This window comes from Ruditapes philippinarum, unplaced genomic scaffold (genome assembly GCF_026571515.1).
Source record: "Ruditapes philippinarum isolate M1 unplaced genomic scaffold, ASM2657151v2 ctg233_1_1_1_1, whole genome shotgun sequence".
Lineage (NCBI taxonomy): Eukaryota > Metazoa > Mollusca > Bivalvia > Venerida > Veneridae > Ruditapes > Ruditapes philippinarum.
The window spans coordinates 168280-240368 of record NW_026865271.1 but is presented as its reverse complement, the minus strand read 5'-3'; the positions used below and the strand labels follow the sequence as shown (position 1 = coordinate 240368).

The following is a 72089-nucleotide window of genomic DNA, read 5'->3' as shown; positions in this document are numbered from 1 at the left end:
TTGAAAGGGTATCTTGTAATAGATTATTTTAAACTTGTTGCCGGAAGTTCAGTATCGGTAACGATTTTGTTTACAAACTGTCAAAATTCTGACTTAGTCTTTTTGGGCACATATTTCGGTATTTCGCATATTTGACGGCACTTTTAGTAACAGATAATCGATCTGACCTCGAGCTATTATAGTTTTTCACATTTATGCCATTTATTTATGCTGAAATCGTTACAGTATTTATTGATTCATGCATTTGGTCTGAATCCCAGCAGTGTTATTTGTTAAGGCCCATACAAAAATAAATCATAATTTAAACCGAAAGGAATGGCTTTGTCCTGAATTTAGTTAGTTATCCATGTGTAATGTTTAATTTGGCCGCTACCAGGCTTGTTGTTTACGCTACCAGTAAACTGTTTAATTACTTATTTTACGTTAATTACTGATTAACTTTAGCAATTTACTTGAATAATTGCTGATGGTAGTACCCTTGCACATTGAAGTAAAAAGTACCCATTAAAACAACCTGACTATAAAATCTGAGAAAACTTGGTTAAGAGAGTAAAACAGGTGATAGTCGAGAGAAAAGTCATACACACGATACAGGGGCGCTACAATATATATTTAACCTGTCAACGTGATTAACAAAGAATATAGTAAATAATATAAAAAGTGTTTGTAGTCAAGTAAAGTGAAATATTGATTAGTTCTTGTTTATCTTAAGTTGTTAAAAATTACAAATATTTATAAACTGATGGTTTAACATAGTATTTCTTATCAACGTATTGTTTTCTAATATTTGAATAACAAGGACATATACAAATAAAATGGTATTCGTCTTCAATGTCATATGAATTACAAACAAGGCAATATCGTTCATTTCTATGTCTATGATCATTAGTATATCTACCGGTCTGTATCCTCAAAGGATGTGCAGACTTACGTAGCCGAGATAAATATATTCTTAACGACTTTGGCAAGACATCAAGATACGTTTCATAACAAAAGTCTGGTTTAAAAAAACTTATTCAAATCCATTACAGTACTCTTGTAAACAGTGTCATACCACTCACGTTTATACGTTTCAATAACTTTCGTTTTTAAAACTAAGGGAAAAGACTTTGTGTTAAACACATGAACATTATCAAAAATGTCGACGAAGTCGTATTCAGCTAACAATTTCTTTACATTATATACCCAGTTATTACAACAATTGTTACAATCTATAACAGCTTGGTCATATACACGTTTTAATAAAATATTTTTCACTTGATTGCACTTTCAACCAATATTTTATAATCCGCACATATCTATTTATATACAAAGGATAACATACACAAAAGCATTAACTCATGACGTTTGATTAACATTTAATAATCGTTTCAAAATTTTAAATGTAATCTCTCTATTTCTTTAGACTTCGTATACCCCCATACTTCAGCCCCATAGGTAATTATGGCGCCAACAAATGAGTCAAATAACTGACAAAATATATGTGGTTTTAAGTCGAAATGATTAAGTATAAAACTAACTACCTGTATAATTAAACACCACACCTAACTTAAGTTTCCTCTTAAGGATTTGTTAAAACCGTTCATTTGTTTGCTCTTAGAAAAGTAAAAAAAGTCGATTGTTTTCCCGCCCGGCGGTGGCTCTTGTTCATAGACCGATGTCTTTGATATTTAGTAGGGAGGCACTTTCAGTTGTTCTCTAACTTTGGATGGAGTTAGGGATCACGTACGTTAAGATCACTGGAGCTAAGAAAAGATGTTTATGGTTTTGTACTTACAGCCTTTATTGCAAAATGTGCATTGACTACATTGACAAATATACAGGTCCTGGTATTTAAGAGATATTATTGGCTTATATAAGTATATACGTTGCATTAAAGCAATATTTCTGCATGTATTATTACTTAACTAAGGTGTTGTACCGAGATAGGTACATAGTTTCTCGTTTTATTGTTTAAATAACATTTCTGCAACATTAAAATGTTGGCCGCCAGCCGCTGGCCCCTGACTTCACAAAAAATGATAAAATAAAAAAAATATCAAAGTGATTTTTTTCTTTTTATATATCCTTTAAATGATTAAGAAATGTCTTTAGAACTTCATTTAATGCCGTTTTATTGTTTAAATAACATTTCTGCAACATTAAAATTTATAGCCGCCAGCCGCTGGGCCGCCCGGCCGCCAACTTTATGCCGTCAGCCGCTGGGTCGCCCAGCCGCCTACTGCATGCCGCCAGCCGCCATCTTTACGCCACCAGACCACAGGGCCGCCAACTTCACACATCTTCAGAGAATGAAGAAAAAGCAGCACGCCTCCAGATTCATGCTAATTTTCATGAAAATTTTGAAAATGTATTTGAATGTATAATATTGTGAAATAACCAAATGGAATCCATTAACACATTATCAATGGCACTTACAACTCACGTAAATTACCAAAAAGTGGTCAAAATATGCATAAATAGCCCTTCTTGCGTTAGTCACAGAGTAGAAATATATAAAATCAGTCATTAATAAATAACCGCACATAACATGTAAAATATTACTTGAATCTTGAATCATTTTACTTTTCCTAAAATCGTAGTACATATTCACAAGTTTGATTTTATTGAAATATTTTGACTCATCTGGAGGCATGCAGCTTTAACACACGATTTAACATCACTATACATATCTCTAACAATTCGTAATAGTTTACACTGGATTCCAGATTTAAACATTTTTAACCAGTGGCCATTACGATATATTGAGTCAAAACATTTCATCATGTTAACAAAATAAGATAAAGGCGTTTATTTTCAAACAAATATTTCTGAACTTAAGACTGCAAAATAAATAAAGCATCATTAGTGGAACGTCCTTTTTGTAAACAAAAAAACAAACAAACAATATCCCTGTAGCTCCGCCTCCAAGGTACACATGCGGAATAGCGTCGGTTAATCATTTCATTCGATAAAGCTGATTTACTAAAATAAATTCTTTAAAAAAATTCTGCCATCTCATTGGACAAAAAAAAATTTCAAACACTACCGTTTTAGGAAAACTATAGAAAGAAACTGCGCTTGAGTAATTCTTTATATAATGAACTGATTTACGTTAGTGTTCTCCATTATTGCTTTTCAGTTGTTTTCATCGTCTTCATCGTCTTCTTGATTTAATTCAAGTAACATTGTTGAACAAAGTAAACACTTTATGATGAACTTTGAAAATATGTTGTTTTATCTTTTGATTTTATTGACTGTGACTACATCTAAAAGTGAAGTGGTGGATTTTTCTAGATGTGAATCTTTCTTTTACAAAAATTCACCACCGTCAGGATTTTATGGAAGCGGATTGTCTTCTATATGTCAAAAATACATGACTTATGACTATCACTTTGCTACTTTATACAGCACTATTCACAGAATACCTGTATATTCTGCCTACACACTCGACACATTCTATTGCCAAAATCGTCAACCATCAAGAAGGAGTAAATGGTTTATTGAACGGCAGGTAAATATTTGTTATTTTACTCTGATTTAGAAAAGAAAACATTCATGACATAACACCGTCATGGTGATTTCCGACAGTCGCGTATCGTCTTAGCACGATAAACAAAACTTTCGTCAGTTCTAAAAAATACAAGCACAGCCCATTAAAAGAATAACCCCGGTAAACATAGGTATACTCTTAGTGACATCACCAAATAATTCGTTAAAATTTATACAAATTATATTTTATGAGATATTATCTTTGTTTTACTCTATAGCACAGTAAGTAAGACAGCGTATTAATCTGAAAGTGAATTCATCTAGTGGGTTCGAAACCTGGTGGAAACTGTATCATTTTTAATTAAAGTTTTAGTTCTTTTTTTTAACTACTAGTACTCACTTATGAACTTAAGGATACTGTATTTTTGTTTCTCTTAAAATTGGATCAAATATTCATACATTTCTAATAAGAAATGAAAAATAGGAAAGAAAAAAAGATTGATTATATCTGTCATATGTTGCAGTTTGGATCAGAATATCCGTCCCGAATGGACCCGCCCATTGGGAATCCCGAAGGACGGATATTCCGATCCGAACCGCAAACATATGTCAGATGTTTTTTCTTACATATTTTACCATATTCTATTATATTTTAAACTCTTACGTTAATAACACAATTTTTCATTATAATTTATGTCATTTTACCTGTAACTATTTCATTACAACAGCGTATGAAATTGCAACTTCATATATAACAGTAAATTACGTCATCCAACACGTGTCATTGTACAGCACGCGACTCATCTGGCACCCCCGATACCAGATGAAATTTCCGGCACGGAAAAGCCAGTCTGATATGCGTGGAATAAGTGGAATAAATGAGATGAAGATACTTCGATTAAAAGTAACAATAAATAAATAAATCAAATCAAAAACGAATTATTATTATGTAGTTTCGTACATAAAGGAGGGAAATAAAGAAAAAAAAAAGAAAAAAAAAGAGAAATACAAATGTTTACTTTATATTCTATTACATCTATTACTTACTAAAAATCAATACGACGTGCAACATTTATTTTACCTATATGGTATTAAGATGGACTGTTCCGTACTATAAATAAATTTGAACCGTGCTCGGATTATACCTAGCCAGCCCGCATAGCTCAATCGGTTAGAGCGCGAGACTTGTAATCTCGACATTGTGGGTTCGATTCCCGGGCTGACCAACTTAAATTACTAATCAGTCTTTCGGAAGAGACTTTAAATCGAGGTCCCGTGTATGAGTGCTTTAACACTTGGCACGTTAAAGAACCAGGAGAAGCTTCTGGAATTGGGGATTCTTTCTGTATCTGTATCTTTTACTATCCTCCAAAATATAAAATGACTAATACTCTAATTGGGGAATCGCCCAGGCGAGTATAAATAAACTCAACATCGGATTATACCTGCCCATATGTGCGTATAAATTGAACAGATTGTCGAAAAAGTTAAATTAAGAAAATATATAGATCTACAGTTGCGTACCTGTTAATTCATTTCATAGGTACCTATTTCGAATACTGTATTCCAAGAAAAGATTTCGCGCATTTTAAGTTAGCGGTTTTCGCGGTAGGCATGATTCCGCGAATCTTTATAGCCGCGAATATGTCACTTATAACAAATCCGCGAACATTTCTAGCTTCAGCCAAATATAACATAAAAAGTGCAGAATATTTATTATAATCTACTTACACAAAAAACATATAAACACAGGTGCTATAGAAATGTGTAAAGAATAATTTATGTATGTTATTGATACTAGTTTGCACGCTGAAAAAGAAAATATCAATTATTAGTAATTATCATGCTTATTGACGTTATTTGCTAGTCACAGCGTTGACAAACGCATTTACAGTTTGCGAACATTGAATGACTTGGATTTTATTTGCTTGGAGTAGGTGTAATCCTTTGTTAAAAGTACAAAAGCGATAAAGTGCTACATTGATAAACAGTTGTTATGTTGTTATTATATAATGAAAGCGATGTACAGTCCGATAATGTGTAAAAAAATACGTATCGACATTTTGAAGATAAAGTCAGTTAGGATTCAAATTAGAATAAAAGCTAACGAGTCTGACTAAATCTTACTTAATAACATAATGAAAAAAGGTAAGGAAATATGAAAGTGTTCACGGAACAACCGTCCTTGTTCAACTAGTCAATAGATGAAAATGTATCGAGTAACGTTGCGCTTAAGGTGCGAATTGTCAAAAAAATAAAATAATTAAAAGCACCCAACAGGCAAAGTCATGCATCAAAAACGTAGCCTCCAAAAGCTGTAATTTAGGCCGTAGCGACTTAACATTCGCGGAATTCGCGGTTACTACATATCCGCGAAAGTTTGTCTCCGCGAAAATGCCGACGTTGTGAAAAACGCGAAATATTGTATCCGCGAACATTTCTAGGAATACAGTATGAGCATGCGCATACCTATTTTGATTTGATTATGTCAAAGTTATGAAAGAAGGGATACTCCATTGGAGGACTTACTGGGGTATATCAACGAGTCATGGAATGAAATCCATGCAAATAATGATAAGGAAACGTCCAATCCATTACAATAATAATATCTGTCATATGTTGCGGTTCAGATCGGAATATCCGTCCCGAGGGGACCCCGCCCACTGGGCGGTTACGAGGCTTGTCTGAACCTATCAGTCAGAATTCAGCAGCAAACCATTGCCAACATCGTAACTTTTTATTATAACCAGCATTTATTTTATTTATCTAAATGCAGTAAAAAATATATCACTATGTAGGATGGTAAGAAAATTAATTGAAACATTTCTTTTAACAATGACACGTCATGTCAAAATTCTATTATTTTCATCGCTGTTTGATAACCATGGTTGGCGAACCTTTTCATTACAACATGCGTTTATGAATAACGAAACAACTTTAATACATAGGATTCAATTGAAAGAGTATTAACATTCGGAAAAAAACTTTTAAGCGTTATTATTCCCTAAGTGACCTAAATAATTGCGCGGTGTGGATACTGTATTTTATTGTTATACTAAAACATCTAAGCTATTGCATTTGTTTTTCTCATCATAACGATCCATTTTAAATCTATATTTTCCTTGATTCTATCTTGTCGTTTAGCTATGGTAAAAAAAAACGAAAAACCAAGAAAAAAAACAACAAACAAACAAAAACCGACAACTTGTTAAAGAAGGAAATAAATACCATCTTGAATGCAAAGAGACTTCTTTACAACAGTTAATAAATTCTGACCTTTCGCTCGTTACACTGCATGCACTTTTGTTTGCACGTAAACAAAAAATCATTTAAGACATTTAATCGCTTATATCCCCCCATAAACAAGAGGGCCATGATGGCCCTGAAGTCGCTCACCTGTACATAGGCCCCCGGAGCAAGGCCAGTTTAAAGCCCGGGGCTTTTATTTGAACAAACTTTGTAGACAACCATTAGAAGATGTTTCATGCTAAACATCTAAGGTCTAGCTCATTGGGATTTTTAAAAGAAGATTTTTTAAAGTTTTTTCTTTACACATATAGTTAAAAACAATGACACACCTGGGGCAGGGCCAGTTTTGACCCCAGGGCTTTTATTTGAACAATCTTTGTAGACACTTACTAGAAAATGTTTCATTCTTAATATCTAAACTCTAGCTATTCGGGTTTTTTAAAAGAAGATTTTTAAGTTTTTGCTATACTTGTATAAGGAAAATCAATGTCCTCCGGGGCGGGGCCAATTTTGACTCCAGGGCTTCTATTTGAACAAACTTTGAAGACACTCACTAGAAGATGCTTCGTGATTAATATCTAAAATCTTGCTATTTGAGTTTTTTCAAAGAAGTTTTTTCAATTTTTGCTATAGTTTTAAACATATAGGGAAAATGAATGACCCCCGGGGCAGGGCCAATTTTGACCCCAGGGCTTTTATTTGAACACACTTGGTACACATCCATTAGAAGATGTTTCATGCTAAATATCTTAGCTCTAGCTCTTTTAGTTCTTTAAAAGAAGATTTTTTAAGTTTTTACTATATGCATATAGGGAAAATCAATGACCCCCTGGGGCGGGGCCAATTTTGACCCCAGGGCTTTTATTTGAACAAACTTGGTAGACATCCATTAGAAAATGTTTCATGCTAAATATCTTAGCTCTAGCTCTTTTAGTTCTTTAAAAGAAGATTTTTTAAGTTTTTACTATATGCATATAGGGAAAATCAATGACCCCCTGGGGCGGGGCCAATTTTGACCCCAGGGCTTTTATTTGAACAAACTTGGTAGACACCCATTAGAAGATGTTTCATGCTAAATATCTTAGCTCTAGCTCTTTGGGTTCTTTAAAAGAAGATTTTTTAAGTTTTTACTATATGTATATAGGGAAAATCAATGACCCCCTGGGGCGGGGCCAATTTTAACCCCAGGGCTTTTATTGGAACAAACTTGGTAGACATCCATTAGAAGATGTTTCATGCTAAATATCTTAGCTCTAGCTCTTTTGGTTCTTTAAAAGAAGATTTTTTAAGTTTTTAGTATATGCATATAGGGAAAATCAATGACCCCCTGGGGCAGGGCCAATTTTGACCCTAGGGCTTTTATTTGAACAAACTTGCTAGACACCCATTAGAAGATGTTTCATGCTAAATATCTAAGCTCTAGCTTTTTTGGTTCTTTAAAAGAAGATTTTTTAAGTTTTTACTATATGCATATAGGGAAAATCAATGACCCCCTGGGGCGGGGCCAATTTTGACCCAAGGGCTTTTTGAACAAACTTTGTAGACACTCACCAGAAGATGTTTCATGCCAAAAATCTAAGCTCTAGCTCTTTGGGTTTTTTTTAGCAGAAGATATTTTAAGTTTTTTCTTTTGGTTGCCATGGCAACCAGAGTTCTGCATGGAATTAAATTCTTTGAACAATTTTTAAAGGTGACCACCAAAGGAACATTCCTGTGAAGTTTGGATGAAATTGGCTTAGTGGTTTATGAGGAGATGTCATTTAAAGTAAAAGTTTACGAACGACGGACGACGGGCGGACGCCGGACGAAAAGCGATCACAAAAGCTCACCCTGTCACTTTGTGACAGGTGAGCTAAAAAAGCCTGGTATGGCCCAAGGCCTACACTTGACGTATACTCAAACTAAGCCGAGTTATTAGGTCATGTCCGAGACTTTGTGGTACGCAAAATATAATAGAAATTGTGCTTATACGTATTCATTCATTTTATGTGTTAGATCAGCGTCAGAAACAATGTAAAATGTATCATTCTGGTGTGTGGCGTATCAGCCACATATAAATTTTGTCCCTAAATTATTAAAAAATTAAAATTAAAAAACATGAAGCTTATTATGAAATAATGTCACGTATTAGACAGGAAACGTCATAAGATGGTAACATAAAGAAATTAAAGTAAATTTATGGAACGCCATAGCTGCCTCGTGTTATTACATTTCTTTTATCTTGCCTAGAAACCGTGTTATTATGTCAAGTATTAGTGTTGTGTTGCCATAGTATTTTGTTGACTTGTCTAAATATTGCCTTCTTATGCGTAACAGAAGTCTAATGTCTTCAAAATGTGATGTTCACTTGTCTTAACATTGTTTTATTATTTCAAACAATAGTGTTATCATGTCAAAATGTCGTTTTGGCTTGTCTGAAATGTGTCATATTATGTCAACTAGTCGCGCTATTTTGGTCAAATTTGTTGGAGCGTGTTTTGTTCAAAAGACTTGTCTTATTATTTGAAACGGTTAGTGGTTCTCTAGGTTCGAACTTTTGGTGTTGACTTGTCAAAGCACAGGCTTTATTTATCAAGATCTGCCTATGTTAATTTTTGTTCAAAATACGGTTGTTTAAATGCATTAACATTGTCTTATTGTGTCAAACAGAAAGTGTTTTTCTTTGCCCAACGCTTACACTAAATAATTGTCTTATTATTATCAAATATTCGCATTATCTTGACGAATATGGGGCGGTTGAACTGGGCTAAATCGTGCCTTATTTATTGATAAACTGTTTACTATTTTGTTCAAGATGACGTTTGACTGGTTAAAAACTCAATTTTATAAAGTTCAAAAAATGCGGTATCTTGTTCAAAATGTCGGTATGACTTTGTCAAATGCTTTCTTTATAACGTAAAACAGAAGTGCTATATTGTCCAAATTTTATGTTTTCTTTGTAAAAAAAAACCAAAACAGTCTTATTTATTGTCTAAATAATTAGTTGTTATTTTTGTTACAAATTTAGTTCTGTCTGAGGAAAGCGCTGTCTGATTGTTGTTAAACTATCCCAGTATATCTTATTTGTCTATCTTTTCACGCTCTGCGCGTGCTCTGTCACGTGATTATAACTTGGACAAGATCGCATTCTGGACCAGGACAACACGATTATCTGACATTAATAAGACGCGTATTTAGACAAAGTTAACGTTATGAATTTGGCAAGTCAACGCACTGTGTTACATTAATGATAGCTGTGGTTTTTAAACAAGTAAACGCCACATTTGAAAAGGAAAAAATGATTCTTCGCCATTAAAAAGGTCGATGCTTAGTTCTAACTTAACACGAAACCTTGACAAAATAAAATGTCTTTTTTGACAAAAAGAATAAGTAAATTTATAACAAGTCATCATCCAAGTTTCGACAAGATGATATGTTTATTTGACATAATAGGACGAATCTGGACAAGTAAATTCTATCATTATTGGACATGACAGTGTGGACATTTGACAACTTAAAATTAGCGATTTAACAGTTCATAACCAAATTGTGGTAAAGATACCACCATTATTTCACAATAATTAAGTCGGTGTTTTAGCAGTTAACAGTAAATTTGCGGATAAAATAGCATGGCGATATGAGGAAAATTTAAGGCAGGCTTTTGAATTGTCAAATTTACATGATAAAACAGTTTTGACAGAAGGTGATGTTTTGGCAATAAGAATAAAATACCACCTTTTTACAAAGCAACATAGCGATTTGACAAAACAGCTACAATACTCAGAGCAAAAGTTTTCAATATAATAACCGTTGAACAAGATATCACTACTAGCCGACACGGAAAAGACATGAGCTTGACAAGTTTGACAACCAAGTTCTGACAGGATAACACTACTGATTTACATCAACTAAGACAATTTCTAGACCAATTTACCACCACAGTAGACAAGACAGCAATACTATTTGGCATAAAAGAATTTCTTTTATGGCAGATAACACGAATTTGAACCACAGATGAGACATGGCAATCCTGACAAAATGCTGACAGTGTTTAGACAAGTCAATACCACATTTGGACAACGACAAAACCATAAGTATACATTAATACAAACAGTGTTCATAACAAAACAGATCACATTTTGGACAAGATGACCAAAGTTTCCGACAAAGATTAACACTACTGTTTCCACATAATAAGGACAAATTCAGAAAATTCAACACCACATTTAAACAAGACTGTTTAGACATGTTTGAAATCTTAATTCGGAAAAGATGGCGTGCATGATTAGACAATATTGAGACTTTTCATTAGCATGTTTACACCGGATTTGGACATCGATAACATGACGTTTTGAAATAAGACAAGTCAGGCACTTTGTTTTTGACAAGGCTAACATGAAAATTTCACCTAATTTAAACTTTCGCTAAGACATATTTCCCATAAACGTTGGCAAAGCCACCACTACTTATTTATTACATAATAAAGACGCTTTTAGGGAAAATAAAACGAAATGTAATAACATGAGGCAGCTATGGCGTTCCATATAAATTGATCTAAGGAAAGCTATTTTGTTTAAACATCTAAAATGCTATATGTTATTGAATATTATTTCAAGAAACATGTTTTATTTGTTATATTATACTGAATCTATATTCATTCATCCCGTTTGTTGCTGATCTGCTTTCAAATAATTATATTATTTGATCAGTGTGTGAAATATCTCAAACTCTAGTCGGATTTGTTTATATTATTTTCAAGCGATGCAGCAAAGAAGCATGCTCTTCTTTTAACATTTCATTTTTGTAAATCACATTTTGACAGTTTGATAATACCGCCTGTTTGTGTTGTTGTTAAATTCGCACGTCATGAAAGTCGCGTTTAAACAGTCTGTACTAGCCATACTGGCCATAGCTTTCACAGAAGCGGTGGGTCCATCGCAGCGGCTGTGGAGTATTCGTCGCAGAAGCGGTGGATATATAATGGCCGTTTAATGTTGTCGGTAAGCTTTTGATAGAATTTTACTTTATGTTTTAAATTTTAATGTTTTACTAGAAACACCTAGTGAGACTGGAGCCCACATATGTACTATTCCAACTTATTACACGCACACTATGTAATTCATTGCCATTTATGCAAACACTTCTGTACAGTTTGACGCGGGGACGCCACTTTTGCCTAAGTTTGGTTGAAACACGTACAAATGTGTGCAAAACAGCCCCTTAATACACCGACATCACATCGTATGAATGAAACTTGCAAAAAAAAAACAACCATATTTTGGAAATTGTTTTTGCCTGTTTATAAAATAAGTGACAAAAAATGATTACAACGCAGGCGGCGGTGGATTCAATTATCACGCATTGCGAAGGGCCCAATACCATTAATGTTTATTTTGAGGGTTTAACTTATAACGCACTTTTCAATCGAGTAAAACCTTTTTATTTCTTTGACACCAGAGAAACGTGTTAATTTGGTGTTTAAAACAAAATAATTATATATACAAATAGATGTCCGAGTTGAGCTTCTATTTTTTTTGCATTGAAAATTCCTTTAGGTATTATCATAGAATAGTCCACGTTCAACCTTGGACTGAAACAGACCGAAAGTTCCAGGTTCAAGCGAACATATAAAAAGAGAAACTCGTAAAAATTAACAGAACATGCTTCTTCAATATGAAGAACAATCCCAGTTTTGAATGTCACTATTATTATACTGAGACAACAATTTCTATAAATTCTATCGTTACAGCGGAAGTGTTATTTGAGGAAAAGTATAGTGGCTGATTTGTGCCATTCGTGTTTTCGCCCCGCGACCCCGCCAAGCGAAAAGTCGAAAATTACCAAGTTAAAATGGCGGGGGCGCGCAGCGAAAACACGCTAATTAGCGAGGGCGCGGGGCGAAGTTTAATAAATAAAACTTCGCCGCTCGGGGGCGCGAAGCGAGATTTAAGAAATAAAACGGCGGGGATGCGGAGCGAAAACACGCTAATTAGCGCCCTCGCTAATTAGCATGTTTTCGCTCGGCGCCCCCGCCATTTTAACATGTTAATTATCAACTTTTCGCTTGGCGAGGTCGCGGGACGAAAACACGCTTATAAGCGGGGGCGCGCGGCGAAGTTTTATTTATTTAACTTCATTCCGCGCCCCCGCTTATTATCGTGTTTTCGTCCAGCGACCCCGCCGTTTTATTTTTCAAGTATCGCTTCGCGCTCCCGCGGGGCGAAGTTTTATTTATTAAACTCCGTCCCGCGCCCTCGCTAATTATCAAGCGGGGCGAAAACACGAATGGCGCAAATCAGCCACCATAGAAAAGTTATTTTTTAGTATAATTTTTCTTGTTCCGGCACTTTTTATGTCGCTTTTCATTAGTTAATCGTTACGTTTATATAGTTTTATGACAAGCCACGGGAGGAATAACAAACTATCAAGTTGTGTTTATTGGCCATACCATACTAAAAGGTATGGCCTCTATTTATTATTTTAACCAACAATACTTAACATGTGCAAAGAATATTACATACATCACTATTATGCCAATTAATACAATATAGAAAAATACACATGTAGAAATATTAATAAATCGAATTCTACTATAATAGTAAGAAATGTGAGGGTTTCGTAAGAAAAACGCCATGTAGAAATTACATACATCAATATTATGCAAATTAATACAATATAAAATAGATATGTCCTAAAAACACAATTCTTTTTCACCCCTGTTAAGAATGGGATACATGGCTACAAGGGTTAAGATATAAAAATACATATGTAGAAATATCAATTAATTGAATTCCACAAGAATAGTAAGATCTTTTTAATTATGATAACTTCTAGTTTTAAAAACAATCACTGAAATGTATATGGGTTACACTGAGACCCTTAAAAATGTGTTGAGGTGAAGGGGATGGAGGAGAGTAAAATTTTTTGCTTCCTCCTACGCTTCTTAGTAATTGCTAACTGGTTCAAACCGGTTTTATGTACGGCTAATATCCGTTCGGACGTTTCTACGAAAGGCTAAAACCCGTACCTCCCGTGGCGGCTCATAAAGTTCGCTGATGCTATTCGGCATAGCTTATATTTATATACACGGTTGCCGTTAATATATGAAGAAATCTGACAATTTCTTCAAAAAAAATGCTTGCTGAATAAATATTTCTGACAGATTATGTAGCCATATATTAACGGTTGTTTGCTGCAATATAACCGTTTATATAGGGCCATAATTATAATCTGTCAAAAATCGTTATAATGAAAAACATATATGAATTTGTTATAATGCTTGTACATGTATGTGAAATCAGGAAATGAAATTACAAATTAAATAAAAATCTTTATGACTAATTTTATAAAACTGCACGTTTGTAACGTCACTTTTCATTTGATAATCGTGACGTTTATATTATTAGTTGTAAAGATCGTTGACATGTTATATGGCCCTATATGAACGGCTATTTGTAAACATAACCCGAGCCGTTAGGCATTTCAATAGAGCATATCCGGTAATATTATTACAAAAGATGAACTTACGTAATAGTTGTATTTATGGGAAAAATTTTTGTTTTAATATATAAAGTATATATAAAATCAATTTCATAGTAACGCGTTTGACTGAATTGATTCATAATTTTAATCAATAAATAAAAGCGCGCTATAGACTTGTTATCTATCACTTATCATAAACTTCAGTTACATCTTATTATACTATCTGGTACATTATGCCGGAATTTATATACATGTATATTGACGCTACTTTTGGCTAATTTTGCGAAAAAAGTGGCAAGAAACAAGTAATTCTGTTTTATAAATCAATTTCTATAATTAGATCAGTATATTTTAGCATTTTTTTTATTTTGTTCAATCCGATATGAGATTTTGGGAATTTTTTAATTTGATATAAGGTAACACTGTAACATGTTAAAATTTATAGTAAGGATTATTCCCCTTCCTAAATTTACATTTGTAGTTTCTTAATATATTGACATAACATATGTTATATTATATTGAGGAATGCTTTATTTGTAAAATGAAAATGTTTCTTTAAATGTACATTGCTAAATGTTATTATGTAACTAGAGCTGTATTGATATACATGCATGTTGTTATCACATTGTATATCACTGTCAACAGTTTCATAGATATTTACAAACTCCCCTATACGATCGTACATACTCTTTTTTCGTGTTCATGGATCAAACTTTCACAAACACATTTCACCCCACCACATATCAATATATCCTTTTATAAGGTAATTTGTATATTTTTTCTACCTATACTATTGGTAATTGCCGGTGATGTCCATCTGAATCCTGGCCCATCAACAAATTCAGACAGCTCTTTTCATCTCTTTCTTCTACTAGTACAACTACACTATCAGAATTAATGAAAAGTTCAAATTGTCTCTCTTTTTTACCCTACAATGTACAAAGCCTCATAAGTAAAATTGATATCTTGGAAGCAGAATTTGGTATGTTTGATATTCTAGCGTTCACTGAAACATGGTTTCTAACATTTCACAAACTGAAACAAACATTCAATCGTTTCATACTCCAGAAAGTAATGTCTAGAAATGTGTTGCATATCCCCTCAAGATGTACAGGACGCTCTAAGATCTTTAAAATCAAACAAAGCTTCAGGACCAGATGGAATAAATAACAGAATACTACGAGAAACAGCATCTGTTCTTAAACACCCTCTTTGTTCTCTATTCAATCAATCTTTTCAATGCAGTACGGTACCCCTAATGTGGAAAGATGCAAATGTATGTGCAGTCTTTAAGAAAGGTGACCCCTCATTACCGAACAATTATCGACCAATATATTTACGTATAGAAAAGGTACTTGAGCGTATTATATTTAAATATGTTTTAAACTTTTTTCGTGATAACAAATTTCTTTCTTCTGTACAGTCTGGCTTTACACCAGGAGACTCAACAGTTAATCAGCTTACTTATTTATACAATACCTTTTGTAAGGCTCTCGACGACGGATTAGAAGTAAGAACAGTATTCTTTGATATAAGTAAAGCTTTCGACAAGGTATGGCATGATGGTCTTCTCTATAAATTAAAAAATGCTGGATTAAATGGAAAATTGCTGAACTGGTTCTCTGATTATCTTTCTAACAGACGTCAATGTGTCGTTCTTCCTGGAGCTCATTCTAATTGGTCAACTGTAAATGCAGGAGTTCCTCAAGGATCTATTATTGGGCCTTTGTTGTTCCTGGTATACATTAATGATATTGTTGACGATTTAAACTCAAGCATACACCTCTTTGCCGATGATACTAGTTTGCACATAATTGTTGACTATCTTATAGCTGCCGCGACAACTCTTCAATCTGATATCGACAAAATTTCAAGTTGGGCTGATAAATGGCTTGTAACATTCAACACTTCTAAATCGGAAACTATGATCATGTCACGCAAAACAAATAAGCCTTATCATCTGCCACTTCTAATGAATGATAAGCCTATCTCCTCAGTAAATAGTCATAAACATCTTGGTCTTTACTTTTCGGATGATTGCTCTTGGCATGTACATATTAATTCTATCAAAGAGAAGGCTTGGAAAAGAATTCATATCATGAGAAAACTTAAATTTACACTAGACAGAAGATCACTAGAAGTTATATATCTATCATTCATAAGACCTCTCATTGAATTTGCAGATGTAGTCTGGATCAACTGTACACAATATGAAAAACTTGAACTTGATAAAATTCAACACGAAGCCACCCGTATAGTTTCAGGGGTCACTTAACTTGTATCTCTTCAGGAACTTCAAAGAGAAGTACTTTGGGAATCCCTCGAAAGCCGTAGACAGAATCACAAACTTATTTTGTTTTACACCAGATTATTTATCGTTCTTAGTCCCACCATCAGTTGGAGAAACGTCTAGGTACAATTTACGAAATGCTTCTGACATGCAAACAATACGTATATACAAGAACTTTTCTTTACCATAATGCATTTCTGCCATCTACTTTGAGAGATTGGAACTAACTATCAACAGACGTACAAAACTCAATATCTTTGTCCTCTTTTAAAACGCAACTTAAAGGTAATATAAAAAATGTCCCAAATACTATTACATAGGTAGAAGAAAATGGCAAGTCATGCACACACCACTTCTTCTTTGAGTGTCACTTCTATAATGATATCCGACTCAAATTATTTGATGCTGTTTCTAACATCTGTACTAGAACACTTCATACCTTACTAAACGGAGACCAGAATCTTAGCTATGACATTAATTCTAAAATTGTTCAAGCAGTTCATGTATATATACGTGAAAGTAACCGATTTTCATGAGCTTAGATTCACAAAATAATTTGCCAACTTGACCTATCCGAATGAATCTTCTTTACATTCTTTCTAATTCTTTTCAATTATTTATATTCTTTAAAAAAAATCTTTTGAACAATAGCTAAAATCTTCGATTTTTTTTTCGTTTCAAATATGTTAGAAATTAACTTAATTGTTTCAAACAATATTGCAAACACTGTCATAATTTAACTGCATTGTACAAATATGTAGGAAAAGACATTTATAAGCTTTAGAGTTTTCGGCTCTAATCCTTTTTCATTCGTGTATCTAATTATTGTAAATGTATTAACAACATTATGTGCATTTATCATTGTTTGAAATAAACTATGTTTAAACTAAATGCATCAACAAAAAGATCAAATGAGTCGACCACACATGCAAACAACTGGTGTTTACATACCTATAAATGGTTTTATTCTCCACGAGTGGCACTAAGTCCTATGTGCCACAGCGCTGTGGTGAACTGGTTAGCATACTGGACCGGAAATCCAGAAACCCGTGGTTCGAGTCCCGGCTACGGCGTGCCGATTTTTTCTGCGATTTTTCTATGTATAATTTCCAGCTCATTACTTTCTTTTTTTTCATATATATTTTTAGTTATTTTTAATATACATATATATATATCGCGCAAACAAGAACAGGAACGGAGGATATCTTTCGACAAAATCCCTTTTTTGTACAGAGACCAAAGCAGACAAGTTATTCGGTAAATGATGGTCCAAATTTAGCAGAAATTAATGTAAAGATAATAAATATCTCAAGTAAACTACTCTCTGAACCAAAAATTAACAATTTAAGTAAGGCCTTATAGAGTTTACACCTACTCCACCTAAAAGCAGCACTGAAGAAATACATATTATATAAATGAATTTAATAGGAGACTAGCAGACTAGTTTAACGGAAAAGATGATGAAAATGACACTTCACTTCTCAGAAATAAAAGTAATTTTACACCACCTAAGAACAGAAAGTCATCTTTAGATTTTTTTATATACATTTCTCTACAATTCTTATTACAGTTTTGTTAATAAACAATTGCAATGTAGATTGGAAAAGGCATCGCTTCATTCTTTTATATAACTGATGACATTAACTAGATTTTTCTCAATTTAATTTATTGCCTATTTATATGTATATTTATATATTAATTATATGTATATTTATATATTAAAAACATAGACAAATATACAACGAGAACAATGTATAAACATATGAGACAAGTAATTTCCAAATTCTTTTATTTTTCACGAGTTGTTGGCGAGTCTGTTTATACCAACATGCTTTTATGTGCGTGAGGCATTTAACTTCGTAATGAAATAACTTTAAAATATTTTTGAGTAAAATGGAGAAGAAAAACTTTTAAAGATAATATCTATTGTCTACGACAATGACATAATGCGCATTTCAAAATATTTTTAGTATTTTAAGATCGTGCGACGCTACATTTTAGCTGTGAATACAATGACTTTTCGTGACACTAAAACATTTAAGCTGTTGTGTTTGTATTAAAGTCATACAGATCATTTTAAGCATATTTTCCTTGATTATATCTCATGTTAAGTTATGGTGCAACCAAAGAAAAATAACAAAGAAAAAACTTGTTACAAAAGGAAATAAATCCCATCTTTATTGCAATAGAGACACCTGGCTATGTTTTATTTTTCTGGTAGTAATTAACTTTTGAACTATTTAAAACAGTGTACACGGTAGACTTCGAGCAATTTCTCTTATATTCAATATAATTATGTATACTTGATGTTATTTTCATAACTTTAGATATAGACAATATTAGTACAATAATAATAATAATAATAATAATAATAATAATAATAATAATAATAATAATAATAATAATAATAATAATAATAATGATAATAATTATTAAAACTTTATTTCATGAAAGTAACATATTAAGAAATACATATCTTATTTACAATATGACCTTAAATTAAACAAGAGGAAGAAAATCACAAATATGTTTCAGAAACAAACATTCAAATCGACAGACTCATCTATACATCAGATTCATTTAAATTGTATATCAAGTAAATATTTTTTTCATATTTCTTTTAAAAGAATATAGAGAGAAGACTCTTTAATATACACTGACGGGCAAAAGAAACGCCCAATTCCTATTTGAATTCCGATTTTTCAGTATTCGTAAAATAGAATTACTAAGAGGATATTTTTTCGTTTGAGTGAAATATGGAATATATTTTCACGAAACATGATAAAATGCCGCATATTTTCACGAGCCGGACGGCGAGGGAAAATATGCAGCATTTTATCATGTTGAGTGAAAATATAAATCATATTTCACGAAAACCGAAAAAGTAACCTTTTTATTTAATTTCATTATCAAAGAAAAATGGTTACGAACTCCCTTGCTTGCTACGCAACTGCAATTGTACAGCGTGCAGTAATATAATTATTGTCTTGTTTTGCACGCGATATTTAGCGCTACATTGTGACGTCACGTAAACAACTCTTTAAACGTCTGTACAGCGTTAATGACTGAATTAATTGATACCAGTGTTCAAATCTATTTTCTTAGTTAGACCATTTTCTATCATTCTAGATAGTTTTCAAAACAAAATTCAACAAAAAGTTTGTTTGTATCTAACAGATTTTTCAAACAAAATGGCGAAAGAAGTCCCTTAAAATAAATATGAGTTTTGACTCCGCCCACTTTCATATTTATATTTCATATTTATTTTTAAAAAATATGAAATATATTTGACTGATAAAGCAACATATTTCATGGATAAAATTAAATAAAACAACTTATTTTTATAAAAGATTAACCGTAAAGACATTATCAAATTGTTACAGTTAAAAAAGTAAGTCAGAGAATTTTCATTTCGAAAATAAGAAGCGTGTTTGTCCACCTCTACTTGCGACAACGGCAAAGGCAAAACGTCAATGTTGTTCGCCTGTAGAAAGTCCCGATGGCACGTGAAACATGTGGTCGCGCGTTGTCGTGCTGGTAGACCAGGTTTTGACGTTGGCGGAACATCGGTACATTCACAGGACGAAAAAACCTGGTCTATGCGCCTTGCTGTGAGGTGACCTTGGCAGACGACAAGTTGTGTCTTAAAAATGTAGTTTATCGATGCCCTGACCATAACTCCGCCCCTTCGTAGGGATTGTTCTCCACAACGCGATTGTCAACGTTGCGTTATGGAAAGCCATTGCTGTCTGATATTGTTCTTTTTCAATTTATGTAACCATTTTGATTATATATAAGTTCACTTCGACTATATATGAATTGAAAACACCTTCTTATTTAACCGGAATCCATTATATGAATCCACAGTTACAATTTATGAAACCATACCGTCAGTGTATGAAACCGAGTTAGCAATATATAAGTTGATTTTCTCAATATATGATACCAATTCTTCAATATATGGTACCAAAGTAGCTATATATGGAACCAGATGTCCTGATATGAAACCGAACTATCAATATATTAATTTGTTTTTACAATATATGAAACCAATTTATCAATGTATGTAACCAAAGTAGCAATATATGAGTTGGTTATTACATTATATGATACCAATTCTTCAATATATGGTACCAAAATAGCCATATATGGAACCAGATGTCCTTATATGAAACCGAATTATCAATATATTAATTCATTTTTACAATATATGAAACCATTTTATCAATGTATGGAACCAAAGTAGCACTATATGACTTGATTATCACTTTATATGATACCAGTTCTTCCATATATTGTACCAAAGAAGCCATATATGGAACCAGATGCCCTTATATGAAACCGAATTATCAATATATTATGTCACTTTTACAATATATGAAACCATTTTATTAATGTATTGAACCAAAGTATAAATATATAAGTTGATGTTACATTCTATGATTGCAATTTTCATTATATGGAACCAAAATAGCCTACTTTCAAGTCAACAAGTCAAAGGCCGAGGTCACTGGGTACAATGCATTACAATGCATACACTTTTTCTTGAAATCAATTATTATTTGACAAGTTATTTTTAAACTTTGTGAGTAGATTAACCTTGATGTGTCCTACTGGCCATGCCCATTTTTGATCAAAGGTAAAGGTCGAGATGAACTTATTTTTTAAATATGTTTTTGTTAATGGAATTGGTCAGTACGACTCAGTTGCTTAAATTATGACATACAACTCGTACATATATAACGATAAGTTTTGCCTGCCCAGGCCATTTTAAATAAATGTGACGTTAAATTCAAATATTTCCTTATTTAGAAAATGTGCAGTATGCAATCAGTGAAGCACGCTGGTCTTTTGACAGTTCAACAAGGAATAATGGCGCGAAACTGTAATACCGGTGCAAGGATAGAATACAGCCTTTCAAAAACGTACCGTCAATATAATGACATTTTGGTTCCATATGTTGCTATTTTGGTATCATATATTGAAGAACTGGTATCATATAATGTGAAAATCAACTTATATATGGCTACTTCGGTTACATACATTGATAAACTGGTTTCATATATTGTAAAATTGATTTAATATATTGATATTTCGGTTTTATATCAGGGCATCTGGTTCCATACATGACTTACTTGGATCCATATATTGAAGATCTGGTATCATATAATGTGATAATCAACTTATACATTGATATTTCGGCTCCATACATTGATAAAATGGTTTCATATATTGAATAATTGGTATCATATATTGTGATAACCAACTTATATCAGGATATCTGGTTCCATACATTGCTACTTTGGTACAATATATTGAAGAATTGGAATCATATATTGAAAAAATCAACTTATATATTGCTAACTCGGTTTCATACACTGACGGTATGGTTTCATATATTGTAACTGTGGATTAATATAATGGATTCCGGTTAAATAAGAAGGTGTTTTCAAGTCATATATAGTCGAAGTGAACTTATATATTATACAAATGGTTAAATAAATTGAAATAGAACAATATCAGACAGCCATGGCTTTCCATATTGCGTTCGTTACGTCGCCTGTACACACGGATTCGCCATTCGGCGTTTCATAAGTTGAAACGCGACTCGTCGCTGAACACCACGTTCTGCCAACGCTGACCGCGAGACGTTTGTGACGGTGGCGTAAAGTTAGAACAGTCTTAACACGTCGAACAAGACGCCGAATCGTCGAACGCGAGACTTTAAAACGTCTAGCGACTTGTTCATGCGTTCACCCGCAGCCAAAACGCGAGCTCTCTCTTCAGAATTTAGCATTGGCATTCTTAAATACGAATGTTTAATCAGAAAATCTCTAAAATAGTGAAAGTCTATCGACAAGCACATGTAACTGTGTTAAATGTGATCGATTTCACAACGTGGTAAACATACACGAGGTGCACGTAGAAATCATGAGCAGCCACCAGAAATAAACATCGGGCTGAATAGAAGCGCACGATTTCTCTTTACCGTGATTGTCTATCAATGTACATGTATACAGACAACGTTTCACTAAAATTTCAATAGGTATGAGGACAATAACGCCAAATTCCGTTGGGGCCTTTTTTTAGCCCGTCAGTATATAAATGTAAATTATTCCATACTTGCATTGCATTATTTCAAAAAGTTCTTTTAACATATTCTGTATTCGATCTTGCATGGATTATGTTTCTATTTGTATTTGATATAAGTGTATATGTTTCATTTTTCGAGAACCTTAAAATATCTGAAATGTAGGAAGGAGTCAATTCTTGTATAGATTTAAATACTAATAATGCAGTATGATATGTGCATCTATTTTCAATAGTTAACCAGTTTAATTTAAGGAAAAGTTTTAAGGATGGCATTTAAACTGGTTTACACAATATTATCTTTGCTGCGCGTTTTTTTTTCAGATTCAGTTTTATTACAAGTACTCCATGTAATACAACAATAGTCAAAACAAGGTAAAACATACTAAATAGGCATTGTAAAAAATTTAAATACGCTTTAACAGAGCTATTTGCTTTTGTAATTTATTACAGACGTGCTTTATTTGAACATTCCATATTAAGTTTTCCTTCTAGTAAATACCTAATAATTTCTGTGATTTCGTATGAATTAGGCATGTACCTTCTATATTTATATCTAAAGAAGGTTTGGATTTCAATTTTATAAGATTAGCCTAGTTAAAGCACAGAGCTATATTTGATATATAAGACTCTCGCGAACCTTCGGCAAAAGACCTGCACACGGCGTACGCTCAAAACAAGCCGAGGTACGCTCCTGTAATAAACAAGACAAACACAGCTTTATTGAAATTACTAGCTACAATTTCATTCCGTGAAACGGGGTTCCGTTGCATACACGTAAGGGAAGCAACTTTGTAGAAGTTACTGTATAGCACAGTTTAAATAAACAGAGATGAAAGAAATATCAAAGTAAATTTTGGATTCAATCAAGTGTATTCAAGGGCCAGAAGGTGATAATCGGCCCTGAATCGGGCTGTTCAAAGCCCTCGGGGCCATAATTCATTTTGAGGGCCGATTATCACCTTCCGGCCCTACTCTGCCGTGTATTAAATCTCTTAACATTGTTCTGAGTCAGAATTTGATACATCTGTCGGTAGCAATTCGTTGAAATTTTTATCATTCAATAAACATTATACATTGTTTTCGTGAGCAAGAAACTTTACACTCCTTGTTTTGCACTAGTTGGTTCCAGGAACGGACTCGGGATTGTTTCAATATGCTTATAGCTTCCAACACTATCGAACTGAAATAAATTAGTATAAACTAAACTAAACTCTAAACTACACTAAAACTTAAACACGAAACCGATGAGGTTAGATCAAATTAGAGAAATGCTATTTGTGAACTCTTCTATTACGTCCTTTCCTTGGTTATTTATCATATCAACTGATGAAGATAAATTGTTTTGGTTCCTATGGACTATTCCATAAAAATCTAAACCAAATGCCCCGCGTAATTAACAAACTACGATGTATGATCATTGAATATGAATCTGATTTTTGAAACGGAAACTACAAAATAGTGAAAATTGTATCCCTAAATAACAAAATGGTATTTTGAAAGGGTATCAAAAGTTATGAAGCCTGCATATCACAGATAAGACGTCAAAAGACAAATTTTAAAAGTAGGCAACATATCCTAAGGGTGATTATACAGTGTTCAAGTAAGGGATACAATTTAGCCAAATTTATAATTATTTGTCTGATATTTTGGATCATAAAAAATAGATTATATAAATGTATTTATTACGACTGATGTAATACAATTAGTAATGTAGTACTGTAATAGAAAATGCTGGATAGTGATGATGGTCGTGAAGGCAGTAGCGTTTTAAATAGTTGTAATAAATACTACTACTACTACTACTTGTAGTTGTAGTAGTAGCAGCAGCAGCGGCAGCGGTAGCCGAGGAAGTGGTAATGGTGGTGGTGGTGGTGGTGGTGGTGGTAGTGGCAGTTGCAGTAGCAGCAACTGTAGCAGTAGCAGTAGACTGTAGTAGACGCATTAGTAGTAGTGGTGGTGGTGGTGGTGGTAGTTAATTGTGGTAGTAGTGATGGTAGTGGTATTGGTGGTGGTAGTGGCGTGCCTCAGGAGTAGCAGCAGCAGTAATGGAAGTTGAAGTAGAGATGGTAGTAGTGGAAGTTGTTGTGGAGGTAGTAATAGTTGCAGCAACAGAAGAGGAAGTACGAGTAGCACTAGTTGACTTATAAAAAAATAACAAAAAAAAAACAAAAACAACAACATTATATACGATGCTGTAAAACAACAACAACTATAAAGACACAAAATATCGTTCTATTCATTAAGACAATAACATTTTAATCCTTTCTGCAATGAGTGTGCTAAAACAATATTAATGAATCATTTTTACAGCTATCAGACCCGTTCTATTCAGCCCAGATGTCAACAGAAGGTTTGTTAGCTGATACCTTCAAGCAGGTTCAAGCCATAAACTTGGACTATCCGAACACGAACTATGACAGGGGTCATCTGAACCCGAGTTTCTACCAGTGTGATGAAAGACGTACCGCAACATTTACACTCACTAACGCTGTTCCGCAGGATCCCTGTTTCAATCAACAAATATGGAAACAAATGGAAGATGTGTCTAAAGATATAATGTCGGAAAAATGTAATTTTCCTGGTGCAAGAAGGTTTGTGTGTCTTATATATGTAATATTATTTAAATTATGTTTATAAGTTTTCATGTTTTTTTTCTTTTCGATTTTTTTTCATATTGAAGACATTTCATTTTCCCATAAGATACTGTTGCACTTATTGGTCGTGCCCATATCACACTATTGCACTTTTTGCTCGTGCCTATATAACAATTTTACACTTATATATAAGGCCGAGTATAACATAAAGCTTAAATAAGCTGAGGCTCTAGATGAGGGTTATATTGCGAACAATCGTCTTGGAACATGTACAAATCATGCTCAAGAAGAAATCGATTACAAGAACAAGATCAGTTCACTGCTATGGAAGATAATCACTGCCAAAATTACGCCCAGCTTTTTTTTCATGCACTTTTTATGGGCAATATGATGTATTCATAACTAATTTGTTTTGATATCGTTGTAAGGATAGACTACGCTTTTACTGTCAGACTCGTAAAAAGAGAATATTGAATGAGTGTTCTCATTCAATATCCTCTTTTTATGTTATGTTATACAAAGTTATCCCTATTATCTCATATAACTGACGATCTTATCAGAGAAGCGTGTGTCAAGTCAAAATGCTATTCCTTTTTTCCCTCAGATTTTTTGTTACTGGTGCTGTACCATCAAACAATAAAATCCCAGCATACCAACAAGATGAACAAGAAGATAAGTCGAGAGATATAAACAGGGTGAGTATACCATCTATCATGTGGACCGCGGCTTGTTGTGACTCTACAAATTCAGTATATGACGACGACAGGGATAAAGGATTCTCGTTTGGATATTACGGCGATAATGTACCTGACTCGTACGTGATTCCGTACTTAGTAACACAGTTAGAAGAAGAACTAGCAAATCAATACGGTGTTTCTAAAATAAACATTTTCGATGATTCATGTTTCTCATCTTCAGAAAACTCTGAAGATGCTGTACAAAAGTTAAATGTTCCAGTAGAACGTAGAATTATGAAAACCATTGCTGATATGAGCGAATCAAGTAAGTTTTTAAATGACCCAGATAAAAAATCATTTCTAGACAATTTTAATTCCGAATCACAATTTAATAACAACTTTAATAATCAGAACTGGGGGTTACATGACGTAGATGTTGGGCTGAGAGATACACGTGACAATGTTCAGTATACACGTGCTAGACTAGCGCCCTATGGAATGGTCCCGCTGTTAATGTATCCCAATAGTCATGCCGTTAGCAAACGGTCAGTAGATGGATCTGTTACTCATAACGAAGACGAATACATCATTGTTCCATCAAGAGAATCATCTCTCAGCGCCGGAGGGTCCCGATGCAGGGATGATCATCCGTGTGGTTACCACAAAGAGTCATACCAATGGTGCTATACAGACTGGAGCAACAACTGGGACTACTGTTGTATAGATGACTGTGGCCTTAGAGACAGTACATCATACTCGTGGTGCTACACAAGCAATTCGAAACACTGGTCATACTGCTCACAAAGAAGTTCAATGATTGGGGTAGAAGGAAAACGCTGCAGGGCTGATCATGAATGTGGACTGCATGGCAAATTTTACCATTGGTGTTACACAGACACGGTCGACAACTGGCAGTATTGCTGTCAACCTTGGCATACTTGTGATAAGCATAATAGAAGTTATAAGTGGTGCTACGTCGGTTTCGAGAAGGAAACTGAAGAGAAATTTTGCAATTATTGAACGAATAACAATAAAGCATGTAATTCTGTACATTCTATGATTTATTACAACGCAATAAGAAAGACGAAAATAGTTTTGATGATAAATTCAAGGTTGTTCTTTTGTCAATGGCTGCTGAAAACTTGTATAAATCAGAAATAGATTTTGGTTAATTTATGTTGCATGTATGTCCCGACATCGTCTATATAATGTTATAGTATAGCTTTACGCAATTATAAAATCTGACACTTCAATAAGTTATTTTTGGGAAATGTATATCACGTTTTTTAAAGCAAAATATATATATATATCCAAATTGTGGTATTGAGTCTCACTACATTAAATTAACGTCACCGGCGTGATTGAGCGCTGATTTTACACATTTCATGTCCTATATTGTAAAGCCTCTTATATAAAAAAAATATAAATAATGTATTGTGAACCAACCGATGAACACGTTATACCATCCGTTTAAGTTCAATCTTTAGTAATAGTACTGTGTATTGTCTAGAGACAGCTAGCCTGGGTTCCAGTCTGTCGATTTTTTATGTGCTTCTGTTCGGCAAAATACTATCAAAACCAGAGATGTTGTGTTATCTATGACGATCGAGTATGTAATAGCGCGTAAGTTATGAATAAATGAAAAAAATATCAACGCCTGAATCCCAGGCTAAGAGACAGCATATAACATATAGCATATTCGAGTACCATAAACATGAGATTAAACTTGTTAAAAGGTTCGATTGTTTATAACAAACTATTTTTTTTTACTATTTTGCCATTGGTGTATATAAAAAATGTTTCTCGAATATGCTACTTCAAATTTATATATTTTATATAAGTCTAGATCTACTTAAATCCCTTTTTCATGCTTTCGTTAGTTTAGTAGGAAGCTTTCATTTGTATATCTTACTTTATTAACCGTAAATGTAGTAAACATGTGTATAAAACTAACAACGAAACTTGTTATTTAAAATGGTAAAGCCTATGAAGTCAGAAGAATTCCGTTTTAAGAAACCACGAACAACTTGATTTCAGAATCATGACCTAAAGCTTTTCAGAGTTTTCTCCCTTTCAATGAATTTTTGGCGTGTTGGTCTGGCGTTTTTTTGTGATGCTGATTTTTTACGTTCAATTACGAAATTGTTCAAAACTGTAAAGAATGATGAATTGAATCCAAAGATTTCTTTTCGGAAAAAAAAATAAAGCATACGAACGAAAACGGGCGTTTGTCATTAAAGCCGCAAGCCTCCAGATGAGCCAAAGCATTTCAAGAAAATCAAGTTTGGGAAAAATGTAGAAAAGTGTTCCTAATTTAGTCTACATGTTATATGCAATTAATGACTGATTTTGCAGTATTTATCAACATATTTATTTCTACTGCGTGACTAATGGGCTATTTTTGCGTATTTTGACCTTTATTTGGTAATTTACTTGGATTGAAAGTGCCGTTTGCAATGTGAGAATTACTTCCTTTGTTCACTCGACAATATTTTATTTTTTATACATTTTCAAAATTTCCAAGAAAATTAGCATGAATGTCGATGCATGCTGCTTTAAAGCAGCACTCAACTGTTCGCTATATTGTATTGTTTAAACTTTTATATTAACCCTTTACCTCATATATACGCGAAACAACGCACTTTCGACCCCCCCCCCCCCTTTTAGGCCTGAAATAGTGAAAAAAGTCCTATTTGGGCCCCAAACACATGTTTTCGTTTAAGAAATGTTGCTAAAAAAAGTGAGCACTTTTTCGGCGCCGCCCCCATCCAAAAGATACATCAGGGGGTTGCCAGAAGTGGGGTGTGGGGGTTTGAAGGGGGGCGGAGTCCCCCTCATCGCCAAGAAAATTTTGGACTTGTTAGAGGCTTAAAATGACCCCAGGTCGATCATAAAGTTACGTGTAACCAACGCTGAAAAGCCTTTGACTCTATCTCAATCCCTTGAGAAGTTGCAGCACTTTGAAATAAATTTTGATGGAAAAAATCGAGGCAAATAGTGATTTTTGGCAATTTTGAGATGTCCCTCGTTGCCACGGTAACAGGAAATTTAAGACTGAGCATGTCGTTACAAAGGCAATAGTCTAGTCAACATTTGTGCCAAGTCTGATTAGTATTGAAGCATTTTTCATAGTTTCGTAGCAGTTTGAACTTGTAAGAGGAGGCTTTTCAGTGAAAATGGCCATTTTTCACAATATGCTCATGGGAGAAAGGGTTAAACTAACATACTTTGCATAATTTGTATTATGTTGTATATTGTAAATGCGTGTTACATGTCTTATAACAATTGTACTATTTAAACATGCACATTGTTTTTGTTTGTGATTTAATATTGTGTAGTGAAACATGTGCCTATTAGCAATAAGCAGATAATATAAAGAAACATGGTGAATCACCATTGACCTATATTGTCAGTCTTTAATTTTGAAACTTCAAAGGCTGACATAAATTGGACTAATATCTCGAAATATAGTACCGATGTTTTATATCTTAAAAGACCTTGACTTTCGAACTGTTTTCATCAAGGTAATATGCTCCAGAATGAATCATATAAATTGTATCAATAAGATCTGTATGCTTAAAGTGAATAAAGTAATGAATAAAGTAATGTTTATAGCTGCAAATCACAATATTTTGTGGTACTAGTTTGGCACATGTTTTGACTGTATAAGTGGGATAAGAATTTTTGCAATGGAACAACTCGCACAAAAATATCATATACACAAGCAAAGTTCTCGCCCCGACGATATATTGCACAATGAATATGTTATTTACATATAATTACCAAATACATATTTTATTTTGATAAGATTGTCATTCGCCATGTAATGAACTTCTCTGTAAACATACATGTATAAAAGTAATTATATTTCTAGGTTAGGAGATCACGTGTCTCACTTTTACACTTTTGCACTATTTGATGTAAATCGACTTTAATTTTGTTGTTACAATTTTAATGTCCAATAAAAGTTATGTTATGTTATGTTATTTAACAATAAGGAAGTGGGGAAATACAACAATAACAAACAATATATAGAGCTGTTTTAGTTTTTATTTTGCTTTAGTTTATGGTTTATGGTTTTGTCATCAGAATACGATTATGAAAATGACAGGTAAAGCTACAACAACAACTAGGCTTATGGTATATAACACTATCACGTGATCAATGAGGTCATATCATGAACTAGGCTTATGGTATAACATGGTATAACATTATACCAGTGACGTCATATTGTAAATAATCTCAAAGCAGGCGTCATAAAACCAACATACGTGATGGAGAACAAAATCTGAAGGGGGGGGAAACATTGCAAGAAAAACACTGACTTTCGCAGTGTGAATTTAAATTTAACAATTATAATTAAAAAGCCTATTTATTGTTGTACCTTGATGCTATCTACATAATATGAAAAATGTTTATATAAGGAACTTAAGGGACAATGATTAAAAAATGCTATGCTAGACAAAATTGAGTATTGCACCACAAAAATAAAAGATAACCGGCCTGACATTTTAGCTGAGTATAAGAGTATGAACATGGGACATTCTGAGTAATGTGGGTACAGATCTAAAATAAGTGCAGCAAAGATAATAAACAAAACATTTAAACGTAGTTACACGTTGAAAATTGGCATACATATAATTGTGTTATTGCAATGATCATGTATATTCATGAACATATGTCTCATTAATAATCGTTTGTTTGAAGAAATATAAACACAATCCATCACTCTAATTAATCATTCACATGTAACTATAATTTGCTTCTGTACAATAACATTTTCATTTTTTAATTTTATGTTCGCAACGAATGCTTTCATTGGATAATCATAATATTTATATTATTTATATTACCGACTATTACAAATTAAAAAAGAAAAAGAAAAAAAAATAACCAAAAAAATCAGTTTCGCAGTATTATAAATTGGTATAAAGACTTTTTAAAAGGTTAAATGGTCGAATATAAACAGTTGTTTGATAATTTCATCACTACTATAAGATAATAATGGAACACCACGTGACTGCTCTTATCGAATAATTATACACGACCCTATTGGATGACGATATATCCGTAATATATACCGTTTATACTGAGTCAAACATATCTATATCTACTTATATACTAGTAATCTCAATTTCAAACATCAGAAGAAAAAGCTAAATTAACAGAGCTGTTCAACTCGAGTATTTGTGTCCTACTGGAAGCTTATTGATGGTCTTGCAAACATAAAAACATTGAGACAACAATGCAGGTGAACAATGGTGAAATATTTATCAAAATTATGATACACTTATTGCAAAAAAATAAACCCAAAGCAAAAAAATAATGGAAAGAAAGTGTGAAAATATTGTACAACTATTTAAAGAGACATTATGCCCATCCAAGGGTAAATAGTGAGTGAACGGGTGAAGATCAAAATAAGTGTTCATTTTGCCATCATTCCTTTTAATAAAATAATTAATTCCAAATAATCAATAAATAACGTACAGATCCAAACGAAATTTCTGTAAATATCCATTAGAATTTACATATAACGCTTACTTTATAAAATGATTGAGGCAGTCTTTTTATATTTTAGGCAGATTTATAATTTTATCCTAAACATTTTTCAATATCAACTGTTGGTAAAACACCATTTTGACAGTCAATCTTTTGAAATATAAAGTCAATTCAGCTCAACTTGACTATGAAAATATTAGCATAATGTCACTTTAATATTCATTAAAAATAACTTAGTTTAAGAAAAATTAATTAAGAGTGTTTTATGCAAACAAGTAAACAAATAGAAACAGGGATTGTTCTTATAAACAAACATAAAATATTTTATGACAAATAAAAAAAAGGTTAAAACAGTGTTTAATTATAATAAAATAGAAGTTCGTTAATCTACATTGCAAAAAATAATATATACACTATATACATAGAGCCGTTTGTACATAAATAAATATTGCATATAAAATAAAAGAACAGAAATAGGGAAAAATGGGGATTTCTTATAAACATAATGCTTAAATAATAGAAGAATACAATCGTAAAAATATAAATACTGACAACATGACTAAGGAAATGGTAACAACACTTCCAACAATTGTGTTCATTTTTTAAAACTCGCACAATAATTTCGTATCCAAAAGTTGTTTTTTGAGTCCAGCAAAAGCTAATTTTTGTTACCTAAAACATCCTAATGAGTTATGAGTATGGCAACTTATTTGGTGTACAGACGTGACATATTTCCGATAAAATCATATATCTATTCACTCTATCAATTTGATACACAAGTTTTACTTTGGTTTAAGAATATTTTTTCATGAACAAAATGATGAAAAGGAGAACGTATAGTATAAACAGAATTACGTGAAAATAGCATTAACGTAGTTCCAATTGGTCTTTAAATGAAATGTAGGTCATGTGACGTAACGTTACAAAATTGTCACGTGATGCTGTTTTTTCAACAACAGATGAAATGAAGGGACAGATCATTGTACTAAATATGGGTGAAAAATAAATGCTTCACACAAACACACAGTTATCTACGCTTGTATAGCACTTATAGCATTTATAAACATTTAAACATGCGCAGTGTGAAACCGCCGGAACTACTTTTTTATAACAGCATCACTTACTACAATAACATTTTAACACACCATTCATTCAATAATATAGATAAGTGAGTATTTACACCTCGTTAATATTAACAACAATAATAATCATGTTCTTCCAACGACATAAATTTACGTTTCTAACACACAATATATTTTTAGCCATCAACTTTTAACAAAACAAAAAGATTAAAAAAAAAGAAAATAAAAAATTCATGTCTAAGTAATTAAGTATTTAAGTGACGAGAATAAGAGGTGTTCTACACCTTATTTCTAGTAAAAAGTTTCCAGACTTAGTAAGTTAATTAAAATATATTAATATGATAAAGTAATTTTCGTGTAATCACAATTATAAAATTAGAAAATATAACAAATAAACTGGGTCACTGTTACTAGACATAAAATCTGAAACAGACCATGCAAGGGAAAACATCCAATGTATCAAAGTTTATTTTAGAACATCGTTACTTTAGTACTTAATTTATCTACTTGACATTTCTTAATATCTTGACACCAAATAGTTAAACAACATGATGCTCCATGATAGGATATGAGTATTTTATAAATCATAGCCCTTGCCCAAAGAAATAAGTAAATTAGAATACTGAAAAATGGAAACTTTATTTAAGTGCTATTCTGAAATGTGACCACTTAAAACAATGGTAGGTACTTAAGTTTAACACTTACTACGCTTAACATCTTAAATGAACTCGTCCATCTTTCAATCTGGACAAGATCATTAATTTCTTTTAGGGAAAATTTCAAAATATTTACTGTCTGAACAGCGAACAATGAAGACATGATCAGACGACATGATCCTGCCGTATGTCATGTAATATGAGCCGTGTCACGACAAAACCAACATAGTGCGTTGGCGACCAGCATAGATCAAGACCAGCCTGCGCATCCGCGCAGTCTGATCAGCTTACAAACCCTATAACAAGTAGAAAAACTGATAGCGAACAGCATGGATCCTGATCAGACTGCGCGGATGCGCAGGCTGGTCTGGATCCATGCTGGTCGCCAACGCACTATGTTGGTTTTGTCGTGACACGGCTCATATTATTTTGTAATGGTCGCACGGATTGCAGCCAGCTTAGAGTTAAGTCGCTCTTGAGAATTAAGTTCCGCGCTCGGTCATAAAACTTTCCCAGTTGGTTTTATTTGCCACGACTGTCATAGGAGGTAATTTATAGCCTCTTTTGTGTACTTAAATATGAAATAATTAAGGATATTAAATCACTAATGCTTAAAAAAGAACTCTCGGAAAATACGGAAACAAAAACTAAAAAAACAGTTGATAACTAATACTCGTCCTTCCTCTATCACAACCAGAAGATGGCAAGGCATATAATGGCACTAACAGAATGTCTAAGAACGGCAAGACTTAAATACTGATAAACTTTGGTTCTTTATATTTGACACGAGTCATCCAATGACGTGCACGTTCTTCACGTGAAAAAAAAATCGAAATATGAAGAACAGTTCTTCAAAGGATTGTAAATGTACATGTCAAATAGTGATCACGTGATGGTGATGTAAGATGGAAATCTAAATTTCTAATTATGTCAATGTTCATTTAAAAATGACTAAAGATTTTGTCATCTGCATGTTACAGATATTTCAATTTTCACTGAATTACTCCTTTATCGTAACGTTAGATAAGAAATTTCGCACTTTAATTAAAGTAATCAATAGTTATTTATGTATTTTCAATTAAAGTGTTCGTTCAAAATGATGAGTGTAATTGTGTGTGAATATTACCTAGTAAGTAAACATGTAGAATTAGGGGAATGAAGTTGAAATACTAGTACCGCGAGATGCCGCGAGATGTTATTTGAGCCGAGAATTGATCCCTGTGTTAAGAATGCATTAGAGCATTTGGAATAGAAACCAGTCACATGTACACAGATGAATTCATGTAACTTAACAATCAATAACACACGCATTTACGTATCTGCTTTAAGCAGGTAAACATTACATGTATACATTTAAAAGATGATCGTCCATGTAGGCACACAATTTACAATTATCCACATTTATTAGATACGTCTTTGATTTATTCCCCCTCCCCCCACGGTTTCATTAATACATTAATAAAAAAGAGATTTTCCTCCGTATCTAAACTGTTTCGAATGTGTTCAACTAAAAGACAGACAAAAATAAGGATTATTTACTAGCTTTAAAGATATTTTGTCCACACTTATACACCATACTTTTTTTCCTTTCCACTCTAATGCGATTTGTTTTACAATAACGTAAGAAAGGCAAGTGTTCTCATAGAAAGTTACAAAAAATATAACATTTCAACCTCATTCTATATAAATATGTTCCTTTTCTCTTTAAATCACTCAAAAAACAATGTTAACAAACTTATTATGACAAAAATTCTCGCATCATATAAACTGATATGAGGAATACATTGATAATATATCTAGCTTTATAAAACATGTATACATATTAACAACATGACTAGATTAGAAATTAATAATTGTACGTTAGAAGCAGACGACTCATCTTGCTTTTCTAAGGCCATTAAGTTGGAATTTAGTTTACCATTGCGACAACCAAGAAGTTTAGCAGTCGGTTTACCGGTCTTTTTGCGGGTCCTCATTTTATTGTCGTAAAATTCCCAAAATTGGTCCCCTTGTAGGAAGTATGTCTTTTCTGAAAACAAAATTGAAACATAATAAACCTATATATAAACCACAATATGTATTTATAAATCTGTATAAATACTGTACATAGCCATTAAAATCTGAACATACATATGCAAGTTCAGTTGCCATATCATACAATCATAACTTATTGAATATATGTGGCAAAGTGTAGTCACACTTTCACGAGTAAGGACAAACTTTTTTTTATCATTAGATACTTTTCACAGGCTAACCATTTTTATTCAAGTGGCCTCTAAGTTGGTTTGAGACAGGATGTTTCAGATCACCGATCTTCAAACAGCCCCTTGAAACTATAATGCTGTTGAACACTTTAGTTGTACGAACGTGTTTCCGTTTTCTTTAAGATAAACTCTTAAAATCTCACATTCTATTCTACGTGTCATCAAAACATTGTGTACATGTATCCATTGTTTGTGTATTTAATATTGTCCTTGTATAACATAACTTGACAAACTTCATAAAAAACATCTTTAAGAAATGATATGGGCAATTTCATCAGAAACCGAAAATAATATCACTTTTAAAGCTTGTTTTGCAAAAAGCTTATGATATATGTTACGTACAAGGGTTTTCTAACAAAAAGTAAAGGTTAATGAATTATTCCCCTTTGGTTATCCTGATTTAATTTGCTCACTGTCTTAAATATTACAAAACCGGAATATAACTCACCGTCCCAATGTTGGAAAGCGCTATCTAACGGTACAGGAACGTTTCTCCAAATACTCATATCCCTGGGATAGTCATACTCAATATAATCGTCCTTAGAGTTTAACTTCCAGTACATGTCCCCAGTCACAAGATATGTCCGCTTGTTGTAGGCCCAAACAAACACTGCATCGATTTTCTTCACTTCTTTGTCAATTCCTAGTTCCGTTAAACTCCGGCCTTCTTTTGGAAAGTTTGATACCATATGATTACTCGAAAACATCCAAAATCTGTTACCTAGTATTTGAAAAATAAATAAGGTTTTGGATTTACAAACAATCACCCAGAAGATAAGACGTAAAGTTGGAGGAAATAAAAGTATCTAGATGGGGGTATAAATTGATATGGTATAAATTTCATTTGACCAAAACAAATGATCATACATATTCACGTCTTGTCCCAGGCATCTCTGCATGTGATATTTTGATATGAAGTTTCCATTTAACTTAAATCTTAACAGCCCTGCAATTATGACATAATCGTATTACAGAATAGACGAACGGCACGGACTAAAACTTTTCCCTAGTCAGCTGCATTATCAGTGTTTGTCATCTCATCATTATGAAAATTTGTAGGAGGCTAACGACGTAATTGTTTGTTCTTGGGAAACACGAAGCTATTGGTGTTCATTTAAGGCTGTGAATTATGAACTAACTTTAACTGAATAAAGCTTTTAGTAATCAGACATCTCAACGCAATCACTCGGATAGCTTTTCTTACTGAACAACTTTAACAAAACAACAAAATGTCTAGTGTTTGTGAAAGTGGTATCTTATCATCTTTCTTACTTGTGAAAAATGTATTTTCAGCTGCAAATGAAGACATATATCATCATGTTATTGTTAGCGAGTATAAAGAGAAAACAATACGACAACTTTATACGTAGGTCATAACAAACCTTTAAAGAAAACGATTTTTCCATCTTCACGTTCATATAAAGCGTCTACGCCGTCTTCCGGGAGACCATACCAAAACTGATTAATCTTTGTCGGCGAGGAGCTTATCCCATTAATTCCAAGGCGCCAAAATTTCTGAAAATATTATCAAAATCTCATACAATACAGATATGGTAGGTTTCATTCACGATCGGGTTTTAATGACACATTAGTTATTTACCAATGTATTCTCGTTCAAAAAGGATGTGTTTAATGCTCCATGTTTTGAAATTTTCAAATATCATTGAACTAATAATAAGGAGTTTATGTCATTTTAGAAATAACTTATTTTACAGAGTGCCCGTGTAGGAAAGTCCAAAACTTACAGATCCAATGAATATGAACACTTCCTTTCTGATGACAGTTATGGCATCTATAGAGTGTGTACATGGGTTAATATCATCATCAGGCTCCCGGGGAGGAGGACGCGGATTTACAGTATAACCATCCCTATCACGACCTTGATCACGATCGTCGGGTGTAACTACAGTTGGACGTCGGGTTGGGTCGGGTCGTGGCGGCAGAGGCCCGTCCCTCTTTGAACCTGCCGTAAAAATAACAATGAACAAAAACACATTAACTTGAAAATATATTTTCACGGCTAATTTAAGTTCATGACATTATTCCGCTCGTTAAAAGCCGTACATGTAATAGAAAGAGCACCGAAACACGAGGCTATCTGATTTGTACGAGGGGGCGTAGCCCCCGAGTATTAATCAGATTGCCGAGTGTTTTGGTGTTCTTTCTTTTTTGTATCATAGTCAAACATAAAAGCACGTTCCCTGTTGTCACAATATGAAACCCCTGCAAAAATGAACCAATGAACGAACATCTGAATTTGACATTTTTGTCGCTTTCCCTTTCTCTGCCGTCACAATATGTAAACCCCAGCAAAAATGAGCCAATCAATGGGCATGCTCTGGAGTGCGGGTAACTAATACCCGCACTCCAGTTAACGCACTGTGCATGTATATGTATACGATTTAACCCTGACACATTTTCAACAGAAAGGTCTCCAAACTATGATACAACTACTAATAACTATATAATTACATGTATATACCAGTTTAAACAGCCTGTGTATGAATTATGGACTGGGTAGGCGGTCTGTATGCGATTTATGGACTGGATGACGTCAAAGGACGGCGAATGCAAATGAGATGTAATATTACCGTATAACGTCTGTATTCCAGCAACATCGTCATAGGGTAATTTAAAGCCGTCAACGTAACCTTGATACCACGGGTACATCAGCGCTTCCGTGTTACTGCTGTGGGCCAGACCCAGCGCGTGCCCAAACTCGTGTGCAGCCACCATAAACAGATCAACTCCTACAAAACAAAGCATTAAAAATAAAGACAACATAGAGCGACATTCATTAAATAAGAATATAAGTTTCAATTTTTTTTCCTTTTTCTTGATTTTGCTTCTTCGCGTTTACATTTTATTATATTCCTATATAACTACACATTTCAGTATTCTATTGCGGTAAAGTAGGTCTTGCCAGACCAGATTTAGATGTTATGCGGTTATCTAAAAATCGCACAAAATCGTATCTTGTACAATAATGATTATCATTTATTCAAAGATAGAAATAAAGCACCAACTGTTGACTTGCTAAACTTTATATCAGTATACAATACGCTTTTCAAAAAGGAAAAAGTGCCAAAACAGAAATCTTTCTGAGTTGAATAGTTATAGTGTTGCCAGATATTTTTACGATAGACATAACAGAGCACGAGGCAAATCATCAGCAATTATTCGAGGTCAAAGGTTGTTGATATATTCGTACTGCCATATGTTTTTGTACGCTTCATTAGAAAGTCAGATTATGTTGAAATATTCACCAGTTTTAAATCGTATGGAAAATAAGATAGGACTTATAACAAACACACATATGGTACGTTATAAATATAACAGAAGCAATAAAAACAATTGAGTTCTCACACAACAGGTGCTCTTTAAATAATATGATAATTTTTATGATATATGTGTGGTCTTTTAATACCAGTAATAACAAGTGTAAACAACATATTGAGCGAAAAGATAAAATAGCAATACATTAAAATACTAGATTATATAACACAGTTTGGAAGAGTGATAAAATATTGTAAAGAAATCTCCATTCTTCATTTATAAATCTGTTCCAGAATTCAAATAATAGAATGCTGCATAGTGTGCCCCTTTGGAAGTGAACCGTTTACATGTTGTGTACGGAAGTGATCAGTCGAGTATAGAGCCAGGTTCGTGCTGTCTGACCAGACTACAGGAATACTGAAATCCCTTAAAGTTTGAATGAACTGTTCCTAATTCAAACAGGACGAATCCATTTTAGAATTTCAGTAAGGATTTTACATGCTCATGTAAATTAATGTAGAATCAATGATACTGTCGTCTGCATCTATTTTCATTGCATTTTCTGCTGATTGCTGCGTAATACTGACTCAACTTCGTCTGCAAAATTTGACCTTTTTTATTTTGTTATTGGGACTGGCAAGTTCATGTATCATTTAAGATAAATACCTTCTGATGAATTAAACGTCCAAGTTTCTGCGTCATCAAAATGTGTGTCCCCGCCTCTGTCGTCACCAGGGAAGAACGCATGCGCTAAAACCGAACCTGTGAATTTATACGTTTCAATTATAATTCAACATATGACATATATGGATTTCATTCGTCCTTACATGAGAATAGGGTGATTTTCTTATTTCAAATAAAAGTATTTGGCTAGATGCCAGGCGTTAATAAATTAACAAAATAAGGATAACACTATCGGTTCTAGTAAATATCAGGAAAATTAAGAAAGAAAAGCATGTACATATATACTCATTAAAAAACGTTATAATTTATTAAATCATTAAATGTTATCCCTATTGAAAGTAAACATTAATAAAGTTTCATTAAGTATCAAACCTTTGCCGTCGAAGGGATATCCGTCATGGTGATACCCTTTTGCAAACTGGATCAAAATATGAGCGTCGGCGTTGATCGTCTCTGTGAATGTAAGTGGAGATACATCACTCCATACCTTGAAAGCATCGGAAATTATTCTCCGTACATTATCAGAACTTAGATCTGGTGTAACGTTGTCGATCCTGAAAGAATAAAATCATATAAAATGAAATATGAACCCTTCTATAAAGACTTGAGTTAAACATGAATGCAAGAAATAACTGTGAGCGCAGTTATCAAAATGCTTAGCTGAAATGAGTCAAATCTTTAGATAAGACCATAATAGTGACTGGTTTTGTACCTTAGGATGACACTGATGACACAGCGATGTTAATAAAACTTGGCAGATCTTGAACATGTTATATACATATACATTTACAGGTTGTCATATACATGTATATATGTATTTGTATGTAATTTCTGTAAGTTGCCGTCACTTTTGAATGGGTGAACATACGCTTGGTTATTTGTACGGTATATCATGACATAATATAATATCGGGTACTGTCAATGCTGGTATATTGCTCACGTGACATTGACAGATATAAGACAATCTATGCTCTATATCAATGCTATTTTATCATGGTATAAATCTGGTAGAGACACCGACGCTCCTCTTCGCTAGGAACGGCAACAACATGTTTTATACATTAATATCTAACGCAAACGTGTTTAGAAACGCGTATATGCACTACGATTATAATTATTGTTTCCCATTTTCTTGTGGTGGTAAAGTTGCTACACGTATTTGATAAAGTGGATCAGAAATAGATTTATCTTGAAATTTCGGGTGTGACAAAGTATGTAATTGTGATATCAATGATTTATTGTTTTCACAAAACCACAGAAACTTTCCAGAAATTCAATACGTTTTTTTTAGGATTGATAAAGATCGTTTATTTAAGCACTTTTTTCATGAGTTTTTTATTTCTATTTAGAACATAATTCACAATTCTAAGAACAGCTTTGTTCTATATTAGCAAATGTTGATACCTTTACTTGTTTACAAATGACCGGGGGCTTATTCTTGTTTAAAATCTCAAACATCTAAAATTTAGAGTTTGTAAATAAAACTCAGATCAAATTTCTTTACATCGTGTAAAACAGACTACTGGAAGAAATGGTAGTAACAGATGTTTTATATGTTTTATTACCTCTCAATATTGCGTCATTCTTGAATCCAAAGACAGACAATAACCGCAAAGTGTAATATTATCAGGAAAGCATGTTGGTGTAAAGAGTGAGTCATAAAGACAGTAGTGCCACGGTGTACAGAACAACGTGTTCTAACCAATGATTCATGAACCTTCATTTGTCACTCTTGGTTAAAAGAGGGAAGTTGTGTAGACTAAAATTAGAACCACTGAAACCACGAGACTGGTTAGAAATATATAAAAAAGTCGACACAAAACTCCAGATTTCGGATAAGAGGGTCACTGGGATAATTAAGTGCTTGGCAGTACAATATAGGTCAATACAAACGTACATGTTGATCAAAGTACATTATGAATTACAGAAGAAACGCTTGAAAATGGACTTTTTAGGTTAAAGTAACCGAAAAGAGGAAAACCAACTGCAAATAATGAATTCTGAAGTTAACCCCTTGTTGAGAAGTAATTTTACTGGATACTTCAAAACTTCCACCTTGATTATGAGCTTGACAATTTGGGCAAATTTTATGTTTGTGAGTCACATCGACATGTTTTATGTTATACGACGACCTTTTGACTTTGTTAGTGAATGAAAACCATCCATGTGTAGCACCTTGTCTTACTCCAGGAACGAATGAGCCGCGCCATGACAAAACCAACATAATGGGTTTGCGACCAGCATTGATCCAGACCAGCCTGCGCATCCGCGCAGTCTGATCAGGATCCATGCTGTTCGCTTACCAACTCTATTACAAGTAGATAAACTGACAGCGAACAGCATGGATCCTGATCAGACTGAGCGGATGCGCAGGCTGGTCTGGATCCATGCTGGTCGCAAACGCACTAAGTTGGTTTTGTCGTGACGCGGCTCAAATGACTTTATGGAACCACAGACATTAAGCTAAATACATCATTTGACACGACCATGCTTTTTTGTATTGCAATACCAGCAGGTCCAGTACACCATGTCAACACTGCCATATTCTTATTATTCTTTTGCACAGTTTCAAAAATGTTGTTGGCAAAAACATTTTACAGTCCTGCTTACATATTTCTACCATACCTTTTCATAATCATATATTATTCAAGAAATATAAGCAAAGTAATACTTTATTTTTCAAAATCCCAGCAATATTTTTCTTCTGTTAAATCTGCTGATCTTCACAAATTGTTTGACAACCTTGTTAACAATATTTCAAACCTTAATTTCCACTAACAGATAATTATATAACACTTTTTATATCTCTGAAAAACATGTGCACGACTTGGAATTTCTCCAAACCACCAGAAAAAAAAACCTTATTCATCATTAAGTGGACTAATTCCGGTTGCCTTGAAATATGAAAATCTCATACTTTTACCTAGTGAATTAGTTTATACAAAATTTATTTTAGTTTGATCATGTAGGACACATTCTCGGCACCAACCAGTACTAAGACTAAGCAATAAGTGTAAGGCCTTTATCGCCCTTCGATTATTGAGAATTAAACTTAAACTTTTATTTCCGCTGACGTAAAGACATAAATTGCATTTCGTCTTGCCGCCGTATTCCTTGTCGTAAATGAAGTAAAAGAACATGACCTATACATACGCCACTTCTTTGTAATTTCCTTCTATATGTCTTGAAAACGCCTCGCCGGGTGTAGCAAGAATCCTTTTGGAACCCAAGTTGGACAGAATGCTTTTGTCACTTATGTCCATAGAAAGTATAAAAATCATATGTTGGACAGCAGATATCATTAGTTTTTCATCATTGGGATAAGATGGCAAAACGCCACTACTTGTACATATATTGACCCTTTCAAGGATTTTACCTTTCTGCATTTTGTTTCAATTATTTGTAGCCTATCTATAATCAAGAAACATTAATAATTTAAATTTGCCCTAACAGTAACTGACATATTTCGTTAATCAAATACATTTCTGGTTTGTTTTAAAATAACCTTATCAAGACTTGATATCGTTTTCCAGGTGAAGCAATCAGTTCTTATAATCTGTCGGCGTGTGGTGAGATTATATGCTAAACTGGCGTTAAATCTCACAAACATGATTTGGGTTGAATGCCGCTGATTTTTTTTTCAAGAATCGCGTTTCAAAAAAATACTTCAAGACTTTAGATAATTACGACTGTAACTAATTGCACCATGAATTGAAATTTAAAACAATCTGGCGACATTTTTAACATCGTTATAATCCGTCACTGGATCTAGTGTAATCAGGTTAAAATACGGGCGATATGGGCTTTATTCATCTATTATGGGCTACGTTTCACGTGACCTTGAATGGAAACGTTTTAATTTCCGTTATAATCCATACATTAACACAGATAGTTTATCTGTACAGAACATATGTATTGTCAGTTAAAGATTACATAATCTAGGTGAGGCAATAACTGTCTTATACCTTAGATTGATTGAACGGTAGAATTGTGTAAAGATAAAAAGTGTGATGTAATCAAATAAATGCCCTATATACTGAAATGTAAGACTTTTTTTATTGAACATTTGTTTTTTAAATTTGTATCCCATCTTAAATCAATAAACGATTTTAACAGTCAATTATCATTAAATGAAGATCTAACAGATGTTGCTAAAGTATGGAAAATCAATAGGAAACATACAAGCATATGCTTTGTTGGGATGATGGCATACACACGCCTCCATATATAATTTCGCTTTAACTACGGAGTAAAGGGAGGGGCATACTCTGCTGCATAATGCTTCGTCTATAACTTTTTACTGTAGTGAGCCAATAAGTGACACCTTCAAGAGCACATACTGTAATGCGGTGCCGTATATTTAACTTGAAAAAAAAACCATAAATGAAACATTTTGCATAGGTAGGGTAAATACATAACTGAAGATTCCAGGATGCTATGAGTAAATGTTACCTTGAAGCTAGCACGCTAAAGTTGAAACAGGTTACTGTTTCAATCACGTTTCCAGTAACATATACTTGTAAAGCTATGATTTCTGCTGCCTGCAGCTTACACAATTTTTGTTTGAATTTTGAAAAAAAAAATCCAAAATGCCCGTATGACAAAAATATGTTTATATATTTCCTTATGAGCGAATGGCGCATACACGGGATTATTGCTATATTTTACACCTACTTAAAATAACAACATGGTATTTTGTTCCGGAACAAATTATTCAGTTTATGTACAATGTTCTTGTGTATTAAATAACAGAAACATTCTATGTTACAACTCTTCCGTGTATCGACATTAAGATTATGAAAACAACATTATTTTGTCGTTTTGAAATTAAAAAAAAAATCATTAGTTTTATACCCTTGATGTTTTTTTTTTATATTTTTAAAAAATATCTTTCCGACAATTATATGAATAATATCTTCACTGGTGAACTTAGAACTTGTAACTATTCGTTATCAAGATATCTTGATAAAATAATCAACAGCATATACATAATTTGAAATACTTTAAGCATGAAGTCATGATAGTTTGAACGCTAATTCTAGAAAACTGTCAATTCATTAAGAGCAAAGTCAGGTGAAATTAATAAGTTCGAGACTGCTCACAGTTAGTTTTTAGTATGGCCCTTACACCAGCTTAAGCAGTTTTCAATTAACAATAATAAAAGATCCCGGGGGTTCAGAAAAATAGAACAGCATTGCAATGAAAATGTTACTGGAGTAGAGGATACAACAGTAACAGTTTTACTCCGATATATATACCCTGCCTGCACGATGCCAGGTATTAACAGAGGCGAGTACGTGTTTTGTAGTGAGTATTTTGAGGCTTTAACGCCGAATAACTCATTATATTTTAAACGAAACATGACGTGTATAGAGTACAAAATGTAGAAACTGTTAGATAAAGGAATATAATCAGTTTCTGCCAGATATATACATGTCATGTGTGAACCATAACGTATGTGACAATTTCAATGCACAACAACTTAAAGAAATTGAGATGTTATTTGATATAACCATATTGCAATATGTAGTTTTAACCTTACATATAGACTATGATACTTTATTTACTCAAAAGTTTACATTTAATTTTGACTTGTTTAGATATGACCTGCGTCTAACATAGGCATTAAACCCGGTGCCAAATAAAATGAGCCGTGTCACCACAAAACCAACATAATTGGTTTGCGACCAGCATGGATCTAGACCAGCCTGCGCATCCGCGCAGTCTGATCAGGATCCATGCTGATCGCTTACAAACCCTATTACAAGTAGAGAAACTGACCGCGAACAGCATCTGCGCGAATGCGCAGGCTGGTCTGGATCTATGCTGGTCGCAAACGCACTATGTTGGTTTTGTCGTGACACGGCTCAAATATCTTTGATATTAAAGAGTACAGCCATATATTAAACTTTGGAATTGTAAACTATTACTGCATGACGTGTAATTCTACCATTTTATATTGTATATACAAGTTTCATTTTATACATACATGTACGTTTCATTTTTTTTTATAGAAATTATGGTCGTTTTGAATGTATGAAATAAATGTCGATATACCCGGATCGATCTTTTAACATTCATATAAAAGTGAAAAAGGGGAAAAATACACGAGTGTGATATTGTTATAATTTGTATATGAATGATAATATATTATTTTTGTACTAACTTATAGAGACCTTCACGAACATTCTCATTTGAAAATATCCTGTCCTTTTGACACCATGACAACCTTAATTGTTCGAAATCCGGAGAGCGGAAGTCAAACACTAAAGATTTAATGTGAACCGGAAACCTGCTAGCAAGATATGGACTGGTTTACCGATGATTATATTTTTGTATTGTTCACGTTCACATGATTATAAAATGAATGGGAACTAGTCAAGTTTCATGAAATCAATTCTGCAGTTTATTACTCATTTAAGGGCATGTGATTGTTCTTTGAGATGTTTTGTGATTTGTGATACATGAGGGTGTGTTATGAAGACTGGAGACTATTTTAATTTGTTTGATCATCAGGTCGACATCTTGTTTTTCTGGTAGCACCACACCTTTTGAGCTAAAGCAAAAAAAACCATTTACAATAGATCAGTTTGTTACTATATAACATACAGCCGTTCAATAATATGTTAAAACTATCAAGCAGTCATTGACAATCCAAGATCTTGACTCTAGCAATAATGTAACACTGAAGAAACAAAGCTAGAAGAAAGAATGTGTTCATCTACTTTCAAAAGCAATTCCCCTAATTCGTTTTACAAGAAAGTCCCTTAGTATACATGTTGCGTTTTCCTATTTAGTGGATTATGAATCAATTTAAAACACAGCAATGATATGCATTCCCGAAATTCATAGCCGCTGAAGAAGTATATCCCCTGCCTGCTTGTCGGCTGCTCACAAAAACCTTGTCATCTGCTGTTTCCACTGAAACATGCATGTAGGAATCTTTATGTTGCTACAGAATGCACTTGTCCTCATTCAAGCAGGTTGTGATGATTTCTATTACATCGCAACCCAGCTGAACAAGGTCAAGGACACACTATCTCCATGTGATCTCACTTTCGTCTGCTAGTTCCGCTGCAAAGACACAAAAACACGAATCTCAAGTGTTTTTGTTGTGTGCTGGATGGATCGCCTGTAAAATCGGGTGTTTGTCGTCTGCTTTATTACTCTTAGATGACCAAACTGTAGTGTAGTGTCGTCTGCAATGTTCCTAACATAACCAATATTCATTTTATTATGTTTTAACGAAATGTCATTTAAACCGGATTAAACGTAAGAGTGGGTAGTGACAGTTGACTGTTGACAAAGAAGACAACTAAAGCCGCACGAACAAGGAAAGTAAACACATAGCTTCCGGGTACGAAAACCTCTCGTTTGTCAAACAAATAAAAACCCTAAACAATTTAAAACATCGAAACGTATTTCGAATCAAAGGAACAAGAAAACATTGACCTAAATATGAAACCTTGAAACAGTTCTCACGTATTTAAGCAGTTACCTAACCAGATCTACAATAAAATTATTAACAAGACCACAAGCAAGAACAAAACTAACTTTTAAACCTGATATAAAACAGAACTAGAAACCGGCTACAACTGAATCGTCTCTTAGATGAATTTAGTTTTAAATACGTAAAGAAATTACACAAAGAACATTGTAAGCTAATACGTTCTTTGTAAATCTGCAAGACACTATTAAACTACTCGAGTTTTTGCAATGAATCATTGCCGAGAAAAACACACTAACCTAGAAATCACAATTTAAAATGATGCACAGACATTGAAATAAACATTGAAATTTTGATCAGATCTTGAAGGAACGATGTCAAACCGGAAATATAGAAATAAAACATTCAAAATAACAAATCTTAGAAATCAACACAAAATTATAACTCCATGTTAACGCGATGAAATCCAAAAGTTTAAAACATGCTTCCTTTCTCACAGAAATCCAGTGAAATGAAATACAAACCAACAGAAGAAGAAATATTTCACCAAACGACATTTCCTTGAGTCGTAATAGTTACCAGATGTTTGGTGCTGCCACCTACCGTCATACTGACCTACATGTCAACAAGTGTGTGCAAACTATGAAATGTAAGATGTTGACGACGCATTTTAATACGTGTACCAGCTTCATCAGCCTCGATTTCATTGGCTAATTATTTAAATACTTGAAGGATGTTCATGTAGATTATTGAGGGCCCGACTTGGGGGTCACAAAATTGTTAAATTCATAACAAAAAAGAGGCGAACAAAACTATTGATTAAAATGCGTGCACAAAACATCTTAGAGTTTTCCATATGGTTTCTATCAAGAATTAAGATGGTTAAAGATTTGCATAGTTTTGCATAAGATAGGCATCTCTCATAGGCCAAATCGTCAGGAACATGTAAATTGTGAAGAAGATGTGTACTGAAATCTTCCCCAAGCATGCCATATTTGTTTCCATTAAACGGCATTAACACATAGTACAAGAAAGTACATTAAGCCATAGATTGTTCGAAACATTCAAGGAATCATCAACTATAGGTATACATTGTATATTGTGATTTATACATGTTTTTGTAGCGATATTTATATACAGTTTTAATACGACCAATATGACCTGATTTTTCTCGTACCAAGAAGACTTGGCTGAACGTAAAACATTTGTTTAAACATATTTCGCGATTTATTATGAGAACATTCAATTCAAAAAGAAAGGCTAAAGCAAAAATTATAAGAATTTTTTTTATCTCCAATCCGATCATCAGGGCACGATAATCAAGCTAAAAACTGTAAATACATTATGTAAGCTTATTTAAGCTTAATCATTGATAGTTTATGACTTATCAATTTTAAGAAATTTAAATAAAGAAAAGAAAAATAGTATATAAGGCACCACGATTAGGGCCTCTGTCAACATATATGCAAGCCTCTTATGAAACTGAATCATGCGTTTCCTGACAAGGAGTTGGCGCGTGTCCCGGTGCTCAAGTGCTTTTACCGTCTACATTTAGCGTTTGACATCCCGGAATTTAAGTATCTTTCACGAGATCCCCTCGATAGATGTATTGTAAAGCGGTAAAACAAGGAACTTGGCCGGTATTGTGTGGCTCAGATAGGGATACAACTCAAGGGGCATCTTTAAACTGACACGGATTGCATCATTATCTTTACTTCCGCTCTCACTTGTTTCTTCACTTTTATTTCCCGCATTCCGTCAAAATCCTATTGTTCAAGTATGAAACATTTCCCCATATTTATCATCAGACCTAACAATATCTTATGTTTTTTTTAATTGTTTTTTTTTCTTTTCCATTTAAAAAAAATAACAATTTGATGAATGTATAATATGACATGATGTTTAAGATAAATATAAATGATTCGTGCACGTATTCCATTGTTTTAGTTTGCATATTCATATTGTTAATTTTTCAATGCACGAAAGATTTTCTTTGTTAGTTTGCATGAACGGGTTTTCATAATTCTCGTCTGACATGTATAATAAAATGGACGATTGTTTGTATTGGTTCACATTATCATTCTGCTAAATTGACAATTTTGGATGTATAAGTATTGCATTTTACCCATTTACAGATTCTAACGCATAACTATTTCGTTGTGGTAACGAATCAGCCCCCACCCTCTCCACGTAATTTCCATATCGCTTTTCATAATAATACATCCTTGATACATAAAATAAAGCCAATTCACTTATTTTACGCGCTCAAAGTTGATTACATTTTGTTCCATTATCTTATTCATTACATGGGATTTGAACAAACACTGTAATTCTATTTCACACAAAGCTCATAAAAGTTTTGACATTCATTAGTTAGGAACTATCATTAGATAACATAATTTTAATCTCCAGCAAGAAATAAATCCTTCTACTTCTACAAGTATTTTCCAGTACACACCCAGGACAAACTCACATGAAGTTAAGTTAAGAAGTAGGGCTCGAACACATTGAGGCAGACACATCATGATCACTCTCATACATTCATATACGTACTATAATCATAAACTGTTATTTTAATTGTACCGCGTCACAACAAAACCAACGTAATGCGTTTGCGACCAGCATGGATCCAGACCAGCCTGCGCATCCGTTCGCTATCAGTTTCCCTACTTGTAATAGGGTTTGTAAGCGAACAGCATGGATCCTGATCAGACTTCGCGGATGCTGGTCCGGATCCATGCTGGTCGCACACCCATTATGTTGGTTTTGTCATGACGCGGCTCACTTGTATAACTGATTAAGACATGTGAGTCAAGAACCATACTTATACCAGCCGGACAAATGTTCGAGTGTGCGAAATCGATGAATACAATGTATTTATATAGAAAAAACCTAAACCTGTTCATGTTCATATACGTATATGGATTTAAGTGATCTATTCATTCAATTCACGTTAAATGCACATTTTTAAATCACCAAACATTAACTGTTAATGCATTTTACAGTTCTTAAATGAAAAATGAAAATGATTGTGACCTAGTTTGGTTCGAACTTCAGTTACCAGGGATGAAACACTTAAACTTATCCCTTGGACAACTTTCTATTTATAAGTATAAGTCATACACTAGTAATTCAAGAGGGAAAATATAAACTATTTGATAAAGTTAATCATTGTTATTTCCCCTGCCCATTAACATCATCATATTGAGTCCTCGATCGTTTAATGCTAAATGCGACAGATTTATACCGCATGGTCGTTGTTGAAATTATTGAAATTACGCATGGGCCAGGAAGTTAGTCTACATCCATACAATATACTGGTATTGGCACAACGCGCACTTATACTAATATGCATTGCAATTATTTCGTTTATTTAGAACTTATGTGACTAGTAATTTGATAGTTCTATAATTATTTATGAATTATTTTGCATTTCATTTTCATATTTTTCCTAATACAAACAGCCGTTTTTTTTTCTTTTTATGACCGGACACTTCCCAGGATTTTGTAATATAAGAAGACTGCATTTGTACAGGGGTGACCTTCGCACGTTTTTTCCGTAAATGCATCGGTCACTGATGTGTAAAAATCTACAAACATCAGAAGTATCAAAATAATTCGAAACAAAAGTTAAGATATCAATCATGAACAAAGCGTACCTATACGTGAGATGGTTTGTCTCCCATTTTGACGGTGCTGTGACGTAACGTTTCCGTCTATGACGTGTTAATGGTGCTGGTTTCGTTACATCTTTTACACCACAACGTGGCTTTTGCATCAGTTCGATTGTCCTCCTGTCTACGACACCAGTTTCTGGAATATTTCCCATCTTTTGCAAATTTTTTATAGCTCTAACATAAGCTTCCATAGACGTTAAACCTGCCGGTCCAGCTTCGGCACTAGCATCCCAGAGGTATCCAAACTCTGCTAAATATGACTGAAAATATAAAAAACAAACAGCACTTTATTAAAATCTTAATTATCTCAGCCCAGCCGCATGTCAAATTTATAAGCTTCAGGACATTTAGTTTTACAAAAGAAGATTTAAATCGTTACCCCTGGGGCTTAGTCAATTTTGGTCCTTGGGATATGATTTGATAACTTTAAAAATACTCCAAGGTGTTACATATCAGAATTCTAAGCTCAGATGATTCTCGAAGTTTGTTTTTATACAACCTAATGTTATAAATGTGACCATGGCGCTTGGGCATTGTTTGTTTAAGTTTTATAGAGGTCTACTTGGCAATATGCTATATGTCGAATTTTAAAGTTTCATATTTGGTTTCGCAGAATTTCTTAATATTCTAATGTAGACATAAGTCTATGTAAACTTATATATAAGCCCTGAGTAAAGTGCTTTCTGATTTTTCAAAGATTTTATGCTCAGTTGAGGTATTGAAGAAAATTTATTGTTTAATTCATTTGAATAATACTATTCCGAAAATATTTAAATTACACATCAGGGTTTAACATTTATGCATCCCAAAGGATATACATATCTTTTTTTTTTTGAAAATAACTCCGGATGAAATGAAGTCATATATAAAAGATATCAATTATATATGCTAGTGTTACAGTATAGAGATGTACAGGACGGTGTTACATTAGGATATTATATTATCATATATATATTTTTGTATTGATATATCATCATAGTAGCAGACAATGAGCCTTGTATCTACATACTTTATCTTTCTTGTAATGTTGTAACGGCATCGTACACGCACAATTATAGGGAAACTCATTTAAATATAATCCCCTGTGCGTTTTTATAGATGAGCGGGAAGAAAATGACAAACAACAACAACAATAGCAACACCAACAGCAGCAGCAGCAGCAGCAACAACAACAACAACAACAATAGTAACAGCAACACCAATAGCTGCTGTAGCAGTAGTAGTAGCAGCAGCAGCAACAACAACAACAAAACAACAGCAACAACGTTAACAACAATATCTACCCCCCCCCCCCCCAAGGAAAGAAATACTTAAAACAGCAGGCACATTAAGTGATATGAAGTGAACATGTTACTTAAATCTGTTATCGTTTAAATGTTCATGAAATAAAGATCACATCTATTTGTTTTGACATATAATGTTTATTTTATACAAATATATTAAACAGCATGTCCAGGTGTGATTCTACATGCATTTAATTGTTAGACTTATAAGATATTGAAGTATGAGTCTAACCTGCGAACTTCTATATCTTATAGTCTGACTCAACTCAACTACAGAGAGCTTTACTCATTTTCTAAGTACACTTACATTGTATATATGTCAGTTTGTATGTTTATATTAACTATGGTAGATATGGTAATTTTGAAAAAATGGTACTTAACGTAAACAACAATTAGGGGCTCAAAATCAAAACAGTGCTATAATTTTCACAGACACTGTGTTATTATTTACATTAAAAGATCCTTATCACATCTTTATCATACAGTAAAAATAACTTAGACAACTCACAGGCTTATCAGTTCAGATGTACATGTACGTGATATCAAAACATTAGCTTTTATCAAGATATGTCGGTATGTAAGATCAATCTTATGTTTTATTTTTCGAATATCCAGATGTTACTACTAGGTTAGACAGGAACCCTCGTGTTTATAAACAGAATAAGGCGGTGTAAGTATAGCATGTCTTTTTTCAATCTTTTATCTTAGTTCTCTGACATATTATCTCGTCTGCTGAAATCTTGAAAAGTGTGTCATTGGCAAGAATTTTGAAATTTTGTATCCAAGTTACAAGTATATTTGAATAAGAGCGCGTTCTATGTTGGGTGTGTATGGAAATAATTACAAAGATATCTCATTCACTACAAGATGTCCAGCTATAATGATTTAAAATATTGGCCTTACATATTCTATTTGCCTTGTAGCTGAAACTGGATCATATCCTTATAAAGTATCCCTTTTACCACCGTTTAGCGACATTTATTATAATGGGAGATAATCCATGCTGGTATTGTCACACAGTTTTCTTGTCATTACGTCCCTTTAATTGATGTCTCGAAGTACAATGTAATATGAACGCTATTCATGTGTCTTCAAACATTAGCAATCACACTTAAAATATTATTTGCTATTACTTTAAATTTTATATTTTCTTCTGCAGCAAAATGCAAATTTTATATGATTTTAATAACAATAACGTGTATTATCTTAACAATTTGTCGTTGCTCAAAATCACTGCAAGATTAATGGTTCAAACAACCAAATGATTACAAAGCATAGTTCGTGACTACAAGTTGTAAAGAAAAAATTCCCTTATTACCAACTCCTATCAAATTACACCAATACAACATTTTATTCTGATCGCAAAATAGACAGTAATAGAAATATTATTCCAACTTCGGTAATTTAGGCAGAAAAATGATATTAGTTGCGGTATTTTATTCACTTGAATCATTTTAAAGGAGTAATGTAGGATACATTGTGACGTTTATAGGTTTTACAATACATCAATATGAGATCAGAACAGACATTTGCGGCGTCCAAGTTCTACGCTTTTAGCTAGAAAGCCCTCGTTTATTTGGAATAATGAATTTTATACGTTATCCAGCATTGTTGCTCTTCCTCTCTCAGACATCTTGTATTAAGATGATAAATCAATAAGCTATCAAAGACAGACCAACTTTCTCTAGTATCCAATATCTAATATATTAGCCTGTTCCTGAGTCACATTGGCTCCACTCCGTACTGCACCTCCCGTCTACGCCGGCAACTATTGCATTATTTGTTTTGATTTAAGAATTTAGTTAGACAAATCAGAAAAAATTAAAATGATGTAAAAAAGTCAAATGATATAATAAGTTACTAAATCAAATTTAACGTTCTTATTGATCGAAATCGCTCTTAAATGTGAAACATTCTCTACGACTTAGATACAATTAAAATGTTAAAAATAGTTATGAAATAAAAATGCGGAAAATAAATACAAGTTTACACATTTACAAGAGGTCTGAAGTTTTTTTCAAGTTTCAAGGAGAAAAAAAAAACACAGCTGTAACTGAATGATGAATGCTTTACGAACTAATCTAATTTGATTATAGTACATAGCACACCTGGTCGGCATATAGGCTGATGGTTTGGGTGTAAGCCAACATACAAAATGTAATATATAAAACAAACAGTAGAAAGATGAAGGTAAGAGAGCAATTGCCGTGTTAATAGATATATAACAGAAATATCTCGTAGCAATGATAAGTCAATATGAAGTATCATAAACTGCCATTCCACAATAATAAATAGATGATATGTGCTATAACAATAACAAGACACGTAAAAATCGTGCAATATTTGAGTTGATAAAACTGGAAACATGGTTTTATTCATATAAGATTCGAATTATATGATAAGAGCATTCTCTGTCATTAAGAATTCGGTGAAGAAACAAAATATAATTTATAAGTATTTGATTATAATATCATATTAGCTGTCATTTTAAATAAAATGACCATGTTAACTGTCTTTGAATTCATGCAGTTATTTTTTTACGTTATGTTAAAGCTGCATACCTCCAGAGGAGTCAAAATACTTCTATAAAAATCTACCTTGAGAAAAATGTACTATTTCTTTAAAAAAAAGTAAACAAATATTCACAATTCAAGAAATATACATGTTATATGCGATTTATGACTGATTTTGTAAAATATATCACCATATTTCTAATGCTAAGGGCCATTTTCGGATATTTTGACATGTTTTTAAAAAAAAATAATTTCGTTTCCAATGTGTAAATTACTTTCTTCTTTTTCACAATGTTTCGTTTTAAATACATTATTAAGCATTTAATGAAAATAAGCATGAATCTAGAGCCATGCTGCATTAAACTGATCAGTCGTATATTTCCTCCTTCCTGAATATAAACGTTTATCATTTGATAAATGTGTAATTGTTTCAAGTAAGTTGTATTTAAATGGAATTTGTTTTATAGTGCCAAACACTTCATTTCATTTACAACAAATATTTCGTTTGAAGTGTTGTTTCAAAGAATGCAATTGTATGTAAGAAAGTAATTGCCGAGTTTTCCTGCTTATGGACATGTCCACATGGGCATTACTATCTGTAGGCTTCATAGTTCTTGGCTAAACCAAACACTCAAACGTTATAGCTTCTGTCATACACGATCAACAAATTTCACAGTTCAACAATTTGTTTATAATGTGTTTATAAAACAACAATAAGATATTTAAGTAAAAGTTTCCGGTTTTACTTTTCTTATTTCATCATCTGTTTCAGTAAATACAATGACGCGTTTCTTGGTATATAATCAACTTAAACATCAGAAAACAAAATGGATGAGTAATATTAAATTGAAAATTAGGTCAGTGACGAAGAGGATGTTTATGTTTATTCGTAATTAAATGCTCGCTAGTTAACATGTTGATAAGAAAGATGAGATTTATAATTGAGTGTCAAAGGTCTAATTGATGTTGTCAATGAAGCTGTCAGGCACGTTTGTCGGTATATAACAATACATAAAGCATCTTAGTGATGCTGATTGATGAGTCTTAGTTATCAGACGCTTAATAATGTACGTTCAGGATCATGTGATACACACTCTTGGCATTAATCAGTTTGTATTTTGTTTGGAACCATCAACAGACAGACGCTATCGTAAAGAGCTATTTCTGATCTAAGTGTCTACGACACCACTGGCCAACAAATACTATCAATATAAACTTCAGGTTGGCAGAAATCATATCACATTACGTGATAACTAACGGCATGGCTCCACCATCTTCTTTTATGAAGTATTTCACTTAAATGGTTGTCCGCATATATCTTAATAAATGATATAAACTGACTATTATATTTCTAATCACTTCTAACTAGGTGAAGCAAAGTTTAAATCTCCAAAATCACACCACAAAACTAACGTTTGAGATGCTGCCGCCGGACTAAGTACATATATATGTATTTAATGTTTTCCACAATAAACATGTTCGGATTCCATAGTCTTGTTTTAACAAATAACTTATTTAATGGTTTCTTATTTTTGTCTGTATGTTTTCCAGTAATGGAAATGCAAATCCGTCATTTTGTTGGTTGTTTTTACCATAATGATTCAAATTTAAGTTTTGAATTTCCGTCTTGTATATTTCATGGCACTTGATGCTATTAGCTTGGTGACTGTGCTTATTGCATTTTAGCTTCCATAATTATCATCGCATCCTTGTTATATGACTTTTGATGGTCATAAATTATATTCCATTGTTTCATTCAATGACTGGAAGCAAAATCTTTTCCTTTTTCTTAGAAACTATCATTCTGTGAGAGAAAAAAGTCTTTCTGAGAATGTGTATACATGTTCCATCTATAAAATCTATAAAATACAATGTAGAAAATGTAAGTAAACTGACTTTCCATGAATCATCAAGATATTTATTTCCGTCCTGTACCGTGGTTAGGGACTACTTTCATACTTAGAATACACTTATAGTAACCATAAACGCTGCATGTTAATAGTAAGAAACAGTTAGTTGAAAAGTGATTTTGTGATTGGTTTAGTCATAATCCTAACTGACATCGGCGCCAGTGAGATACTAAAGTATACAGCCATTACATTAGACATCAGTGTTGTATTGTTGCACAAACATTGCTAGACATAATTATAAAATGGGAACCACAGAAGTCTTCTTTTTTCTTGAAATATAGTTCATTCAATAGACGTCATATTTCCAAAACATGATCCATTTATGTCCATGCATAAACTCTTCATAGCATATCAACAACGTGTAAAGCCGGACCCGTTTCCTACCAGGAAATATAAAACAAACGCAAACAAATAAATAAATCAGTAAATATTGACAAGTTAAATGTTGTAGTATTACCACCAACAGCGATATATAAATTGGTTGCCCTGTTAGATTATTAGAAGTTCTTAATAAAGCCGCAAGATTAGATCTAGATTTAGGAAGTAATCATGTAATCCGTACACAGCAGCGTTCGCACCGTGCTCTGTTAATCGTTTAAGTTGTTCCGCGTGTTGCACTTTGTTAACAAATCATTGTTATATGCAGGTGGCTGAGGTGACCTATATATACATGGAGTGCACTCTTGTGACCTATTGAAGACACCTTTCTTATAGAACAATGCTGTAGAAAATTCCATTAAATTAGGAATTCTAGAGAGTTATCATTTGTGCATAATCTCGAGCAAATTTCTTCCAATTATTTCATAACAGTTAAAATTAGTGACTGATCTTTGACGAATGCCAAAAATACCGTGCAATACTCTTTCAACATGCATAGGTTCTTTACCGGTGCCATACGACCATTTCATATTCGCTAACAGCAGTAAAATGATAGAGTTAATTTAGTTGTAATTCTTAGCAGTTTTGTGACGTTTTCCCTCGAATTCCCAGAATTTAAAGCTTCTATACTTGCAGACATGATTTTGCTACATAATTATATGTACGATTATTTTGACAAATTACTGTTGCAAGGCAATTCGTTATTACAGAAATCCAATTTATATAAACAATTTTTTATACACAAGATAATTGTGTAGTCAATACAGGTCTAGGATTATAATAGAACATTGCCACAATTAGTTTGTATTGATTGGGTACTCATTAATTCTGGGGTAAATTGAGGCAATAAAGCAATAGGATAATGTCAGATGTCTGCAGCTACCTCCCCAGTCCATAGAGGGTTACCAGACACGGAGAAATAAAACACCATTACAAAATCAAAATATTAGCTTGGCACATAGTACTAAATTAGCGTAGAAATCCTGTAACACAAACAATCAACCTGATAGTTTACAGGGAAATGAGGAAAACACCGTAAAGTTTTCATGTTTCAATGTAAAACATATTGTTATAGAATTTAAATGTACCAAACATTGGCAGATCACATGATGGTGCGACGTTAAAACAAACGAAATGAGATAATTAACCTAAGCTTCCACTCAAAAAAAGTCAGGAAAATAAGAAGCACAAAATTGCTAAAAACGTACAATGCCTCATTTTCTTTTGGATATCTTTAAATGTTTCTAACAAATATAACATGAACGGCATATCGAAGATATACGTATATAGAAGCAAAGCTGAAGTGGCTTCCGGCGAGGCTTTCATAGAAATAATAATTTCCTCTATTTCTAACAGTTCTGTTACGTTATATGTTTAGGTTTAATGTTGTATAATTCAGTTTTAGTAAACATTTATTATTTCTAAAATTGCATGCCAGTTTAGTAAATTTAAATGTTTGAAGTAATTTGAACATCATTTTAATTTACTACATCATAAGTTTTTATCTACATAATTCCTTGGTAATCTACTGCTCGTAAATGTCTTTTCAAATGATATAATTTGAGTTTAACTTTATCAAGAATCGATTTAATTATCCCAGAATTATCTCTGACACGACATCAAACATGAACCAAGTTCAGCAAACTTGGCTACTTAAATCAGGCAGAATATGTTCTGAGAATGACTCAGCGATTTTGTCTTTGTTTCTAGAGACAGCTGACGTGGACGCACTATCGGACAATGAATGAAAATTGAAACAAAGCTACAGCTGTGTGAATAAAACAAAAACTATAATTTACTTTATAATAGGATTTCTCACAACACTGTTGATTGTTGTATTTAGATAATGTTGTTTTCAATGTAAACTTTTATTAAAAATTTAAATGAATGAATGTATTATGACAAGAAGCTGTATACTGAAGTATTAACTATTGTTCTGTGTAAAGTACTTTTTATATTATCATGCCAAAATGAGTCAGCTACTTAGTAGGAAATCACATTTATTATAATAATTATATAAAAATTCAATTAAAGTCAATTAAATTAAAATCAAATCAAGTCCAATTTCCTGTGGTTAGTATAAAGTACAGTGTAGTAAAAAAAATCATGTATTAGATTGTAAGACTTTGAGATCCAACAGATGTAATGCATTTTAGAAATTAATGTACTTTTACTCTATATTTGTTAAAATTATTTGCATATAATTGGCTCGTGTCAGTGTGATAAACAAGAAGAGAAAAACGTCCTACTTTATTATATATAATATAATCTACAGGCAAATTGATTATTCTAAAAGTTTCTGAAAAACTGAGATTAAAATGTTATTTCTTAACTCTCTTTTAGACAATCAATGTCTAAATAATTTGTTCTGATTATTTAGTAATATATATTTTTTCTTAGCATACATCTAAAATAGCCGGCGCTTTCATTGTGTTATCAAATCAAAGTATTTTAAACAATACAACCTCGAGGCTTAGAAAGGGATTTCCGATTTATGTATGATGAACCTTTTAAAATGATATACTAGTATCAAAAATGCAATGACAATACTTGAAGCACAATACTGTATTAAGGAAATTTTCTTGCCGACAGCTAATGTTTGAAACATATAAAATTGTTTATAGTAGTTCTACAGTTGAAAGATTTTCGTTTGTGTGTCACTGTTTAGAAATAATGACTGATAACGTCACAACCTGCCCTCTATATAATAACATAATATAATAACGTAATATAATAACATAATATGTTATAATTTTGATATATATTCCTGGGAGATATGTAAATTGCGAGTTGTTATAGTATATACTACATGTATGTACCATTTATTGAAACAAAACATTACCACATAATGAAAGCTAGATCAATAAGTATGTACTGTTTGTTACATTGAAAACACAACCATCCCTGGAATCCTTTTAGTGTACAACAATTAACTCAGCACGGAATTCACGCGAGATATATTAGAAGTTTAATGAGATTCCAAGGTATACGTTGCTCAATGTAGTAGAAAAGCAGGGAAAGGCCGTACATGATGATATCTATAATAGTTTATGAAAGTAATAAATGCAAGTTATGAAACAAAATCCATAATTGTTTTTGCTTTCAGAACAGCTGTTATTGAACAAAGTGATACAGTGCACATACATTTTTTTTCACACACGAGAAACCCGCGCAATGTCACAGAGTTCGGAATGATTCACATTATGGTGATCTACTATGACATTATATCACTGGTTGCTACTGTTTTAACTTCTTTTTTCACTCATTTTGGGTATTAAAAGAACATAAGAGCATGGGAACGGATGAGGAAATAGTCCGTGGTAGTGTGTTTGTTTGTGGAAAAGTGAAACTAATGTTTTTTGGTATTAAATTAATTGTTTTGCGCTAAACTGTCATGATAATAACTAAAAAAGATAATTTTGATGTTGAATTTTATAGACGTATACGTGAAACACTTTTGATACCCATCTACTTATTATGTTTATAACTTACAAGTACATTATATTAAAGTAAAAAACTTGTTTATCATTTATGAATGAGCTTGTTACCGCTTCACTCACTTCCTTTCTCAGATATATGTTATAATTTCTTTGCTGATTTTTTACGATCATTTAGCAGTATTTCATCCACAAGGCCCGGAAGACACACTCAATTACAACAAAAAGCACTTGTATATGATTCTTAATTAGGATATAATATCTAGGTCATACTTTAATACTTGTAAATGTAGACCATTGTCTTGTGAAGGGGGGCCTGACACCGTGAGAATGTAATGGAACCATATCTTTCATTATTACACAGCTCAATAAATACAAGAGCATGAAAACATACATTTTGCGCCCTCAGCAGAGTTACTTAATAAAGATCTATGGTCAATTAAAGGTCTATTGATAAGCATTCCATTATTTCCAAACTTCTTGGCGTCTCAAAGAAGTACAAATCTCATTTAGCTTTAAATGGACATATTCAGCAGAAACTATATGAATAAATTATGGCTTTTTAGTTAATGCTGTATATATAAGATTATATGTTAATCAATGCTATTAAAACTGAACTAATAGCAGATAATGATAAACAATGAAGATGCAATAGATGTTCTTCTTCATACCAGTTTTAATGTTTTATTTGGCATCGTCAGCAAAACAATTGTCTTTGGCTATTAAGCAAAAGAGCACGTGTAATATGATAAAGATATATAATACAAATAAGTACGAGTAAACCAATGACTCTAACTCTTGTTCAAAGAGACAATGATTGGGGGGAAAGGTCCCCTGAGTGTTGAATAAAACATAAATGCACCGAGACAAAATGCTTAGTCATTGGCAAAATCTTGCAATCAATAAATAATAACGAAAGTACATCAATGGGTACATAAGCAGTGTTATATAAGTTTATGTTAAAGCAAGAAACGAAGAAAAGAAAACCCATTGTGTATAAGAGACGGCACCGAGTCTGAAAATCCTAATCTATTTCTACCTAGCCTGACACGAGATTCAACTGTTGTATTGGTAACGGTTGATCTAATCTGTGATTAACGAGAAAATGACGATATAACTGCTGGATGTATGTACAGGTGAGTCATGTTATACAATGTGAACACCGGCTGTCAGTGCTTGAAACCCGGACAAAATAAACTAACACTGGCATGTGGGTTACAACAGAATGGTACCAGTATATAATCCAGGTTGTTGTAGTCGCTTTAATAAAACAAAATTCTGAAAAGAAATTAGTGGTGGTACATTTGAAATTTAAAAAAAAATAAAGTATTTGCCAGGAATTATAAAATTAATCACAACGTTTCACCCTTATCGACAAACTTTGGATTAGGACTTAGATCAGACTAAACGGCGAGGTGTTCAATAGGAACTCTGATAATTTCGAATCTATTATATATTTTTCGGCGACTTGTTGAGGTCCAAACTTTATTTTAAAGATGAAATCTTTCGGAGTCTATTTCCGCAAATATATAATTGTAAGAATTTCATTAAATTGTAAAGCTACCAAAACGTCTTAAGTTTGTTTATTTAAATATTTACTTAGGTAATCAAGTGCGGTTATGACACTAATTTGTTTATTCCAAATACTGAATCTGGTAATATATTTGTTTTGATGAAAACGCTCGGGTCAATTTAGGGTAAATCAAAACAAAGTTTTTTTACACAACAAATTTGCAAGTGCCTTCTTCAAATTAAGAGTAGCTGTTTGTTACTATATATTTAAACTTTTATATCATCCTATTATAGATGTTTACAAGTCATAAGAAAAGTGTCTGTTGTTCTATGGGCCGAATGACTCTATGCTAGTAAGAAAGCTCTTCGTTCATCATTGCCAGAGATGCTGCTAAGCTTGAAAGTTAGATATTACAATCAAATAAGAAGTCTGGACTTCAGAAACAAGTTTATGTTGGTTAACTAAAAGCGTAAATGCATCAGACTTCGATAGCTGTGATAAAAGATTAATCTACCTTCAAAGATTTGTTTGCATCTAAGGCAGATTATTTAGAATTCTGTAGAGATTTCTCAGTCTAAGGAATTCCATCAATGTTATATATGCAATGTATCATGATAACTATTTTGATATAAAATTATCATACTTTTTTTTTACATTTTTTTTTTATAAAACCACAAACTCCAGCGCTAGCAGAACCCGTTGAATACATGGTTCCCTTTGTTACAATACAGTTAATGTTACCGTTACAAATCAGTGTAATTATATATTATCAAGTGAAAAGTATCTACATGAAAAGGTTAAACGTTCTAATCAGGCACGTGAGATCATATTCTCGTTGTTACACGCGATATCCCGAGATTACGTAATTACTGTTTATGGGTTACAGTGACACGTGCAAGTGGCCATAATCAGGGGTGTGTGAATTTTGCCAAAAAAAATCGCGAGTGCAAGAAATGTTCCGTGAAACGACCTTTCTCAAGTAGAATCTCAGTACATGTGATAGGGTTTAAACTTGAACAGACGGCAATTATTCCCAGCTTTTCGTGTATCATATTTTATTCTGAAAATCAGATCAAGAAAAAACGTCTTTAAAGCTTTTTTTATACACCATTTAATAACTACAAGTATCAGAACATTTACAAGTACCAAAATGTTTTTAAAATAGAATACTAAATCATTCTAAAACATACTGCACTCTATTTATAAAGCAATAAAATGCAATTTACTAGGCTGGGTGCATGCGGATAAAGTTTATTTTAAGCTTTTTGAAGAGACTTTTTTTCGGATTGTACAATTAATGTCTTTATGTAGAAGGTTCAGATTTTAGGTTTGTTAGACGTAAAGTTTGGTTTCTAAGCAAACATTCAACACATGTGAACCGGACATGTTTTATTCTAGTGATGTAACCACATTCTGGCAAGCCAAATGCATGGTAATTTATCTGAAATTATTATTGTAATTAGTATAAGTTCTTTCATATGCTTCGAAATCATAATGTGGAGTTGCTAACAACTAATGCGATTAAATATCTTCAAAGTAACAGTAGTTCTTTGAGATAACTTCCAGGCAAACTGGTTTTTCAAAGCAGCGCAATGGTCAGTTTTTATTGCAGAATTTGAACATGACATATGGTAACCGGATGACCTTCCCCTACTAGGAATTAAATTAGTTTGGTCAGCATAAAGCTCTAAAAGTATGTTTTCAACCCTGAATAACCCCTACTTTTATAACTAATAAAAGCAAGTAGGCAATCAATCCAAGTTTTTATCGTACCATATCTTATAGAATACGAACGATTTTATTAGCAATATTTCCTTAATTAGGACCAATCACTTTGACCTACATACAGTCAGCACGGGGTAATTACGATAATATGTTTATCTAGGAAATCACATTTATCTGTATCAGCATATACCTCAGAAGATTCAGCCTATCATCTTAGATCATCACCGGTGTGCCAGTGGTTACATGCAATTAATACACAGATATAGCGCGTGTATTATTATAAGAACATTAAAGATCAAAGGTTAATTGTGATTTGTATCATCGCGTATGATGCACGAGAGAACAAGGCACCGATACAAAACAGAGTGGGGGCATTATAAAACAATATAGTTCAAGCCATCCAACATTTGATTGGGAACAGATGGTTAACCTTGAGATAAGAGGTGATTGAATCGTTTATTGGTGCAATTATTACAATATGTATTTAAAGACCAAATAACGTAAACGTAGTTACTGTAATACATAAATCAACGTCAATAATCTATATAATTATTTATAGCAAGTCAATCTAAAGTCATTTTTTTATCTTCGATGTAACAGAACAGAACAGAACAGAAACTTTATTTCAGATTTGTACAAAATACAATGTCATACACAATGATAAACAGTATGTGCATCTATTACTTGGCAATATCCATTTTAAATCCTCTTTTCATTGTTATAAATAAAAAATAAATAAATTACCATTTTTAATGTTTTTTCTTTCTATATGTTTTTTTTCCAAATGAGATCACTGTGTCCGTGAGTCATATTTCTAATTAGTAACATAATTATCTCAATCAAAAGAACACAACTTTTAAAGAAGAATGGAGCACGACCGGAAACAATTGAGTAAAGAATGATAGTATTTTCAAAGGAGGAAGAAAACTTGATCATATAACTTGTTATTATACATTAATTTTAAGTCTAACTGTATCCTTTCACTATAATACATACAAGGATAATATACTGGTGTTTTTGTAGGGGAATCTACTGAAGGTGTTTTCTTGACATGACGAGAGTGAACATATCCTTTTGAGATCAATTCTGTATAGCATCTGATATAGGTCTGGACCAATAATCTACGTGCAAAATTTCAAACCATTCGCTCACTTCGTTGAATTGTGCAAAATGACCTTGAAATAAAAGGTCATGCACAAAAGTCGTTTGAATTCTGAGTATATTTCTTTTTTATCTTTTGAATATTTGTTTTCCATTTTAAGAGCACTAATTGATCTAAGTTAATATGTAAAATATTTAAGAGCACTAGATGGTCCAAGTTAATATACAGGGATTTTAGACCTTGATAGAGTTCCTTTAAGAAAAGCACATGGTTACGTAAAAAGGAAGTTAGCCCACCTACAATTTCCCACAGTTTTAAAGGAAATTCTAAATTACCTCATATTTAATACAATAATACAAACCTTAAGTGCATGATTATCATATTCTATTTCAAACATTTGTAGAAGGTTTATTTATATTAAATAAGAGTGACTTTTCAATGGAACGGGCATGATTGCTGGCACGCTTGGCTGGCACTCGGGTACGTTTAGGTAGGTTAGACAACATGACTATATCGTACAGTAAACATACCCCGCCGATCAGTATTTGGGCGAAAATGTGGGTTTTAAAACAGTCTAAAATCAAACTACAAAACATTAGATAATTATAATACTGATTGAGAAAACCTCAACATTTTGAGTTATCTAACCAAAAAGGTGTGTCTGAAATTGAAAAAAACATAACCAGTTTATAACGAACTGTCAATCCTATATACACATGTGGTTTTACATAATTTGACCCTAAAATTCCTGACATTAAAGTCAGAAATGATGTATGAATGTTAAAATTATGTTTATTGACACAAATATTGTGATTCTTATTACATTATAGACATATATCTACATATCTACATTCAAACATGTACACAAGATGTGCAGCTTTAGTGTTCAAACAACAAAGCAAACATTCCTGGAACTACAAAAAACTCTCTACGGGGTTCAGTTTCACAAGTGTTATCCTAGCACCAGCTTGATTGAAAACAAAGCGTTCATAAAATAATCATTATAAAAAAACGGAATGTTTTATTTGAACACAACCAATCCCTCTATTACATTACCCATACGGCACAACTTTCTTTATAATTAAAAGGTAAATTGATTATAATAAGAGTGAATAATTAAAGACGATGCCAGTTACGTGTTCCTGGACAATATAACGAGCTGTTTTAACACGTACAGGTGTTGATGCTACTAGAATCAATAATATTGATTCAAGACACGATACAGTTTACATCTCACAGACCTTTTATACAAGCCTCTATTATATTTCCTAGATATTAATCATGGAAGATCGTTTTAATTAGAATAATGCATGTCTGTTTAGAAGTTGTGTTTTTGCCGCTACTTCCCGATGTTACCTGGCGGTGTTTTAGCAGACTCACTGTTATGGATTATTTAAAAATATAAGGAACACTTTCAAGAGCTGACGAGTAAAGATAATGGGAAACTGAACAGCTTGTTTTCATATCACCTTAATGCCTCCTATTTCACACAAACAGACAGACAAACAAATAGATAAGTAAATGAAACATATATTCTGTGTCCTTCCGTCTAAAAATCACTTCGGTACGAATGCACTATAATTAATCACGTGACTCATTTAATCAAATCTAAATTTGTACATCATGTTGCGATATTCTATGGATTTCAGCCACTTTTTAGTGTTATATTTCAAGTTTATGTAAACTTTATGTCTTCTACGTGTGCCTTTAAAGAGTCAAATCATGTCACGGGGGTAATTTGTGGTCAATATATGTGTAAATGTACTAATAAAAGTCAACGTTTGGTTAAATGACTGTTGTAATGGGGATCGGTTAATTTACATTTTGTCAATTATGGACGGGCAGACGACACCGTTTTAGATGGCTATCTATAATAAGCCACAATGACCAACGGCTATTTCAGTGTTAAACTTGTCTTATCATACACCATTTCATTTAACTTTTACATGAGCATGAAAAACTTGCCAATTCTATATTTATACAAAAAAAAAGAGTAGAATTACGCAACGCAGTCTGGACCTCCAAGATAACTTAGTTAATGCATATTTAGTTGGCTTTATATTATTTATAGAAAATATAAATACCATCATAAATATTATGCATATTCGTCTAGAAATATTTTTTTTTCATACTGAAAGTTGGGAAAATCTCCATTCAATAGGTAGGTAAAAGCTATTTCTCTTAAAACATTCCTTTGAAAACATATGTTACACAATTATGTTGTGTTTGTAAGAATGTAATTTATGATATAGGGAGAGGTAGTTTCTATTCATCTTTTACATTTATTATAACATAATGATGTAATTTTCAATCATTTTTGCAATAAAACTGAAGAATTATATACGCATGAAAGTTGTTTATATTGTACGTGTATTTCAAAATATATCAAGGACTTTTATGGCGTTTGAAAACCTGTCTCGTGTATGTAAATATATTAAAAATATATCTTTTACATTAATATATTAATCTGATTATGACAGATAAGAGTTATCATTTTAAACAAAGACCTTGATTCAATTAAGATAAACTCTGACCGAAACACATAAATATCACCGACTTTTAAATTGAGGCTTAACATTGTTTTACGTTAATAAATGAAAGCTAGACATAATAGAAAATCTTCAATGATGGTGGAAATCTGATCCTTGTGTAAACTATACTGTTATCTTAATGGCTGATCTTGATTTAATCTTCATTTCGATTTATAGCACGTTTGACGTACTTAATGCATGTGGGATAGCGAAGACGACCCGGGTAAGATCGATAGAGTGTAATAGGTTTATATACAAATATATAACACTTGTTAGTGTTTGAATACGCTCAACAGACTGAATAATCTAGGTCAACAAAACATACTTGAAAATATTGTAGCGTTGATATAATACGGTCGACGAAGGATCTGTTTTTTCGTATTTATTTGTTACCTTTTGTAAATTCAATGTTTGATCCATTGAATTTATGTAGGTTTAAATTGTCATGAGTGGTTTTACCTATAACCATTCCTTTAATCATATTTCATTAGGTTGAATCAGAATGATAAGTTGTGTACGGGGGCTTATTCATTAAGCGTGAAGCCCATCCAACAGTGTCATAATAATTAGCTCTATATTTATTTAAAGTAACTTTATAAAATGTCGAAATGGTCGACACCATAACCCTAGTCTTAGGATATTTGTCGAATGACACATTTTTATTGTTAAGATTATACTGTATAAATGTTAATATATGTGTGTATAAAAGTTCGAATCCTTCACTTACCACCATTTGGTCACCTCGCTCGGCATAGAACTGTTCGGCTGACTTGTAGGCACCTGCTCTGCATTCTACATCTACTGGACTTAATAACAATGTTAATAATATCACAGATACAATAGTTTTAAAACTAAATTCCATATTTTGTAACACGTATTTCCTATAAGTTCTACATGAACAGCATTTATCAACACCACTAGTTTGTTTATAGCAAAACGTAGGTACGACCATTCTCGAGTATCTATCACAGACTTCCATATCACCCTCTTCTCTTTCGTGGTCTATATTCATCTTTGGTTTCTCCGAATAACTAAATAAATAGCATTAACACTTAGTGTGTAATAGGTTTTAATAGCCTACTTAAAAATTGTAAAAAAAAGAAATCATAAATCAAGCATGTTTTACTATTGAGTTAAAAGGCACAATAAGTTGATCCGATATTTATAACTTAAATTGTATATTATCCATATAATATTGTATTGTGATAGCAAATTTAAATGCACTATCTACTATCCGATATTTATAAACTTCCTTCCTTTAATGTAGTGCGTATGATAAATAAACAGTTTCTCACTGACACAGATGTTTATAATATTATTTACCGAGTTTTAAGCTACAATTGAACAGGGGAGGATAAATAAGCAAGGTGTATTATATGTTTAATCCACTCCCCGACTGACATTCACATGAATAAATTTCTGCTCGCAGAAAACGTGTACGCGCGCGCTGTGTATACCGATAATTCTTCTCTACCATTGAAACACAAGCATTTGCTCTCGCATATATATTGCATCCAGAAAATCTGATAAAAGCCGCAGCGTCCTTAGTACCGGAAGTTACGTAATTTATCGGACCCTCTCTAAAAAAATATTTTGACGAAATTCGACGTGCTTTAATACAAGCAATATATAATGTAAACAACAATGTGGCCTAATTAGATGAGAACAGTTTTTCGTAGTACTTGAACGTTAAGAAGCTTCCTGTGTCATAAGTAGAAGCTCGTACCAGGGCTTGCTCCCTTCGTCAATTTTGACCACATCCGATATGTTGTGATTCTCCGTCAAGCCTAGCTGTTACACTATAACACCTGGTAGTTTGAACGCTTTGTCAGACGACAACGAAATTTTAACCGTTAGAATGATTAAAAGAAGCTTAATGAATCATATTTGCGACAAGATCGATGCCGGTCTACTTTTTTTCTACAAATAAATAATCAATGATAATTGTCACAGATGGTGGCAGTCGCGTTGCACGATGACGAATCCTACAATACCGTTTCTTTTTTCTCTCGCTCTGACGCCTCAACACTTAATTTACATAATCGATCACTCCTTTATTTATTAATCATTAAGCAGACTAGTGAAAATAGTTCTCTTAAACGCAAATAAAATCTGCTATAATAAATTTGTTATGGTCTCTTGATAAAATATTTAGTTGAGATATTGAAGAAAAATGATGTTAATTAGTCAGAATATGATTTTATTATTTTATAATGCTACACGAATATGTGGTCATCCACATTTTACAGCGATTTTAACTTTTAAAATTTCACTTTAAGAGCATGAATAGAATTCGTTAATGAATTCAAACGACGTGTAATTCAATTACCGTGCTAATTAAAAGTGTGTCTATTTTTTCATTTTCTTTTCTTTTTTGCAAGATAAAAAAGTCCTAAAATAATTCAATTACCTTTGTCCGCAAATTAAAACCAGTGATATAAAAGTAAGAAGCTACTAGGATTTTACTACACAAAAAATTACGCTTTTCACTTAAATATAAAAACTAAATGCGTTTTTGTGCCTCAGATTTCAAAAAATGACACTGTTAGAAAGTTTAAATTTATCTTACACTAAATTGATACTCCAAATCCTCACGTGCCTACTAGGTAGCATTCAGATCAAATTCTAAATTAAAAAATCCAAGATGCGTGTTTAAATAATGCCACAATTTCAGAAAAATTACTTTGTGGTTAGTCCATTGTATGAATCATTATTTGTATGTGGACAGTTTTACACGAGTTCAATGCTCTCCAAAATTAAATTAAAAAGTACCAGTTACACTGTTTAGTTTGGTTTTTTGACCACTTTTTGTTGAACGGTGGATACAGCACTCGAGATTCAGTCTTTGATATAGAATACAATGTTCAAGATACTGAATAAAATTTGACCGCATTAGTACATTATTTGTCTTACATCAGTTTTATTGTAACATATAAGATCATCTAACATAATTTCTTTATACGTATTAAAGGGTATTATCCTTAAAACATGACATAATTTATAAAGTGGTTACTGGATTTACCTGTAGTCCATTTGGTCATCAGTATACTGACCTTTCTGAGCAGCTATTTACATGTACATTTGTATATATTTTCACTAAAACTATGTTTATTTGATAATCTTTAATAAAATTACTATATGGTTTATAAAAATACAGATATTGTTACACCATATAGCATTGTTGGTAAAAATATTTTTGTTTTGTTATCCCAAAATTAAATAAATGGATAGTTCCATAAATGTAAGAGCTGAAAAAATGCATTTAAGAAATACAGCTTGTTACGGATTGATTTTTACGCATTTTATAATGACCATGTCTTAAAGATACCGAAAAATATAAAAAGATCGTTCATCATTTTATACCAAGGCAGGTATGTATTTTTCAAGTACATAATTAGTTAGATTCAAGAATCCCATATGGTTTATGTAATAATACTCAACAGTTGCCATAGAAACTAGACTTCAAATTAGTCGTTTAACACCTGAATATTATAGTTACTAACTTACTTTTGCCAAACATTGTCAATTAAAAGTTCCAACACAAATATTGGTGACACTTTAATAAACAACTATTTTTTAGCAGTTTTTATACAAATATTTTTCCTGAAGTTACATTGTACATTATACTATTGCCTTAGATCTTGTTTCCATGGAAGCGTACATATTTACTAGATAACTATCCACATACTTTATTATTAGTTCATTTGTAAAAATAAAGACTTTCTAAATTCAAATTTCACCATTTTCGTGTTTAAATGATAAATTCCGATTAAGGCGGTGCTTAGGGGGCGTGGAGGGTTACTACCGTCCATGAACAGACTCAATCAAACCGAGCCTGCACCAAATCTTCATTTTTGTCGCTTTGGGCGTTCTTTAGTCATTCCGTTTAATCTATTTCCGGTTTCCAAGATGTGATGACTGAAATGCATCTCCACGGTAAAAAAGAAACAACAACAACAACAAATAAATAAAAAAACAGACAAGCAAACAACAACAGAAAGGATTTTTTATTTTGAATAATTGTATCACTCTATCTTAATTAACTATTTTATGTTATTAATATTCTTTTACTTATGTACAATTTGATAATTGAGATATAAATTTTGTTTTGCAAGAACCATACGTAAGTTAATCTCTACCACTAATGACGTCATTCGTCCTAAGAGTTCCATGAATTCTATTGTTATCATAAAATAAAGCAACATGCATAAATCTCATACAAAACAGAAAAACCGCCGTGAATGATAGTTAATAAATATTTTATTATCTTTAAATGACACATAAATCATAAAGTGATATTAATGTATAATTATGATAGTGAATTATGGGGAATTATTTGATGAACAAACTGTCTAAGAATGCTGCCAGCGAGACTTCACTAACCATGCATTCAGTCTGACAGTTTATGTTTTGTTTCCCCCTATACAATTTACAGGATAGCCCATAAGCTAGCTAGCTAATATTTATGATATTCATCAATGTTTCTATGGTAACAATATTTTATTTTCTGTCTTCCGGAAATGTCAAAATCGATGACGATTTGCTTCACAAAACTATGGAAATTTACATAAAAGATCGTCTATATTTGCCAAATCTATTCAAACGATCGCCTTCTTGGAGAATAAATAAAACGCCTATCATATTCGACAAAGCACAGAAGAAACAATTCACTTCATGATAAAGTAGAAACTCCATAAAAGGGAATAAAATCAAACGAAAACGAAAATAATTTGAACGAATCTAAAAACACAGTTTTGTGTAATTGATTTTTAGTTGAATAACTATTATAAATGTAACATTATTACGTAATATTATTTTATACTTCCCTTTTTACATTAATGCTATGAGGGCGCATGTTCTCTAGAGTCTAACAAGATGAGTGTATAAGACGAATTCCGTCTATCTCAAAGTCATTTTGTGTCTGAAATCCTGTACAATGGTGTTAAGGGTGGGATTATTGTAGGGCATTTTGGGTCAACATTAACATTTCATTTATTAGCAAACTTATTAACAATAATGGTGTAAATGAAACATAGGCAAAAACAATTAATATCTGACCACAATTCAGCACTGTCTTTGTTAAAAACAATGAACAAACACACAAAGACATTATTTATGCAATATAAATGTTATGTAAGATCTCGCTATATTCACTATACATGAAGACCTTCAAGTACATAATTATTTTCTGTATATTAATCATATCTTCATATCAATTGTTTCTCCTTATATAAGTGATCTATTCACTTCCCTTCTTATACGTGTTTAGAAGGAAAT

At 32.8% G+C, this 72089-nt stretch overlaps 2 protein-coding genes across 2 annotated transcripts; one reads left to right on the top strand and one right to left on the bottom strand.

Moving 5' to 3' along the window:
* The first annotated feature begins 24849 nt into the window (after positions 1-24849).
* LOC132728447 (uncharacterized) lies at positions 24850-27318 on the top strand. The gene is made up of 2 exons (XM_060714089.1): positions 24850-25155; positions 25763-27318. The coding sequence occupies exons 1-2, from the start codon at positions 24902-24904 to the stop codon at positions 26853-26855; spliced, it is 1347 nt and encodes a 448-aa protein (XP_060570072.1). The 5' UTR covers positions 24850-24901; the 3' UTR covers positions 26856-27318.
* Positions 27319-29867: 2549 nt separating this feature from the next.
* LOC132728448 (matrix metalloproteinase-2-like) lies at positions 29868-69544 on the bottom strand. Its single transcript, XM_060714090.1, has 10 exons — positions 69382-69544; positions 67540-67843; positions 50403-50680; positions 39669-39850; positions 39279-39374; positions 37928-38086; positions 37082-37299; positions 36719-36851; positions 35785-36057; positions 29868-35101 (listed from the first exon to the last, which is right to left on the bottom strand). The coding sequence occupies exons 1-10, from the start codon at positions 69423-69425 to the stop codon at positions 34875-34877; spliced, it is 1914 nt and encodes a 637-aa protein (XP_060570073.1). The 5' UTR covers positions 69426-69544; the 3' UTR covers positions 29868-34874.
* Positions 69545-72089: the final 2545 nt, after the last annotated feature.

Excerpts from the sequence above, each read along its gene's own strand:
- LOC132728447 (XM_060714089.1), top strand. The coding sequence starts at position 24,902 with ATGTCAACAGAAGGTTTGTTAGCTGATACCTTCAAGCAGGTTCAAGCC. Across the intron at positions 25,156-25,762 it reads AATTTTCCTGGTGCAAGAAG|ATTTTTTGTTACTGGTGCTG; the intron begins GTTTGTGTGTCT and ends TTTTTCCCTCAG.
- LOC132728448 (XM_060714090.1), bottom strand. The coding sequence starts at position 69,425 with ATGCTACCTAGTAGGCACGTGAGGATTTGGAGTATCAATTTAGT. Across the intron at positions 38,087-39,278 it reads GACGTTTAATTCATCAGAAG|GAGTTGATCTGTTTATGGTG; the intron begins GTATTTATCTTA and ends TTTGTTTTGTAG. Across the intron at positions 35,102-35,784 it reads CGCTTTCCAACATTGGGACG|AAAAGACATACTTCCTACAA; the intron begins GTGAGTTATATT and ends TTTTGTTTTCAG.